This window comes from Choloepus didactylus, chromosome 12, assembly GCF_015220235.1.
Source record: "Choloepus didactylus isolate mChoDid1 chromosome 12, mChoDid1.pri, whole genome shotgun sequence".
Classification (NCBI taxonomy): domain Eukaryota; kingdom Metazoa; phylum Chordata; class Mammalia; order Pilosa; family Megalonychidae; genus Choloepus; species Choloepus didactylus.
The window spans coordinates 48,377,142-48,449,230 of NC_051318.1; the positions used below are offsets into that span (position 1 = coordinate 48,377,142).

Consider the following 72,089-nt stretch of genomic DNA (forward strand, 5'->3'; position numbering starts at 1 on the left):
AGATTACAAGGGGTGACAGTGTGATTGTGAAGACCTTGTGGATCACACCCCCTTTATCTAGTGTATGGATGAGTGAAGGAATGGGGATAAAAACTAAAGGACAAAGGGGGTGGGATGGGGGGATGATTTGGGTGTTCTTTTTTCACTTTTATTTTTTATTCTTGTTCTGGTTCTTTCTGTTGTAAGGAAAATGTTCAGAGATAGATTGTGGTGATGAACGCATAACTATGTTATCATACTGTGGACAGTGGATTGTATATCATGGATGATTGTATTGTGTGTGAATGTATTTCAATAAAACTGAATTAAAAAAAAAACAAAAAAACAATAACAAAGACAAAAAATCCATACTATGTACTCCACTGTGGCCTCTATATGTTCCATCCTTTCTTTAATCTTATCATAAAGACTGGCTCACAATGGCTGACAAAAGTTCACAAGTGACATTTTGCAAAGAATCAAAGAAAGAGTATCCTGAGTGGCTAAATAAATAAATAAATAGGTAAAGATGAGCAAAAATGCAGGGACTGGTAGAAACTTGCGACAATGTGAAACACATTATAAACTCACAAGTCCAGTTTATTGATAAAACATTCTATGAATAATACATAATAAAAACAATGACCCAATTTATGTCAAGACTTCAATGGATTTATGGAAAATAAAGAGTGATTGCCAAGTTCCCATTCCAGGAATGCATTATCATAAACTCTGCTACAAGGTTTTATTCCCATTTTTCCTGACCCACCCCAGAACTAGTATTTGTTGCATCTCAGTCTATTACTAGTCAAGGCATTAGAAAGTATTATTGCCCAATTGTTTTGTTATTTTCAAGTCAAAGCTTATTCTACCTTGATTCTTTTTTTCTTAGATATGCCTAATTCTTCTCCTTGGAATGAAGGCCTTTCCTCTACCCCAGTCCCTGAAATTTTATCTAAATTTAATATCATTTTATTTTATTATAGTATTTTAGTAATTATGTTTATTTATTGGTGTATCACAGGTACTGCTTTATATATCTCATGGGGTGAGACTTGAACAAGTATCACCAATGAAACTGATTTACTCTAAGGTGAATTTTCTTGGTTTATCACCCTTTTTTTCCACATATGAATCTATCTTGCTAACATTTTTGTGTAACTTTTGCCTTCTCTAAGACCCCATGTTAGAATATATTTCTGAAATTATAATAAGGAAAATTGTGCCTATCACACATGCCAGGGATCTTTTATCTAGCTCTTTGTCACTCTAAAAAAAAAGAAGCAATAGCTTGGAAGCTCCACCCTTATTCCTTTTGTGAAAATAACAAGTCGAGTGGAGACAATGGGATTCAGATTTATTTTAGCCATGTATGATAATTCTATGCAACTTAATTAAGAATCTTATCAGACAATAAGATTACCAGTATTTGGTTTTGGAACTAATTTGATTGTTTATTTTCAATCTCAGTTTTATTTTTTCATATATTTAAGTAATAATTTTTAAAATTTTAATTTAGTAATTCATGTTATCTATAGCAACTAGACTTTAAATGTTATTAATATGTTAAAATCAATTAAAATGCAAGAATGATTTTATATTCAGGTACTCTCCTATAAATATAAAGATGGTTGGGAAGAAATGCTTAACTTTATCTTCAAGCCCAGCTTTTTCACCTGTACGAAGCTATAAAAATAAATACAAAATATAAGCACAGTTTTATAAAGCAAAGATTTAACATGTAAGGAATGGTTAATAAGAGTAAAGTGTCAATGAGTCTTCACAAAGAGCAACTGGGTAGATTTCATGTAGCAGATACCGTAATTCTTCTATGTAAGAGGAAAAAAAAGTTCCCAATTTCTTTTGAGAATCTCATCTCAGAAGCAATGCATATAGAGAGTTAAGCTGGAAAGTTATTAGTTTCAAATCAAATACAATGTTATACTTATTGGCAAATGAGCCATGAGGATTGTCCTGCCATGAATATATGCATAAGTCTACTAGAGATATTTTCTGAAGTGCTTACCAAGTGAAAGCTTTGACTGTGGTGAACAAATCATCCTGTACTTTGAATACCGAAGCTATTTAATTAAAGTGTTAAGCACTTTAAATGAATATTATTCATTTAAAGATAGATACAGATAGATACATATATATAAATGGACTTGAGTGAGTATTATATTTTATTATAATTTACATCTTCACTGGTCATGAAAAAGTTAAAAAAGAACTTTACTTTTGCTACCTCTTGAATTATAAATAAGAAATCTGATACATCTGCATTTTTATACTGTACTTATTCATAATTTATTGGATTTACAATATTTTAGTTGAAACTCCTCCAGTGCTATACTTTATAATGTGTAGGCAAGTGAACATTAATCATTCTTTAAAGAGAACATAAGGAAAATGGAAAAAAGTAAAATATATCCATAAAATATATGACTAAGCTCCAAATTAATCCTTAAAAATATAAGTGGAATAGGAATATAAGTGTGTGTTTCAGTGAAGAATTTCTCAGAAAAGGCTTTGAAAAAACTATCTAGTTCAAACAAACTCATATTCAACATATTCATGATTTATTTTCAGAAGGAAATTTATTATTTAATAAAATAGTTTTTCTTTTTTAAATAAATGTGAAGCTTATTTAACGTCTACACTTAATCTGTTCTGATTCCACTTTAGTATTTATTTACAAGTATAATTGTTTTTAAATGTTTTTCCCCTAAGGGTGAATAAAAAAAATACTAATGTAATTCCAAAGAGAGGAAATTTGTCCTCCAAGCAAATTAATCTGCTGCTTTAATAAAATTAATAATATATTTTACTTTCAAATATATAACTGGCCTTATTTCCCAGTCTCCTTTTCTTAAATAATAAATGCTGCCTTCTACAAATATGAATAGCTAAGTAGGAAATTTTACCCAAACTCTATGGAGCTTTTGTGATTTGTCATTCTCCGTTTGTATCTAGATGCAAGTTGACGAATGTAAGTTTATTTGTCTGAAGTACTTATCAGTGAATTCACGGAACTACCATGTACAAATTTCCATTATTTGAATTCTGGATAAGACATGTAAAGATTAGAAGGTAGACTACAAGTTGTTGCATTATTTTAATCTTTAAAAATTGTAATTTATTCAAATAGCAAGTAGGTGCCAAATATACAAGCACTAGATACTCTTCATCTTAAGCATAATATTACTGACCAACATTGACAAATAATTGATCATAGACTGATAGGATTACAACATTATGCTATTCCTGTTAGGTAGTTTGCCTTCTACAGTATGCAGAATTCTAAAGTGGCCTCCATGATCTTTGTCACTATTGTTATTCCCACTGTTAAGTAACCTTATATGGCAAAAAGAATTTTGCAGATTTAATTAAGATTACTAATCAGTTGAATTTAATGTACACAGATTATCTGGGTTGGTTTAACTTAATCATATCAGCCCTCTCAAAGCAGAGAGTTTTCTGCAGCTAGTTGCAGAATAATGTCTGATAGATTCAAAAGATGAGAGAGATTTGAAGCAAGGTACATTCTCTGTTGCTGAAATGGAGGAAGCCATAACATTTGGACCTGAGTGCAGGCTGTATTAGCTGGGTGCAGTACACAGTCAATAGCCAGCAAGAATACAGTGGTTTGAGCCTTGCAAATATAAGGCATTGCATTCTGCTAATGACAGGAATGAGCTTGAAAGAGGACTCAAGCTGCAGATGAACCTATATCTTGATTTCAGAATGAGCAGAGAACCTAATCATGCTGTTCCTGATTTCCAGTTGTTTGTGGTAATTTTTAATGCATCCATAGAAAATCAATATACCGTCAATATGACCACTTGATTTTATCAAACTGATTCTACCACATTATGTTTCAAATGCATTCTGTATATATTGTTTATGACTTAATTGTTTAAACTTTTTTCCCAATAATCAAATAAATAATATCCTGCCATCATCAGTGGAAAGTGAAGTATTCTTTCCTGATACCTCCTGTTTTAGTTTCTTGGCTGCTGAAGAAAATACCACACAACAGGGAGGATTAAATAGGAATTTGTTGGCTTACAGTTTCAGAGGCTGGAAGGAGAGCTTCCTTCCAGGTTCTGTATTTCCTGGCTGGCCAGCAGCGTTGGGGTTCCATGGCTTTTGAGTCACATGGCAATGCGCATAGTGGTGTCTTTCTCTTTCTCTTCTGGGATCCATTGACTTCCAGCATCTGCTTGCTCTTTATGGCTACTCTTTCCATCTGATTTTCACTCTGCTTATAAAGATTTCCAATAATCCAGATTAAAGCCCTACCTGATTCAGTTGGGCCACATCTTAATTAAAATAACATCTTGAAGAGATCTTATCTACAGTGGGTCCACACACATAGGACCAGGGGTTGAAAACTGAACATGCCTTTTGGGGGAACATAAATCAATCCCTAACACTGCAAAATTTGTAAAAAAACAAAAATCTTGAAGTGACTTGGAGCTATTTTTTTTTCTGCACAATATACATAACAATCTAGAAATTCAGATCAATCTCTTAATACTATAGATAATCTGCTGTCATTTGGAGTCATAGTTTAATACAGCATTGGTCTTTTGCTGTGCTATGGCCACCACCACAGTAGTTCCTTAGGCTGATATCCAAGATTATGTTTTGCTTTGTTTTGAAATTTATATTAATTTATATTTGTATTATATTTATATTTATATTAATTTGCTTAGTCATTATTGCACACACACAAACACACAACATGGAAGGCCAGTTTTCTAAGTCCACATGGGCTAACCAACTTCAGCCATGCATTTCATAGGAATTAGGTATTTCCTGTAACACAATGGCCATTTTTATTAAACACACATCAAAAGTCCAGATATCCTTGATGTTCAGATCCCATTTGGAGCATTGACATCATTCCTTGCCATTAGACCATGATCAGAGCCTTCTGGACCAGATTTCCTTAATTTCAAATAATGTTATGAATAATGGATAGGAATGTCAGTTCATTTTGTCCATTCCCTGCCACATACTTTGAGCATATTGCTACCACAACCCATAATTAGAAATATTCCGCTTTTCCTAAGCTAATACACACATGCACACACATACACACAAACACACACGCACATACATATGTGCATACGTACAGAAGGCACTTAGATTGTGTGGAACATTGGGTAATGGATTACAAATGCAACCATGAATGAAGAAGAAAAAATGCCTTTCTTTAAGGAGCTTGCATTCAAGTAATCAAAGATGGATTTGAAATAAAATTTATAAACCCATCAAATATTATGAAAGAAAAGTGTGTGACATCACCGTATTTTATGATAGAGGGAAGGAGGTGGTTAAATAAATCAAGGGCTGTGGCAAATGAAACCTACAATGAAGAAATGGCTTTATGCCAAGTTCCAAAAGTTGAATGGAAGTTACCTAGATAAAGCTGTGTTGGAATGGAAAAGTAGCACCTATAAAGGCCACAGGAAAGAAGAACACATGAAAACTCAAGAGAAGTCCACAATTACTAAAGCAATCATGTCAAGTGGCAGTTAGTAAAGATAAGATTTAAGAAGTAGGTGTGATAAAAAATGTGTGAGGCTTTGAAGGCCTTGTTTGGTATTTTGATATTTCCCTAAAGGAGCAACTTTCTTTAATAGCCAGAGTTGTGATGCTATTTGTTATTTAGGGTTTTTATCTGGCTGTAGTGTGTGAATACACTAAAGAGAATGAAGAAGAGTGAATGCTTGGAGATCCCCTAAAAATCTGTTGCTAAAACCTAGTCAAGACATAACAATTGAGTTGAAGAGAAACTTATGTATATGAAGGATTTATAGGCTTATGTAGCCTTAAGATTTGATAATTGACTTTGCCTGGAAGTTATTGTTAGAAAGTGTGGTGGTTTGATGCTGTATGTACCCCAGGAAAACATGTCCTTAAATGTAATCCTTTCCTGTGGATGTGATGCCATTATAAATAGGATTTTTTTGATGAGGCTACTTTAGTTAGGGTGTGATCCACCTCATTCAGGATAGGTATTACTGGAGTCCTTTATAAGAGAAGGAAACTCAGACAAAGAGAAAGCCACAAGAAAAAAGAGGCTGGGCATTGGCGGAACCTGAAAGAGAAGGGAGAGACCAGAAGACACTACCATGTGCCTTGCCATGTGACAGAGGCACCAAGGATCACCAGCAGCCAGCTCCAGAATGCTAGTCTTCAGGAAATAAGCATCATCTTGATGAAGCCTTGATTTGGACTTCTTTGCAGACTCAAACCATGAGTGAATGAATTCTCATTTTTTATCCAAAACCATTTTATGATATTTGTTTTAGCGGCATAGAAAACTAAAACAGTAATTAAGAGGGAGTTGTCAGAAATAAATCCTATCCACTGTCTTAACTTACTGAGCTGTTCACATATAAGAATGACATCCAGCCTGCTAACTGCATCATATCAAGGGACACGTTATAGACTTGTTTCATTATTGGTGAGGTTAATTTGAGTTCTTTTAAAGTATTTCTCCCAGGTTTTTCCAGTTTAAATTTAATACTTATTTAAAAAAACAATTTTGTTATGATATATTCACATACCATACAATCCATCCAACACTACTTTTTATTTTATAATTAATATTTACTTTGTTGAAAGATAACTTTGAGACTATGAAAAGGTGCTGTATTTCATCAGATTTCAATCTCTATTTGTATTCATTAATGACATTTTAAACTCTATCTTCTTTATTAGGTGGCAATTTTCTGGTGGGAAAAGAAGACCTTTCCTTCACATTTATTTATTTACCTGTTTAGACTTTTGTTTAAATCAATATAAAGCAAAAAAAGACCTTTTCTTCTCATTTATTTTTTTATTTTTATCTGTGTAGACTTCTGTATTTTTGTTTAAATCAATATGTATAAACCAGTAGTATCATAATTTATTCCCATGTTTAAACTGTCCTTGGTTAGGCAAGTGATGTGCTTCTTTCCCTGGCTTCCTTTTATATATTACAATCGTTCTTTGTTCATAATTTTATTTTATGTTGTAATAAGATGGTCCAGGTTCATCTTATCTTTTCCCTGACTTAGCTTTAGATTGAGCAGTTCTTCCAAAGAGCCCTACTTACTTTTAATGGAGATCAACAAATAGAAACCAAGATCTGGGTGTAAGTTCTCATGTAATTGCTTATATGGTCACAGAGTGGAGAAAGAATAGAAATATATAAAGTAAAAGATATGGACACATATCCATATATAATTTAAAGAGCATTATTTTACAATGATACTTCCAATTAAAATCCCACATTCAAGGATTTAGTATAGTCTTTCCCCTTTCAATATTTGTAAATACTCTTTTCATATGTGAAACTCTGTTCTCCAACAGTTCCAAAAAATGACTCTGAATATAATTTGCTCAAGACAAGATATTCAGGAAAAAAATAAAATTTCAGATATCCCCTAAGACTTGATAACTGATACAACTGTGGAAAACAAACTTACTACATTTCAATATTTGTTTTACACTTTATTTTAAGGATAAATTTTACAGAGAATGAAATGCATAAATCTTGTGTGTAGAGTTTGATGGGCCTTAATCACATAAATTCTATTCCATATGCAATGGATATTGAATGATTTTGCATGTGTGTGTGTGTGTGTGTGTGTGTGTGTGTGTGTGTGTATGTTATCAGTTAATTTATTGGTTTGGTCTCAAATTTCCTCTTTCAAATTATATTAGTTTTGTTCAGATATGTAGTTAAAGTACTTCTGATTTCCTTCCTAATTTTTATGAACTGATTTTCAATTGACTTGTAATTTTACATTTCTTGGCTTTATTTCTGGTTATTAATGAATTTGTTTTAAATTTAATTGTCTTTTTTTTCTTCCTTATACTCATTCAGTTCTAGTATGAACCACTGTCTGCTGCATAGATTTCATATTCTGGCTACTGCTCAATGAATAACAAATAAATTATTATTTCCTGGTATCCTGGTATTTGAATCTTTTTTTTTTCCTTATGCTAGATCTGATGTAATCTTGGTAACACCATTATTTCCTTTTCCCCTCATTTTTCCTATAAGTGAATAAAGTGATTTTCTACTTCCTCCTTTTTCTTCAGATTATATATTAATATACATATCATCTGAAGAACGTCCAGCATTGTGATTGACAAGTTTCCATTTTTGTTTATCCTGCCTGGTTTTATCCAATGTATTCTGGCATTATGGGTGATAAATACACTCAGGCTAATACACGGAAAATACTAAGCATCTCACACTTCATCTGCATTTTCATCAAAGTTGGAGGATAGAATTACTTTGGCAGACTTTAAAGGCAAACATCCCTGTCATCTTTCAATGTACTTTACTGCATTTTGTCTTCTATATATAATAGCTAGGTAATAAAAATACATGCTCTGAGGCAATTAATAATCTTTCTTATAAAAATGGCTTATTTATCATCCATAACTCTAAATGACTGTATGAATATTGATTTATTAAGCATTTAATTACTAAAATATGTGTTTCAATATGTAAAAATATAATAACTGAGCAGGATTTCCCTTTTATAACTATTAACAAATATATTGTTATTTTTCTCCCTAAAAATATCTGTAGGGAAAATAAATTCAGGAAAAAAAAATTATGCAAACTAGTTGTCATTATGGTCACACATCTCAAACTTTGTACCAGGCAATGGAAGAGGAGTATGAACAGCCTTTAAAAAAAAAAAAACAAAACTTTATTTATATTTTTTGTGAGGTTTTTTTTTTGTTTGTTTTTTTGTTTTTGGTGTGGGGCAGAGGTTGCATTAGTTAAGGTGTAAATGCCATAGTAAATCTTTTCATTTAATCTAGATATCAGTGATTGTGTTAGCTTTCTATTATCATGTAACAAATCACCACAAATTTAGCTTAAAACAAAGCACATTTACTGTATCACATTTTGTGTGTCTAGGCACAGATTGAGTCCTCTGCTCAGGGTCACAATGTGGCAATCAGTGTGTTGGTCCATTTGCAAGCTCATGTGTTTGTTGGTAGAATTTATTTTCTTGCATCTGTACAACTCATAGCAGCTCCCTTTCTCAAGACTAGTAGGAGAGAGAATCTCTAATCTCTGACCCTTTTTCAAAGAAATCACGTGGTTAAGTAAGGTCCACTCATAATAATCTCCCTAAACATAATCTCAAAGTAGACTGATCATGAGCTTTCATTATGTCTGCAAAATCCCTTCAAATTTGTCATATAATGTAGCATAATATCTGAATGGATATTCCATTCCTTTAACCATATTCTATTGCCATATTTTATCTAGAAAACAGTTATGGGTCCCACCCAGACTCAAGGGGAAGAGATTATACAAGGCATGGGTCAGTGAGTGTTATCTTTGCCTATGACCATGATGTAAAAGGCAATGAAACTGACTTATGGTGCCTTCATATTCTATGTATGTAATTCATTCTTTCAACAAAATTATAAAGAGCACTTAATAGTCATGATTTTATTTGCAAGGGATACCTCAGTGAACAAACTGGGTAAATAATATGCTCTCATAGAACTTACATTCTATTTGATGAGGTATAAGATGAACACATAAATGCTTGACATGAAGTCAGATAGTAATAAAACTGAGAGGATAAACATGTGTGAGCAGTTAGAGTTACAGGAAGGATAGGAAATGTCTCTTTGGAGAAAGATATTTCAGAACTGACTTGATAGAAGTGTGAATACACAGGCATATGGCCAGGAACATTTTTGATAGAGGAAAGAGTAATGCCAAAGGCTGTGGGGCGTAAGTGTGGATAAGAACAGTATGGAGGCTATGCAGATGGGCCAAAATGAGCAAAGAGAAGAATTTGGGAGATGAGGTTGGAGAACCATTCAGGGATATAATAATGCAGTCTCACAGGGGTCCTTGTATTATTTGTGTGTGATGCAAATGTCCTGGAGGTTTTGAACAGGATGTTACATGATGTTTCGTGTCTTTTAAATGGCTTTGGCTGCCAAGTCTGATATAAAGTTTAAGGGGAAAAAAAGCATAACTCAAGAAAGCCGTGATAGTTATGTGTTAAATAAAATGAATAAGGCAAATATATAGCATAATTTTGAAAATCATTCACAAATTAATGCCCTGTTCTATTCTGGAATTTCTAAAACTTGTAAACGTTTCTTCTGGACCTCCTATGTTCTCTTGCATTTCTCCTTCTCTATTTGCATTCTGCAGTGCCACTGATTTTATGTTATGGTTGTTATCCCTATAGACACAGTTTCTTTTCCTTCTTTTCTTCTGGGTCAGTCTATAATCCTTTCATGGATGACAGATTGAGGATGATATATTTTTTAGGAATCAAGGAAAGACATTTCAACATTTTATCACTTATGACTGAAGATAGGGATATGAAGGAAATTTTTTACATTTATAAAACAATAATGTATAACATTCAGTAATAGAAAGTGTCCTTTATATTTTTCCTTTTTTTTCAGTGATCTGTCTTGTTAGATAAAATTGTAAGGTCTCTTCTTCTTTAGAGAATTTGTAAATATTTGATGAGGTTTTTCAGCAGAGGAGTATTTTTAGTTTTAATATTGTTTTTACTTGATGGCTAGCAGTAAATCCTGCCTTTCTCCTGCAGTGAAACAATATAAATGACATGAACCAAACAGTGTGATTTTGGCACATAGGTAGTTTATCAAGTTTTTGATAGACTTTCCAGTAAACTTTATTAAAACACCAACTTTAGAAAATGATCCTCATTTGCATGAAAAAGTTCTCATATAACGTTAGATTTCATTGGAACACAAAATAATATGGGCTTAGTTCTATGGAAGCTCCTACACATTGCTCTGTCAATGTCTCAGCAAAACCCATTCATTTGAGAAAGTATTCCTGAGTAGGATATTCCTGAGAGAATTCTAGTTAAGCAATTTAGTGATTATCATATAATAAATAATTTGAACTCACAATGCATAAGACATCAAATGTGATAGTCTGTATAGGCACACTTATGCCAATTGCTCAAATTGAATCTTAGGCATTTTGAGGAAGTGCTGTAGGATATTTCATGAGGGTATCTAAAAACAAAAAACCTACAAGTGCTCCAGGTAATTTAATAGAGAAGTTCATTTATTATTTTTACTGCTTTTTTATTGTGAACTTTAACATATATACAAAACAGTGATAACTTTCAAAGTATAATTTAACAAGAAGTTAGAGAGCAAATTTTGAAGAATGTTATGGGTTACAGTTCTGTAATTTCAGTTATTTCCATTATTGTAAACTACAACATATATACAGAAAGATGTTAACTTTCAAAATACAGCTCAACAAGCAGTTATATAGGTAATTTCAAAAAATGTTACGGGTTACATTTCCACAGTTTCAGTTCTTTTCTTACTGTGAAATATAGGATATATACAAAAAGGTGCTCATTTTGAAAGCACAATTCAGTGAATAGCTATAGAGAAAATTTCAAAGAATGTTATAGGTTACTGTTCCACCATTTCAGTTATTTCCTTCTAGCTATTCCAATACTCAAGCATTTTATATATATGTAGGATCGGTATTCTTAATCCTTTCTTAAATTCTATCTCGTCTGTTGCTACACTTTCCTCTCATTTAATCACTTTCTTGATATTTAGGGGTGTCTAGGCAGTGACCACCCTAACTTGGCCGTATTGAAAGGGGTGTCAACACTATGGGGAAGGGGGCTGCATCTGATTGTTGTTTTTAAAGAGGTTATTGCCTCTGGGTTTTAGGACCCATCTGACATCGGAATGTGCTGGTTTCTGAGAAAAAAACTTAGCGAAAGAATCCTTTATAGAATCTCAAATAGGGACCTAGGTATTTTGGAACTATTATTGATAAGGGCATGGCATACTGTGGCCATTTGGGATATCTAGATGAAGGTTGCTTAAGAGAAACCTCCAGGATTGCCTCTCGACTCTATTTGAGAATTCTTAGCCACTGTAACCCTATTTTGATACCTTTCTTTTTCCTCTTTAGTCAAGTAGGCATATTCAATCCCTTGATACCAGAGCCAGGCTCATTCCTGGAAGTCATGTCCCACATCACCAGGGATATTCATTCCACTGGGAGTCATGTCCCTTATGTTGAGGGGGAGGTTATTGAATTTATTTGCCAAGTTGGGTTTAGAAAGAGAAAGGTCACATCTGAGCAACAAAAGAGGTTCTCTGGAGGTGACTCTTAGGCATAATTATAGGAAGGCTTAGCCTCCCATTTACAGCCCTAAGTTTCAGAAGAGCAAGCCTCAAGTTCAGGGCCTGATTTATTAAGTAGTTCCTAATTTCACATAAAATATATTCTGTCCCAAGATAAACAGTATCAGGGTTTCATCCTAACCTGTACAAGCCATCCAGATCTCACCCCATATTCAAGGTTCAATGTAATTATGGTGTTTGAATAAACTGACCATACAAGTTAAATTGTACAGCGTGCTACAGAAAGTATAGATTTTCCACCAAGTAAACATCTCCTTCTTTGTACTCACACAGAAGTTGATGTTTTAAAACAGTCAATATCATCCTTTTCCCTTTAGTCTGGTTTACATTAGACCTACCCTAGTTCATTTCATTCATATCTCTAATTAAAGTCTGATCTATTTTTCAGCCTCTTAAACATTAGCTGTATAGGGTAATGATAACATTCATAAGGTGCCAAATGCTGGCTCTGAGTCTCAGGTGTTCTGAGACTCTGGGAACTGACCAGATTATACAAAAAGAGCTCAGCATCTCAGAATTTAGAAATAACCATAACAACTAATGAATAAATGTGACTGATGTAAGAGCTACAATCTAGGAACCTTAACCATAAGCCTTTTCCTGATAACCTGTGCTCTCAGATTCAATTCTCAAGAGTTTGAACATTATAATTAGTCCATTTTCATGAGGTGTTATAATGTTTGTCTTTCGATTCTGGCTTATTTCATGCAACATACTGTCCTCAAGCTCCATTCAGCTAGTTATGTAACTCACAACTTCATTCCTTTTTGCCAACCCTCAGTTTTCCATCATATGTATACACCACAGTTCACCTTTCCCTTCACACATCAATGTACCCTTAGGCCACCTCTATCCATTGTGAATAGTGAATACTGCTGCCATAAACACTAGTGTGCATATGTCCTTTCAAGTCCCTGTTCTGAGTTCTTCCAAGTATATACCCAACAATGGGGTTGCAGGACCATATGGCAACCCCATACTTAGGTTCCTGTGGAATCACCACACTGCCTTCCAGATGGGTTGCTGCATTCTACTTCCTTGCCAGTAGTGAATAGGTACATCACTCTCTACATTTTCTTCAGCATTTGTATCCCTCTGTTTATTTTTTAAACAGTTTTATTCACATATCATACAATCCATCCTAAGCAAACAATCAGTGATTCCTAGTATAATCACATAATTATGCATTCACCACCATAATCTATATGAGGACATTTCCATTTCTTCTGCAAAGAAAGAGGAAGTGGAGAAAAAAATGTAGAATAAGATATAAAAGAGAGAAGAAAAATAAAAATAAAATACAATGAAAAGATCAGACAACACCACCATCACCAAGAATTCCATATCACTCCCTTATATCCCCCTCTTATAGATAGATATTTAGCTTTGGTATATTGCCTTTGTTACAATTAATGGAAGCGTCTTTCAATGTTACTGTTAACTATAGACTCTAGTTTGCACTGATTATGTTTTTCCCCTATATCATCCAATTTTCAACACCTTGCAATGTTGACATTAATTTGTTCTACCTCATGTAAAAACATTCTTATATTTGTACACTTAATCACCATCATTGACCACTCTAGCTTTTGCTAAGCTATACAATCCTAGTCTTTTTTTTCTATCCTTCCTTGTGGTGTCATACATGCCCCTAGCCTTCCTCTTTCAACCAAATTCACATTTATCTTTGTTGAAAGTACTTACAATATTGTGCTACCATCATACAGTATCCATTTCTGGTTCTATACAATCAATCATTTTGAACCTTCTGTACTCCTTCAGCATCAAATGCCTGATCTCTAACCTCTTTCTATCTCCCAATAACCTGGGTTCTCAAGTGTAACTCTCAAATTTCACTCATCAGTGTTAGTTCATAATAATGAGTCCATACAGTATCTGTCTTTTTGTTTTGTCTAATTTCACTCAATGTAATGTCTATTGTTTACCATTTTGTCTTTTGATTTTATGTCATATTTTATTTTATTTTTTTGTTTTCTTCTTTGTCTCTTTTACACTTACTGATGTACTCTTCATTTCTCTACTTGTCTCCAAACCTCTCTCTCCTGTCTTTTCCTATCTGCCTATAGTCTTCCCTTTAGTATTTGTTGTAGAACAGGTATCTTGTTCACAAACTCTCTCAGTTTCTGCGTTTCGTTTTTCATCTCTTCTGTTGCATCTTTCATTCCTGTAAGTTCTACCAATTGTTTTTTCAAACTTTGAGTTCTTCCTTGTTTGCCCAATGTCTTCTTTATATCCTTCATCTCTTTTGCCATATCGTCCTTCAACTTGTTCATTTGAGTTTGAATTGATTTAACATATTGGTTTGCAGATCTCTAATTAGTTGTTTCAACTCCTCTATCTCATTTGAAGTGTAAGATTGTTCCTTTGGGCCATATCTTCATTTTTTCCTAGTGTGAGCCATATTTTTTGTTGTCTAGGCATCTGATTTCCTTTGTTACCCTAATCAGCTTTTCCAAGACCAGATGGACCCATGTCTCAGGAGAAGAGTGTAGTCAGTATCAGATTTCCCTGATGGTGAGACCCAGTAGATTGTCAGACTTTCATGTGAGACCTCTAGGTGCTGTGCTTTTCCTATCATGCCCAGAAGGTGGTACTTGTCAGTTTGCAGCTCCCCACTTGTTTAAAGAGGTGCTTAATTCTCAGCAGACCCTGTCCCTGCCAGGAGCTGAGAGTGTTAGAAGCCAAGCTTAAGATATTTCTGTTTATTTTTTCCCCAGGCCCTTGGGGTCTGAGTTCTCTGAGGGAAGGCAGCCACTTGAGCTGGGCCCTGACCCCTTTTCTTAGGAAGATAAGCTCTTTAGAGAACATTCTCCTACTTTTTATTTCTTCCTTTGATTCTCTATCTTTATTCCACCCATGCCTGGGTCAGTGCTGACAACTGAAAATGTCCAAGACTTTCTCTAATGATCTACTTATAATGAGAGATATAAAATGGGAAAAAGAAATAAATCCTCTTTTCAGAGCCAGTTCCTAGCCCCCTGCCCCCCAATTTACCAGTCAAGAACCAGAGTTGGAACCTGGTTCTATGTGCCCCTTTCCTTGGGCTACAGCCCTTTTCCAGTATTCAGAGCTCAGCAGACTCCAAAAGTCTCTGTTTTTATTTATTTAAGTACTTTTTTTTTCATTAGTCCCACCTCTTCTCTGCCAGGAGAAACCCCTGGGTTTCTTTCCTGCTTGCTCCAGGTTTATCTATGCTCATAGCTTGTATTAACTAGTCCAAATTTGTTAATTAAAACTGCTATTGGAGCTTGGTTGAACTACCTTTCCTTGTTTCTAGTAGACTGCTTCTTTTTTCCCACAAGGAAGTGTCCAACTCAGCTTGCTGTGCCAGTGAGGTAAAGATGCTAGCTCTTCAGTTTGGGGAGTTTTACTTAAAATTCTATGCTGTGATCTCAGCCATTCCACCCATTCCAGACTGGTGTACAATTTGTGTCTGGTCACAGAATTTCCTCAAACAGTTGTTTCTGATTATTTACTAGTTTTCCCTGACTATTTGCTAGTTGATACAGGGAAGTAACTAAATTCCACACTTTCCTATGCTGCCACCTTGCCCTACCTTCCTATAATAAGCTTTAAAGTAAGGAAGTGTGAAGAATTCTCACTTCATTCTTCTTTTCAAGATATTTTTGGCTATTCAAGACCCCTTTCCCTTCCAAGTAAATTTGATAACTAACATTTCCAAGTCTGTAAAATATTTCATTCCAAGGATATACTATATTTTATTCTTTCTTATAAATGCCTCTATTTTGGGGTCTTTATTTTATATTCATATTTGTTTATATTTAAATTATTCCTATCATGCATAAACAGTATTGAGAATGATTAATTAATACAAAAATTTCTGCTGGATAACAGAAGCTGAGGAACAAAAAATTGTGGATACTTTAGATAGCAGGAGAGCAGATCCCTGAGTCACCACTTGAGGGTCAGCACACAAAGTTGGGGCCAAATCAAAATCATCTGTAAGAATTTAAGTGTTAAAATGTTCCACTGAGTCCACTGATTTTGAGGCTTAACTTTTTATGGCAGCAGTTACCACACAGACTAACCTCTCCCACTAGACCATAATCTTCTTGGAGACCACACCATATTTTCCTCTTATTGTATTGTCAACAGCAGCTAGCACACTCTATAGAACAGATTATTTGCCCAACAAATATTTGACTGAAAAAAAAATGACATGGGCAAAAAAAGAAAGATAAATCAATTATATATCAAACCAAATTCTTTATGGACTGCTTAAATTAAGAATGATGACTTTTTTAATTTTTAGGCACCAGCAAATGTTACTGCATGAATGACTACCAAAATTGCACCCTTCTATTTTGAGAGATAATTCCACTCCCCCAATAGAACAGTATGTTTCTGGCTTGTAGGTTTATCAATTGAAGGAAAAATGTAAAATATAATTAGCCTAAATTAATGGATATACATTCAAAGACTGATCAATTACCTATTACTAATGGCTAGTTGAAAATAATCCCTAAAGAGGCTAAAAATAATGGAAAAAACTGGTGGTCACTAAAGCTGAGTGGTCCTTTATAGCATGCCTTTTATCCAGTTTGCTTAATGTTCTATTAAAAATCTTAGAAGAAAAGGTCATATGTCAAAGCATATTACCTTTTTTAATACCTAGAAAGTAAATGATGTTCTATGAACTAGATTTGCTCTGTTTGGTAGGGTAAATATTTAGGAAAAGTTAATTATGGTTTAATCCTTCAGTATATTAATGTGCCTGTAAAGTAACTGAGTTTTCAAAATACATAACCAAAGGGAAATTTTTTTTGTATTCAATTACATTGGTTTACTATACTAAGTATGATATAGAAAATAATCAACAGATTTGTTCATAATGATATATCATATAATGGTACAAATATAAAACCTATTTAGCCAAATACAGCTAAGTAAAAGATAGGCAACTTCATTATACATATTGTAAAACCTTTACATTTTCTGTGAAAAAAATAAGAGAATAAAAATTTCATATCTTAAGTTTAGATGGTAGGATCTAATATAAAATCAAAAGTAAATTTATTTTAAAATTATTTTTTAAATGTCCTTGATAAAATATTGAGTACTTATTTTATCCTGTCTTATGTCTATCAATTAAGAATTCTATTGTAGGGTTTAAATTTGATTCAAGAATAATGTAAGTATTACAACAAGGTGTGAGGTTTTATTTTTTTTCTATCTTATCCAAAATCTTATGAACAAACAGAACAGTTAGGATAACAGAAGAAACACAACTCTCAGATGGCATCATCAGCAAAAAAAAGTGACAAATAATCCCCATGAAACCCAGGGCTACCTGAAAGGAAAAGAAAGGGTTAGCAGAAAGACAGGAATAACAGGAAGTAAATTGAAACCAGATGAGTAGTATATTCCCCCAAAGCTAAAAATATTGCTAAGAAATCATAGTTTCTCCCAAAACAGAGAAATTCATTTGGTGGAAAATACAGATGGAATAATTTGAATTAAATAAATAAATAACCTTGAGAAACTTGGAAAAATTTTCATTGGTCCCTTAAAAATTGTACATGGGGATAAAAAAAAATGAAACTTGGAAAAGTAACAATATGAAATGGTGTTTAGCCCCCAAGAAACTCAGAAATATATGGAAAAATAGTCTCTGAGAGAAAGTCACAACCTCAACCTGAGGTATAATTGAAAAAATGGAAAAATCTAACAGGCTGAGAAACTAGTTCAAAAAATAAAGATTATACTACTTCATGGCAAAAAAAGGAATAAGATTTATCAGAAAAAAATCTTAAGAATATACATATAGTAGATACATATATAGTTTATATATATAATACATGAAGAACAAAACTCAAGAATATATATTGTATATACATACATATATACACTTACAAACATGCATACATGCATGCATAAAAAATATCAAAAAACAAATAAGGTAAAATTCACATCTGGCATCAATTTTAAAAGATCATCCTCACAAAGCATCTGGAAAAATGGGATTCATATTAAAGAAAATCATTCAATGAATAAAAATTAACCCAGAATGATGTGGAAAAAGATGATGTAATTATAGTCAAGGACAATAAAGAAACTACTGCTACTGCATTTTTTATGTTCAAGTACCTAGAGGAAAGATTGAGTTTGTTTTGTAGTGATATGGTGATATATATACACACACATACACATACACACACACACACACCAATTGATTGGAGATAAAAATTATGTCTAAGATATAAAATTCATAGAAAGATGTTAATGGCATATTATACATTGTAGATGAAAATACTACTGAACTTGAAGACATAGCAATTAAAACTCTACAAAAAGAAACACAAAAAGAAAATAACACATGGCATCAATGAAGCTCAAAAAATTCCTAGCACAAGAAACACAAGAAAATAACTTTAAGGAACAGCCTAATCAAATACATTAGTATCAGTAATAAAAGGAATTTTAAAATGAAGCCAGAGTAAAAAAAAAGATAGCATACATAAGACAAAGGATAAATATGACATCAGAATTCAAATAATGAGACAATGGAGCAACATCACAAAGTACTGAAAGAAAAAAAAAGTCAACCCAGAATTCTATACCCAAGGAACATATCTTTCAAAAACTAAGTGTGTGTATGTATATATATATATATGAGAAAATGGAAGTGGAAAATACCATCACAAGCAGAGCTAGATTAAAACAAATGTTAAAGATACTCTTTCAAATAGAAGGAAAATGGCAACCTATAGGAATATGGACTTATACAATGAATGAAGACTACACAAATTGATAACTGTGTGGGTAAAATAAAGACATACTTGCTTTTTATTTAAATCTCTTTTAAGGACAATTGATTGGTTAGGGCCTAATTAATAACCATCTATTGTGAGTTTTATAACATACTTAGAAGTAAAATATGTGACAACAGTAGCACAAAGACTAAGATGAAAGAAATTAAAGAATGATATTGTAAGATTTTAACACTATATGCAAATTGGTACAGTATAACTAGAAAGCAGATTCTGATGTTAAATTTGTACATTAGAAAAATGCAAAACAACTACTAATAAAACTTAATGAACATTTTTTGCTGATAAGACAATTAAGTAAGTAGAATGGTACTGTATAAAATATCCTATTAATAAAAAGAAGACATATAAAAGGTAGGAAAGTAATGATAGGACAAATGTAAAACAAGTGAAAGATGGTAGATTCAAATCAAGCCATATAAATAATCACATTAATTTTAAATTATCTGAACACCCCATTTAAAAAGCAGAGATTGTCTGATATGTTTTTAATATATAAAAACTTAACTATACCATCAATAATAAACCCATTTTAAATTTAAAGACATAAATTGGTTAAAATAACCAAATGGAATAAGATATACTATGTTAACAGTAATCAAAAGAAAAAAATGAAGTGGCTATATTAATATTTAATAGAGTGGATTTCAGATAAAAGAATATTTGCAATGATAAAGATCAGAATTTCATAATAGATTAGAGGACATTTTACCCAGATTACAAATCAATTCTAAATATTAATTCCTCTAAAATCAGTTTCAAAATGCATGCTATCATAAAATTAATAGGAAAGAAGAAATATAGAAATCCATATTTATAGTTAGAAATTTCACAAAATTTTCTCAATAATTTATAGAACAAGTAGACAGAAAATCAGGACACTATAGAAGACCTGAAAAATAATATCAATGATCTTGACTTATTGAAATATAGAGAATATTACATATAAGAGCAGCAAACACACAGAGGAATTTTTTTCAGGTGCACATACAATCTACTTGGTACCTTAAAATAAGTCTCAACATATTTAAAGATTTCAAGTCACATGAAGTACAATCTTTGACCAGAACAGCATTAAACTAGAAATCAATAACCAAAAGATAAATGGAAAATCCCCAAACAACTGGAAACTAGCTCACTTGTAAATACCTCATTAATGAAAAAAATAACAACTGAAAACAGCATTTTGAACTTAATGAAAATGAAAACATAACATTAAAATTGAAGGATGCAGGTTAATCTTAGAACAAAATCTCTAGCACTAAATGCCTATAATAGGAAAGAAGAAAATTCTCAGATAAATTACATCACTTCCTTCTAAAGAGCACTAAAGAGAAAATAAAACCTGATGTAACAAGAATAAAGGAAAAATAAAAATCAGAGTCAAAACCATGAAATAGAAGGCAGAAAAACTATAGAAAAAATTACTAACAGCAAAAGTTGGTGTTTTCTTTCCTAAATGTATAAATACAGAAGGTACCAAGTATAAATATCAGGAATGAGAGAGACAATATTTAAGATACTGCAGATATTAAAAAATGAAAAGTGATTACCATGACCAACTTTATGCCCAAAATTTGACCAGTTCGATGAAAGGGACACATTCCTTGAAAGCTAATTCAAGAAGAAATAGATAGCCTGGATATTCCTATAGGAATTAAATAAATTGAGTATGTCATTAAAAGTCATCCTTCAAAGAAACCACTAGGCACAGGTAGCATCACTAGAGAACTCTAATAAACATTTAAGGAAAAATATAACACCAATTCTATACAAACTCTTCCAGAAAATTGAAGAGGAAGAAATACTTCCTGACACATTCTATCGTGGTGATATGAGCCTTATACAAAATGAGACAAAGACATTAAGCAAAGAAACCTAAACACCAATGTACCTCACAGTAAAAATTGTTAACACATTTTTAGCAAATCACATTGAATGATATATAAAAAATGTAAAATATCAAGACCAAGTGAGATTTATCTGGGTAATGCAAGTTCTTGTAACTATTGACAATCAACCATTGCAAGTCACTAAAAAGGAAACACTATATGAATATCTCAATTAATGTAGAAAGTAAACTTTTGATAAAATCCCTCAGTGAACTATGAATAGAAAGGAATTTCCTAACCTGAGAAAGTGCATCAACAAGAAGCCTGCATCTAACAGCATATTTAATGTTGAAAAAGCAATATTTTCCCCACGCAATCAGGAACAAGACCAATATATGTTACTCAATGCTATTTTGTAGGTTTAGTCAGTGTAATACAGCAAGAAATATGAAATGAAAGCATCACGGTGGAAAAAATATTAAATATCTCTAGCTCCATACAATAAACTAACACAACTAATTAACGAGTTTAGCTTGGTTGTAAGATAGAAAAGTGATATACAAATATCAATTATATTTATATATGCTAGTAAAGAACTATTGGAAATTTAAAAAATTAAAATATCATTAACCATAAAATGAAAGTATAACAAAATTGGGGAAAACTATGATATAAATAATGAAAGTCCAGTCCACTAAAAAATTACAATATACTTCTGGAAGAAATTAAAGGAAAACAGAACAAATTGCAAGTTGTAATATATTCACTGATCAGAAGTCCAAAGAGTGTGAAAATGTCAATTCTCCCCAAATTGATCCATAGATTAATTCAATTTGGATCAAAATTATTCTCAGCATAGTTTTTTAATTGATAAACTGATGTTAAAATTCATAAAAAATGGAAAGTACCTAGAAGAACCAAAGCTACTTTAAAAAAAATTGGAGAACCTATACTACCTGCATAAAAAATATTAAAAAAGTAGATTAATAAAAAAACTATTTGTGTCAAGATATATAATAGATAAATGGAACAGAAGAGAGAGTCTCAAAATTGATTTGTCAATTGATATCTGACAAAAGTATAAAGGCAATTCAATTGATTAAAAATTGTCTTGTCGGTAAAAGGTGCTGGAACAATTCTCTCCTGGTGTTTATTGCTTTCATCTCCTGGCTTCAGTGGCTCCTTCTCTGTTTTCTGTGGGTCCTCTCTTATCTAGGACTTTTCTCTTTTATCCTCTTTTAAAGTACTCCAGTAAGGGAATTAACACCCACCTTGTATAAAGTGGGTCACATCTCAATTGAAATAACCTAATCAAAAGGGTCCCATCTGCAATAAGTTTGCACCCACACTAATGGATTAAAAGAACATGATCTTTTCTGAGGTGCATATAACTTCAAATCATCACAGTAACCTTTTCATGAAATTCAAAGATATTTTTATTTTCTGAAGGATTATACTGTTCACTTGGGAAATTAATTTACAATACTCAACACTGAGACATAGCCAATAAAATTAAAAACTTTCCATTTCATACAAGGGTACTATTTTTTGGATGTCTTGGTAAAATGCCAAATTATACGTAAAGGAATGAAAAAATCAGATTTGTACTGGACTATTAAATTTAACATGTTAAGCAAGAAAAAAGCAGTTAAATTGTAAGATATACAAAGAAAGAAAATATGAGGTAAGTTTTAGATAGCTATATTTCAAATACAAAAGTCGTTGCAAGAACTCATGTAATATTTTTTGCATGAACTCTTCCTAAGAATTATACTGGAGAATGAGGTTCAGATAAGTACCAAATAATAGGCGATGCTTTAACATAAGGCCAAATTCTGTTCATTGTATGTATCAATTATCAGTCTAAGACAAAAATATAGGGATACATGTGACAAAATACTATGCAAATATATTTTATATGAACTCCCAAAGGGAGAGCATGTTTAGTTTACCTATTACTGTGTGTGTGTGTATGGCGGGGGAGGGAGGAGCATGAGATACAATCTATATGCTCAAAATCTTATACGTGAGCAATTAGGCATCTCACCTGCCTTGTTTTTTTCTGCTGGTCGCGTCAGGCATCTGCCATGTGGCTGTAGTTTCTGGAAGTTTGACTAGAGATGAATGATCTGAGATGCCCACATCCAAAAGCCTGCTTGGTGTTTGGGGCTGGCTACCATTAGGCTCCTCAATATTCTCCAGAGTCTTCTCCATCAGGCTAGCTGATACTTCACATGGTGATCTCTGGGTAGCAAATAATGAGAGTGAGAGCTGCAGGATTCCTTGAAGCCCACTCTCGGAACTCCCACAATGTTATTTCCACAATTTTCTATTTGCTGCAATAAATCAGAAGCCCAGTCAAGATTCAAGGGGGAAAAGAAATAAATTCTGCATCTTGATAGAGGAGCATCAAATGCACATTGGAAAGCCTCATACGTACAAGAGTAGGAAGAATGTGTAGCTATTTTTGTAATCTAATCCAATGGAGAAGCCTAAGGGACGAGGAGCTAGGAAAAGGCTTATAATTTTAAGATGGATTGCTTTAAATTGGCATGGCATGTCATAGAACCTCAAGAATATTTAATAAGAGTATAAAGAATAACATAAAAATAATATATTGAATAAAATAGAAGGGATAAATTGGGGGAGGAAGAAGAGGTTATAAGCTACCTTACAGCATACTGTTTGTAGGAAACCAACACTCTATAAGGAGAAGTGTGCTAGGATGGGATTCTTATCAAATCAATATAGTAAAGGTAACCAATATAACAGTAATTTAAACTTTCCTAAATACAGAAAAATGTCAAATAAAGCAATGAAACACTTTCTTATATTTAATCTATGTAGACATATCTAGCTATATAGTAGTTAGTACTTGCATGTATATGAGTGTGCATTTATATAAAAATATAAGAGTATGACAGGTTTGAGATGAAATGTCATAAAATAAATGCAAATTAGTTTAATTTAGGTATTAAAAGTTAAAAAAATTATAAGAAGTGGATCAAAGCAAAATCCAACCCCATGCTGCATGCACCAACACGCCTAAAACAATATGATTCAAAAGTTTCAAAATGAAAGAATACTGCACTACACAAACAGTAAACCCTAAGCTAAATCATGGACTATAATTAATAGTACAATTATAAAAATGTGCTTTTATCAATTGTAACAAATATACCACATCAATGCAAGATGTTAATACTAGGGTGGTATATAAGAATCCTGTATTTTATGCATCAGTGTTCTGTAAATGAATAACTTCTCTAAGAATAAATAAATAAATAAACAAACATAAACAAAAGTAAAAACAGTATAGTGGGCAAATGCAAATGAAAAGAAAGAAAGCATATCTTGACATTAGACAGAATAGAATTCATGTGAGCAAACATTAAATTGGACAAACTAGAACATATGATACTGAAGTAAATACACATTATGATATAAATAAATATCATTAAATTAAAAAATTTGCAGTTATTTTCATAAAGCATAAACTTAAGCAGATGAAAGGAAAAGTGAAAACACAAGTAACAGGTGATTTGAGTGAACCTCTCAACAGATAAAAAGGACAATAATTTAGTAAAAATATACAAAAATGTACAAGATCTCAAAAACATAATCATTAATTTTGGTCTTTAAGTATATCTCAAATCTTACATACTTGTCATTGACAATTTCTATTTGTTTCAATTGCACAGAAACTTTTATAAAAACTGATCAGGTATTAATTAGTACCCAAAGAAAAGATCAATGAATTCTATGAAAAAATAATAAATAAAAACAGCATCTCAGCAAAAAAAAGTATAAATTAATAACAAAAGATAAAAAGTGTATGTAATGACAGAATGTCCTTCATTTGTGTGGTTGTATGCACACAAATACACACGTGGAGAGAGACTGAGTGAAAGAGAGAATGCTTGTATACACAAAAATACTGTGTTATGCAATATAATGGAAAAAAAGATCCCATTTACAGTAGCAACAAAAATGATAAAAGACCTAAGCATAAAATTAACAAGAAAGTTGCAAAACCTATATTTTAAAACTACTTTAAATATCAAATGTAATACAGGACAAATATGGACTTGAAGAAATGGAAAAAATACTTGTATTAGTTTCCTGGGCTACACACGGCACCACAAACTTGATGGTTTAACAACAGGAATTTTTTCTCACACAGTACTGGAGGCTGGAAGTCCTGAATCAGGTGTCAGCAGGGCCATGCTCCCTCTGGAGTCTCTAGGAGAGGATTCTCCCTTGTCTCTTCCTGACTCCTGGTGGATACCCAAAATCCTTGGTGTTCCTTGGCTTGTGGGAGCTTAACTTAAATCTCTGCCTCTGTCTTCACATGACCATCTTTTCTCTGTGCCTATGTCTCTTCTCTTCTTCTAAGGACAACAGCCATATTGTTTTATGGCCCACCTTACTGTCACATAAACTCACTTAAATAGATTACACATGTAAAGACCCTTTTTCCAAATAAGGTCACATTTACAGGCACCAGCATTTACAATTTCAATATGTTTTGGGGGGGACACATAATTCAACCCCAAACAATACAACATTCTGGAATAAGATGACAAAAAGTCATAGAGTTGCCAATTCTCTTTAAATAATGTATAAATCTCTAGTCATCTCCATGAAATGGACAGTAGTAATAAGAATAATCCCACCTTCTATTAGGAATTGAGTCTCTAGACACTATTCTTCATTAAAACAAAATAGAATTTCTTGGAGAAGATGCTGATTCCAGGTGTGAGGAGGAAATACAAGTGTGAGATTGGCACATTTTGAAGAATCACAGCACAAGGAGTGTAAAATGATTCAGTTATATCAAAGGTATCCAAAAGCTGAAAAAAGAAAAAGAAAAAGAAAAACCCACAGGGTCTCACAAACTGATGACATGACAAGTTTAGCATCAAAAATCACAGTGAAGTCAACTCATTGAAACACATTACCTGCCTAAAAAGCTATTGGTTCATAGTGAAACTCCTTATGGCCAATAAAAATAGCTAGCAAAAAAATCAAAATTCAAAGAAAACAATAACTCAATGTAAACCACTGGAAAATAATGATGTCAACTTCTTAGTCTAAAAACTAGCAATTGAAGAGACAGAATTCATCTTCTCTTTCCAGTAAAGGATGAATTTCAGGGAAAGCAAAAAGTTTTATTGGATAAAAATATATGTTTAATGAGAAATTTCTTATAGTAATTGTGGAAAGTGATAAAATCAGAAAAATCAATTCTGCAACTCCCATTGAAATCAAAGTCTCATGAATAATTAAGTGGAAGGTTGATGGGAAATTTACAGTGAAGAAATCAGTATCTTAGCATCTGAATCTGACATGCAATTTTAAGATCACTGAAAGTGGAACAGGCAGGTGTCACATTCTTCTTAGATTATGCAGTGTGAAGTAAACAGCACCCCTATAAAATTATCTTGCTAAAAGATAAACCTGATCAATTCTTTAAGGCAAGTATTAATTTATAGGAAATGTTGGAGATTAAGGAAAAAATCAAAAGATATCGTAAGAAATGTAATAAAAAAATCCACAAAATGAGGCATTTAATAGTATTACATCTGTTTTATTTTTCTCTACTAGTTAATGGCATGAAGAAGAATAATACTAGGGTAGAGAAAGGAGACTTTTCTAGACTGAAAGAGAAGTAGTAAACAAAATTTATTATTGCTATATATTGTGACTAGAGGATTAGTGAAAAACTTGACCCTGTTTAATTAGAATTATAACTAATAAAGCCAGAACAAGAAGACAAAACTTTCTGATTTTATAACAAAAGACAATAAAGTGTTTTCTGGTGTTTTGGATGGTTAAACAATCCATTTAAACTCATACCAGTCCCTCAACTGTTATTACAAATGTCTCGAATCTGTATCTGCATTCTGGCTCCCTTTCTGGTTACAAAATGTTGAAAGGATAGTAGTGACTATCACACTAAGAATGACCATTTTGTCATAAATTATATACCTTGACCATGGGAGAAAGGGGTGGACTGAGAGTTGAAGGGCTTAAATTTAGCAGACAGAATTATACTGAGAAGTCCTATAAAATAAGAAATCTTCCTGCACAGCCATGTTTATTGTAAGAGTGAGAACAATGATTTGCACATGGTCTCAGTGAGGCCCTCAGGAGGTTCAGCTATTGATTCCTCCTCATAGGAATCATAGGAGGAATATGCCTATGCAATCAGCAAAGTATTTAAAGCAAACAAACAACAGAGACTCATTTTGGGGTCCCTGATACTACACTGTTTCCTGCAAATATAAGTGGTGCCTGAACAAAGACCAAGTGTGCCCTGCCACCTCCCTTACTGAGATAAAAAAATTGAAGCTTACCTCTAGCTTCTCCAGACTTGATGTGAGTCAGCCTTTGGCTAGGTGGTGAGTATTCTTATTTTAATACGTTTTGCTATATTGTATCCTTTTCCAGTAATCAACTGTAGATAAAGAAGCATTGTCATTTAGGGTCCTGTTATTGTTATTTAGCACACAAACCTGACTGAACTCTGAATATGTTCTTAATTAAATCCACAATAAATAAAAAATGAAAATAGAATAACTGGTAATGAAATTAGAACACCTCCCTCTCTCCACCCTGTCTCAACCAACACCACTTCGGTGTATCTCTACAGAATCCTACGGTCTGAAAGGGCCTAAGTTTGCACACCAGTTCAATAGAAAGTTGAAGATGAAAGAATATTCAGTCCTGTCAAAGGCAGGATGGATCAAAAAATCAAATTTAATTTTTATCTTACTTTCAGCAAACAGTTTCTTTGAGACTGACCTTTAAATTATTAGTTCACTATACAGAAAATAGTTTCTTTATTTCATGTTGTTTTAGTTGGAATGAAAGAATCACATTACCACGAACACTTTTCTCATATTCTGCTTATATGCCCATAATTCACACCATTAGAAATACTTTCATGTAAGGTAGTGCATTCAGGATCTACCTTTCATTCATACTCAAACATTTATTAATTGCCATAACACTAACTGGAGGACTGGAAAAAATACTGTCCCTGTCATATTAGTATTATAAATTTTAAAGAAAAAGAAGCATATAAAAAAGCATAATATGCTTAGTTGTTTTGATGTAACAGAATGAAAATCCAAAGGAAGAATGACCAAGAAATTAGTTAAAAACTAGAAATTGTTGCATTGCTGCAAATTAAAAAGTGTCTTGTGATGCAGCTACAGTGAGGTAGGTACAATTGTGCAGGAATAAAATGGTCACAATTGATCAATTAACAGAGTTTTTAAATACATTGGATGAGATATAATGGGGCAAAGAATGAGATCTGAAGCAGCTCAAGTGGAAGATTTAAATTTGAAAATCATGGAAGTTACACCTAGCCATTTAGTAACATTGGAAGAGGGAATGCAACCAGAAGAAGGAAAAACAAAAAAAAAGAATATTTAATTTACTTTTTTAGAAAACTGGTCCAATAATGAGTAAATAACCATGATTGGAATGCCTAATCACATGTTTCCTGTATAGCAAGAGGACAAGCAAAAAATCTTAATTAAGTTACAGTGAAACAATCACTGGGAAGTGAATGATTTGCTACATTTTGCAAATCAAAAATTACTATCTTAAAACAATAATTTAATCAGAAATGCAATAAAGTCATCTACTTTTTCTTGCTTTAAGAATGAATCACAAGGGAAATGCAATTTTATGCATTCAGTTTTTGGAAAACTACATTTTTTGTAATTTTTCAAAAGAAATTAATCTCAACAGATACAATTAAAATCCTTTCCCATGACCATCTTCCTTAGTCAAAAAAGGCAGCTTTATTCTAAGTTTGGTGGATATTCTTCCTAACTATGTTTTATTAATTTTATTCTGGACATGTATATGCATTCATAAATATTACAGCTTTTTTTCTGCATGTTTTCTCAATATATGCACAAATACTATTCACTTATTTTGTATCTGCCATTATATTGCTGCAATTTTTATAAAAATAATATCTGCAGAACATTAATGTTAATTGGTGTATAGTATCTGTTCTGGTTTGCTAATGCTATCATTATGCAAAATACCAGAAATGGATTGGCTTTTATAAAGGGGATTTATTAACTTACAAATAATCCAAGTTCTAAGACCATGAAAGTGTCCAAACTAAGGCATCAATTAGAGGATACTTCACTGAAAGAAGGCCAATGGTACCCGGAACACCTCTGTCAGCTGGGAAGGCACGTGGCTGGTGTCTGCTCGCCCTGTGCTCCCAGGTTGCATTTCAAAATGACTTTCTCCAAAATGTCTCTGGCCTTCTGTCTCTCTTAGCTTTCCTCAGCTCTCTGCTTGGTTCTTCTGGGGCATTTCTCTCTAAGCATCTGGGAATTGTCTCTTAGCTTCTCCAGGGCAAACTGGTCTTCATCTCTTAGCTTAGCATCTCCAAACACCCTTCTGTCTGCATCTCCAAGAGTCTCCGAGCATCAGCTTATGTGTTGGCTCTCAGTTTCTCTTAAGTACTCCAATGAACTAATCAAGACCCACCTTGAATGGGCAGGGTCACATCTCCATGGAAATAACTTAGTCAAAGTTCTCACCCACAGTTGAGTGATTCACATCTCCATAGAAACAATCAAAAGCTTCCACCCCAAAAGATTGGATTAAAAGATCATGGCTCTTCTGGGGTTCATAACAGTCTCAAATGGGCAGAGTAACTATTGATCTATATGTATCTGTATTTATATGCATATCTATACCTGTATTTGTGTCTGTGTATCTACCTGTGTGTCTATCTCTTGATCATCTATCTGTATGTCTATCTCTTGATCATCTACCATCTACCAAAATTTATGCATTTCTCTACTGATGGATGTTAGAGAGGATTTCTTTTCACACTTCTGATTTTCATGAAGAGGTTTTACCCCCCCCCCACCCCACCTCCCTGCAAAGAGCATCTCTCACTTCCTGTATTTATTCAGCCCTTGCAATGTTCAGGTATTTAATTGGTAAATGAGGAAATAGTAACAAACATTCTTGGCTCAGTTCTGCCCATATTCATTTTGGGAATAAGCCTGTGTTCAGATTGCACAAGTCATCCTTGTTTCATTCATGCTGTCAAATCTTATCTGGCAGGTCTTCATGCAGGGTGGTTGATAGAATCCAGCATTACCTGGCACTGGATGAGTAAGCCAACCTTTCCTGTGGATGAGTGATCAGATCCACTTAGCACTCACACTAAACTCAATCCTCCATCCAGATCTCAAAGAAATAAGCTTATATTTTGTCCCCTAGCTCCCCAATTATTCATTTCAAAATATTTCACAATCCGGAATGAGTTTTATGCTATGTATAGGGTATCTCCAGATTGATTGCTGAGAAATGTTACTAATACAAATAATGCTACGGTGCACACCCTCGAACCTGTCTCAACTGCGTAATTGAGATAATATCTCTAGGATATGTCCCAAATGGAATTTCTGGGCCAGGAGGCATATGCAACTTCAATTTGACTGATTATTGCTGAATTGCTCTTAAAGGGGGTTATATTTACAAATCTGCTAATTCTATTTCATAGCTACTGTTTTTTATATTCTTCAACACTTGGAATTATCAAAATTTTATTTGTATATGGTATTTCTAACTTTGACACATAATTTAAATTCATTGTATCTTTTTGTGATATCTGTATTTATTCTCTCACATATGTCTTTTGGATTTATTATATAAAATAATTTGAGTAATATTTTGACATTTTTTAATCATCTTAAGACCATTATTGAAAGAGAAATAAGCTAGGTTTCAGAAAATGTGAAAAAGTGTGATATTTAGGTGTGCATTCTATTAATCTGCATGCTATTATACTACAATTACTTTCTAAATTTCCAAAACATAAATCCAAGTACTTTAATAAAATTATGTAGTTTCCAAAAAAAGCATTTAAAATTTTGTGCTTTGTCAATAACACAATTTTGGGGGATCTTTATAATTTTTATTCCGAAGTTTCCAAAGGTAAAAAAAGCTGTTAGACTCATAATATATATTAGTGACTTACAGCTGCAATAATGGTACTCTTAATTGTAATATCAGAAAATACCAGAAGATAATTGATGTTCCTAATCAGTGATGAAAGACTTACTTTTGCTGGATATATTATCATAGGGTAAAGAAGGTCAAAGAAGTAACTTATTCTTTATGATCATTTGCCTTTCTCATTTTCTGCACTTTTCAAATAGAGTCTAATATAACAATTTATCACTTATCTGGAGGTTATGACCCTGATGATTTCAGCTCTTTGGAACCAAATTGAAAAGCCAACAGAGAAACATATTCTCTATTTAGCAGAGCAAATTCCATTGCTAAAAATTTTTGTTTTCTTTTTTCCTGTTTAATCTGACTCCATGCCTCCTAATTTGAACATAATTTTAAGGATCTCAGCTACTCATACTCTCATAGATCAGATTTAAAGAGGCAGAAGGAGGTACATTCAACTCACCAAAAACTGACTGTTAGACTCTAATACAGTGTGAGAAGGATACAAAAATAAAAAAAATAGAAGGTAGAAATCAACATTTGTAGGAATAGAGGATATTACAGAGTCAGGATTAATAAGCTTTATGCATTATATTAGCTCATCAGAACTTTATTTTTTGTTTATCTGTACTACATTACTACTGTAAATCTCCTAATGGTTTTCAAAGCTGTAGTTCTAAGCACATAGTGATAGCATTTTTCTTCCTACAATTGATTCTCTACCTATTTGAGGGAGAAGATCAAAAAACATACTTACCTGCATTCTAGCTATTAAAATCCTGAGGGAATTCTGAAAATGATATATGGAGTTTGGCAATATTTGTGTAGTGCATCAGAACATGCAACATTGGAGTAGATCAAGGACTCACCACAAATTAATTTATTAAGATCTTGAAATAATGAAAACAGCATTTAAGCTTGCTCACACATAAAGATGAGGAGCAATTAATCTTTCTCATTATATATCACAAGTGGCAAGTAAGATTTACAAGTAGTTCTAATCAATAATGTAAACTAAAGCTTGACATTCATTTCAACATGTACCTTTTCCCCCAAATATCACAAGTAATGGTTGCTAAACTTAAAGAAATCTTGCAGTAACCTGTTTTTCAGAAAACAGAAATATACCAGAAAAACTTCTAATATATCAGTATTTTATATTTTGATGACAGATGAGATTAAAAATTAGTTGCCAATGAAATGAATTTTAATTATGTTATTATAGTTACTACATAGCATGTAAATACATATTTATTGCATCTACTAATTTTACATGGTTGGGATGGGATGGACATGTATATCGTTTATTATAAATATGAAACAAAATGACTAAGACTATTAGTAATCACACTTAGGACTGTGTTCCTCTCAGTTTACTCTCTCTGCATTCATAACTTCATTTTACTCCTCTTAATGCAACTGCTATAATATCCCCCAAATTATTCTATAATGCAAAAAAGAATTACTGGATTGAAAAATCTGTTTAATAACTCTTGATATACATTGGCATATTTGTTCAGAATTGATTCCACAGTTAGCTATTGGAGATAAGCTCTGTACACTATCAGTTAGCCTAAATGGATAAAGAATATTTTATATTAGTGGAAGTACTAATTTTAAATTGAGATTCTGCAGGTGCTGTTGAGACGATGTCTCTACTGTCAGATAGGTTTTAAAAATTTAATGTTTATGTGTGTGTGTGTGTGTGTGTGTGTCTAGTTATAGTTTAACTATGAGAAACAGATTTCTGTAAAAATATTGGTCAGTGTTAGATAAATGCGTTGTAAGTTATACTTAAGAGTTTCTAAGGAGGTAAATTAAATTGAAAACTTGAGGCAATTAGACAAATTCAACAGAAAAGGAGATAAGTCCATCATTGTGAGATGCTGTGCTAAAGTTATATAAATTTATTATGTGTCTTGATCACATTTGGCATATGATTCTTCTGTTTTCCACTTCAATTTGCCTGTGCAAAATTCTTTACTTAAGGGAGAGTATTCATATCATTCCCCTTCATTTACAAAATCTATGATCTCTCATTTCTTAATTAATGTTCAGAAAATTGTCTAAAGCATGCAAAGTTCAAGTAAGTTTTAACTCTACCATGATTCCACAAAAAAGGGATAGAAAACCTTAGAATGCACTTATCCTGTGCCTGTTATTACCCTTCCTCATAGTATTTAACTAACTCTCTTGACTAGAGACACAAATTATATATTTATTTATCATTGGCAAATTACAACTTATCAGAACAGATTCATATGTAATAGGCAAAATAAGCAAAATGATGTGTACCACTTTCATTTTGATAGAATAGATTTAGTAATCATCAGTTGATTATAGAAATAAAAATCCTATTTATTCAATAATAATCTATGCCTTCATTCAAAACCTTAATTCAATTTTAGAAGGAAAATATGAATCCAGACCAAGTATGTGTTTGTTTGCATAAACTCATGAGAAGAATTTATGGCCATAGAAGCTTTATTTTCACTACTCTTTAATATTTTTTAAAGCTGGTTTTCTGGCTGCAGGGCAACAAATAAAGGAAGTTTCTTCAAAGGATAGAAAAACATAAAGGTCTTTATTCTCACAAAACTGTTGCTTCTGTAAACAAGGCACAGCAGTCTATCCCTTAGAGCAAGTGAGAATCAGCTGGATCCAGTTCACAGTCAGAACATATTTATCATATGCGATTGTAAATTGCAACAGAGGAGATTCCCAAAATTTATGGCATAACAAAATAATAAATTATTTAAATTTTCTTATTATTCTCAATATTCACTATCTTGAATTAAACGACAGTTTTAGTTTCCTGGGCTGCTCAAGCAGACACCGTGACATGGGTTGGGTTAAACAATGGGAATTTATTTGCTCACTGTTTTGAGGCTAAGAGAATATCCAGGTCAAGGTGTCATCAAGGTGATACTTTCTTCCCAAAGACTGTAGTATTCTGGGGCTGGCTGCTGGTGATCCTTGGTCCTTACCCTCTCAGGTGACAAGACATATGATGGCATCTCCTGGTTTCATCCTTCTTTTCTGGGTTCTGTTGCTAGTTAGCTTCTTGCTTCCTGTGGCTTTCATCTGCCTGAATTTCATTCTGCTTATAAAGGATTCCAGTAAAAGTATTAAGACACATCTTGATTGAGGTGGGAACACCTTAATTGAAGTAATCTCATCAAAAGGTCCTACTTACACTGGGTTCACACCCACAGGAATGGATTAAATTTAAAAATATGTTCTGGGACACATGCATCTCCAAACCAACAATGACTATATTCAGTTTTCACTTTCTTATTAACAACACAATGTTTACATTTTTTTTAATGGAGACTGTGTTAAGATGATTACAAAATATCTGACCCTGAGTTATGGTTGCATATAATGTTTCTCAAAAATTTGCATATTTGAATTTTAAAATATCAGATTAAATGATTTATCTTTTATTCATAAATATAATGTCAAACAATAATGGAAAATTCTTCTCTAATTTATTCATTTTCATTATTTTTACATTGGTTGCTGTGGGCTTAAGCATTTTTAATGTTTTGTCCTTTTTAATAATTTTTTTCTCTGAACCATTTGCTTTTTATCAACCAGTTTATTTTAATTTTGTTTTTAATGTGTCTATAATTTTTAAAATACTTTATTAACCATGGCAAGCATAATAATTTTGGTTTGTTGTTTTGCTCTTATTTATGATCTTTTTATTACTATTTTCTAAAAAAAAATTCTTAAAATCTGTATTTTCAGTATTTTCCTTAAGAGCTTTGGAGATTGTCTCTTAATTACAATCCAAAATCAAGAGAAACATTGCATTTTATTTTATCATTCAAATTTCAAATGCAATTTTTGAGCTTTAACCATGATTTAGTATATTTTTAATAGATGACTGCCCCATTAAAAATTGAGATTTATGTATCCAAGAAAGTGCAGTGATTGTATTAGCTTGTAAACATCTGCTAAACAAGTTTATTTTATGTCTATTGAAAACCTTTGCACATTTTTAATTGGATTGTTTGTCTTTTATTGGGGAGTTGTGTGCTGGCTTGTATATATTATGCCCCCTAGAAAAAGCCATATTCTTTAATGCATTCTTGTGGGGGCAGATGTATTAGTGTTGATTAGGTTGGAATCTTTGGATTAGGCTGTTTCCATGGAGATGTGACCCACCCAACTGTGAGTGACACCTTTGTTTGGGGTGTGACCCCTTGATTGAATGTTTCCATGGAAATGTGACTGGGCCCATTCAGGGTGGGTCTTGATTAGTTCACTGGAGTCCAAGAAAAAGAGTTCAAAAACAGAGGGACCTCAGAGCAACTGAGAGTGACATTTTGAAGAGGAGCTGCAGCCTAGAGAGGAATGTCCTGGGAGAAAGCCATTTTGAAACCAGAACTCCAGAGCAGAAGCCAGCCATGTGCCTTCCCAGCTAACAGAGGTTTTCCAGATGGCATTGGCCATCCTCCAGTGAAGGTACTCCATTGCTGATGCCTTACTTTCAATACTTTATGGCCTAAAGACTGTAACTGTGTAACAAAATAAACCCCCTTTTATAAAAGCCAATCCATTTCTGGTGTTTTGCATCCCAGCAGCATTAGCAAACCAGAACAAGTCGTAAGAGTTACTTATATTATTCTGGATGAATTCACTTAGATCAATTATTTTACAAATGTATTTGCCTATTGTGTGGGTTGTCATTTCACTTTTTTGATTTTGCCTGTTCCAGTTTGCTAATGCTGCCATTATGAAAATACCAGTAATGGATTGGCTTTTATAAAGGGGGTTCATTTGGTTACAGAGTTATAGTCTTAAAGCCATAAAAGTGTCCAAAGAAGGCATCAAGAGCCTTCACTGAAGAATACTGATGGGGTCTGGAATATCTGTCATCTGGGAAGGCATAAGCATGTGGCTGGCATCTGCTCCTGGGTTGTTTCAAACTGGCATTTTCCAAAATGTCTAAGCATCTGCGTCAGCAAAAGTCTGCTTTCAATCGCTATCTCCAAAATGTCTCTCTAAGCTTCAGCACTGAGCTCCTTCTGTCTGAGCTGTTATAGGACTCTAATAAACTAATCAAGACCCACCCTGAATGGGCAGGGTCACACCTCCATGGAAACAATCTAATCAAAGGTATTGCCCACAGTTGGGTGGGTCACATCTCCATGGAAACAACCTAATCTAAAGATGCCAACCCTAATCAACACTAATATGTCTGCCCCCACAAGACTGCATTAAACAGCATGGCATTTTGGGGGCAATAATACATCCAAACCAACACATTGCCGTTTGAAGCACAAAATCTTTTAATTTTGATCAAATCCCAAATTATCTATTTTTTTCTTTTGCTCCTTATGTTTTTTTGCAACATCTCAAAGAAAACATTGTCTATTCCAAGATCACTAAAATTTACTCCTATATAATTTTTTCTTCTAGAAATTGTATTACATTAGCTCTTACACTTAGGCCTATAAAACATTTTGAAGTAACATTTGTTTATAGTGTGATATAGCAATATTATGAGTATCTGCTTTTTTTGCAGAACAATTTCTTGAAAAACTATTATTTCTCCATTGTCTTGGTACCCCTGTCAAAAATCAATTGGCCATAAAAGTTGATTTGTGGACTCTTAATTCTGTTCAATTGATCTATATGTCTATCCTTTATTCCAGTAACAAACTGTCTTCATTAAAGTATCTTTGTAGTAAATTTTGAAAGCAGGAAATGTGATTCATGTAATGATTTACTTCATGAAGGCTGTTTTGGTTATCCTGGGTCCTTTCCTTTCCCATATAAATTTTAGGATAATTTTTTTTTTCCAATTTCTGCAAAACATTGCCACCTAGGGTTTTGTTGAGGTGAATATTGTCACCTTAAAAATATTTTCTTCTGATCTGTCTTCTTGCTTTAATTTCTTTGGACAATAGTTTTCAATGTATTCATCTTGAGATTCATTAATTAAATTTATTCTTAAATAAGAGGGTGTTATATTTTGTCAAATGCTGTTATTGCATGTAGTGAAATGGCCACGTGGCTTTTGTAAATTCCCTTACTGTGGTATTTTATATTGACCGGTTTAAATATATTAAATCAACTTTTCATCCATTATACATTCCACTTGGTTATAATGTAGTATGCACTTTACACATGGCTGGATTCAGTACATAAGCAATTTGTTGCAGATTTTGTATCTATACAAATAAAAACCACTGATTTGTAGTTTTCTTTTCTTATTTTGTGCCAGAGGGATACTGGTCTCAGAAATAATTGAGAAACATGCCCTGCTATTCTATTTCAGAGTGATTTTGTGAAGAATTGTTGTTAGCTATTCTTTAAACATCTTGTAGAACTCACAGTGAAGTCACCTGGCCTGGTCTTTTTAAAAGACTTTTTTCTTTACTAAGTCAATATTTTTGTTATAGGTTCGTTCTGATTTTCTATTCTTTCCTGTGTCAGTTTTGATAGTTTATTTATTTCTATGAGATTATCTGTTTTATTTAGGTATTCTAATTTGTAGGGATGCAACTGTTCATCATATTCCCCTATAATCAATTTTATTTATCTAAGGTTGTTAGTGATGCATTTCTTCATTCCTGATTTTAGTGATTTGAGGTTGTTTTTTTCTCCTTTTTTTTCTTTGTGGATCTAGCTATGGGTTCATCAGTTTTGTTAAACATTTCAGACAACCAACTTTTGGATTCATTGATTTTCTTTTCTTCTATAATTTATCAATTTTCTGATTTGTATTTATTTCCTTCCTTCTTGTCTTTTAGTTTTAATCTGTTCTTCTTTTTCCAGAGACTTAAGGTGCAAGGTAGATTATTATTTTGAGATCCTTCTTATTTTTAATATAGGCATTTAGAGCTGTAAGTTTCCCACTAAGCACTGATTTAGCTGCATGCCAAAGTTTTAGATGCATGCCCAAAGTTTTGGTATGCTGTGTTTTTAGTTTCATAAATGTAGATGTTTTTTCTAATTTCACTTTTGATTTCTTTACAAATTGGTTAGTTAAGACTCTGATTTTTAATTTCCCCATATTTGAAAATTTTCAGAATGTCCTTCTATTATTGAGTTCCAGTTTTATTTCATTATTGTCAGAGAACATACAAAGCATGATTTCAATCCTTTTAAATTAACTGAGGTTTGTTTTGTGGTCTAACATATGGGCTATCCTGTAGAGTGTTCCATGTGCACTTGTGAAGAATATGTATTTCTGCTCTTGCTGGGTGGAGTGTTAAATAGAAGTCTGTTTGGCTTAGTTGGTTTATAGTATTGTATAAGTGTTCTATTTCCTTGTTGATCTTCTAACCGTTCTATCCATTTTTGAAAGTGGTGTACTGAGATTTTCAAACATTATCATTTAATTGTCTATTTCTCCATTCAATTCTGTAAGTTTTTTGCAACATAAATTTTTGGGATATGTTTTTAGGTAAATATATTCATAATTGTTATATCTTCTTATTGGATTGATACTTTTATAATTATAAAATGCCCTCTTTATCTCTAATGACATGTTTTAAAAATGATTTTGTCTGATATTAGTATGGATATCCAACTTTCTTATGGTTGCTATTTATATGATATATCTTTTTCAGTCTTTTTACTTCCAAACAATATGTTTCTTTGAATCTAACAGGTATGCAACGTATAGTTGAATCATGTGTTTATTTTTCATATTCTATCAATCTCTGCCTTTTGATAGAAGTTTTAAATCAATTTACATTTTATGTAATTATCATTAAGGTAGGATTTAGATCTACCATTTCACTATTTGCTTTCTGTATACTTTATTCTTTTTTGTTCTATTCCAACATTACTTTGTTTTTTGCATGTTAAGTAGATATTTTCTAGTAAATTTTATCATTGTTTCTTTTATTATATTTGTTTTGAGTTATTCTCTTAGTTTTTGGCCTAGGGATTACAATCAACATCTCAATTAGTTTCTTATTGCTGCTGCAACAAATTACCACAGATTTAGTGACTTAGAACAATACGGTTTTATTTTGATGGATTTCTGGAGGTTCTAAGTCTGAAATCAGCTTCAGCGGGCTAGCATCAAGGTGTTTGTAGGGCTGCATTTCTTCTGGCATTACTGGAATGTAGATGTTTGTTGTGGGGCATTATTGTTTCATCCACAAAATCTTAATTTAAAGCAATGATATTTGTATTAATCCCATCCTAATTTCAAGAGTAAACAAAAGCTTAGTTCCAATATTGTTTCGTCCCTCCCTTCATTTTATCATTGTCACACAAATTACATCTTTACACAGTGAAAGCCCATCAGCAGTTTTATTGCTTCATGCAACAGAATTTTAAATCAGAGTGGAAAAATAAAGAGCTACAAAAAATGATATATTTATATTGTCTTTTATATTTACCTGTGTAATTATTTACCTTTACTGGTGCTTGTTTTTTCTTCATTTGTTATTAAGATACTCTCTTGGGTCCTTTCATTGCAAAGTGAAGGACAACATTTAGTATTTCTTATAGAATGGTTCTCCTCATGATGGATTCTCTCAGTTTTTTTGTTGGTTGGTTTGTTTTTATTTATGGGTGGTGTCTTAATTTCTTCTTTTTTGAAGGATAGTTTTTCTGAATATAGAATACTTCTTTGACAGTCTTTTTTCTTTTGTACTTTGAATGTCTCATCCAACGGTCTTCAAGGCCCCATGTTTTTTATTAGAATTCAGCCATTAATCTAATGAGGACTCCTTGAACATGAGGGGATGCTTTTCTCTTGTTGCTTTCTAGATCCCCTTTGTCTTTGGCTTATGACAATTTGCCCTTGATATATCTAGCTGTCTGTTTCTTTGAGGTTATTCTACTTGGAATTCATTGAGCTTCTTGGATGTGCAGATTCACTTTTTTTCATCAGATTTAGGAGTTATCAGCCATTATATTTTCAAATATTTTTCCTACAACTTTCTCCTCTCCTCCTAGCACTACAATTATATACATGTTGGTATACTTGATGGTGTTCAACAGAACTCAATAACTCTGTTCAATTATCTTTATACTTTTTTTCTTTCAGGTTCCTCAGACTTTTAAATTCCAATTGAAATGTCTTCATATTCACTGATTCTTTCTTTTGTCAGTTCAAATCTGTTGTTGAGACATTTCAGTTACTGTATTTTTCAATTCCAGTATTCTATTTAGTTCTTCTTCATAACCTCTATCTCTTTATTAAAATTTGCTGCTTAGTGAGACAGTGTTCTCATATTTTCTTTTAATTATTTAGATCTGATTTCTTTTAGCTCTTCGAATGCATTTAAAATAGATGATTTAAATTCATTCCAATGTAAAGAAAACATCTGGGCTTTCTCAAGGACAGTTTATGTTGATTGCCTTTTTTTTTTTATTACTGTTGGGACCATATTTCTCTGTTTCTTTGTAGGTCTCATTATTTTTGTAGGAAACTGGGCATTTTAAATAACATGTTGTGGCAACTCCTGTTATCAGATCCTCTCCCTATCCAGGGTTTATAATTGTTGTCATTGTTGTTGCTTTTTTTTGTTGTTGTTTAGTGGCTTTCCTGGAAAAATTGTGTAAAGCCCAAATTCTTTGTTGTGTGTGGCTTTGTCTTTGTTTGATTCATTTAGTGGTCACCAAAAGATTAGACAGGGCTTTCCTTACATGCCTTGAACCAATAAGTTTTCCAATATTTGCTGAGGGACCAAACCTGTAGGGTGTGGGGGTGGGGTATGATTTATAAACTGTAACTGGCAGTTTACAACTTTACCTTGGCCTCTACTTCTTGTGGAGGTGAGCCAGAAGGGAGACATCAGGGCATTTTCATTTCTACAACTTTCTAACTACAAATATCAACATATCAAACTAAATTAAACAACTGTTCTACCACATAGTCCATCCTAATCATTGTTTGATTCTCAAACATAGATGTAATATGAATAGGTTTGAAATCTTATATGTAAAACCAAGGTCTATATATTAAGTAGAATCAAATGTAAATCAAAAAAATTTTCCCATATATGGCCATAGTATCGCTGACTTCCAGGAAAAATAAGAGCAAATTATATGCACTAGAATGTGATTTTACAAGTAAATTCTGTTTTTAAAAAGATAAAAATATATTACTGCATTGAAAATATAACTTGAAACTAAAATTCTACTTCTCCTTACTGAAGAAGAAAAAGAACAAGAACAAGAAGGAACAGTTGTCTTCATATTTGTTTCTAACAAAAGCAGAACACCACACAGAAAATTTCTTACATTGTTCAAAAAAACCCAAGTTAAGAAAATAGCTTCTGGCAGTGCTGTGAGGAGTATTTCACAGTTTGGGCAGCTAGACCAGTTCTTCCAGGTCATTAAAGTGCTATTTGGCAGATTATTGCATTAGTGTGGGACCCATATATCCTAAAACTCAATGCAGCTTTCCAAATTGCCTAACTTGCATCCAAGGCAAGCGCTGGATTAAAAAGGTTGGCTGCATTTCCGTATGCAATTTTCTTCCAAAAAATATTTTGGGGTAATTTTGCAATGCATATTTTCAGCTTATACCAACATTTTCATAAAGAGAAGAGTGTATATAGGTCATAAGAAGAACTGAGATTATTTTTCACATTTAATCTCCAATCCAGTATCATGGCAATTGCTACCTGCCCTATCAAGTACTGCTCATTCAGTCGTCTGCCCCAATCAATCAATCAATCAATCAATCAATAAATAAATAAATACTAAACAACATTAGAAGACATTTACAGTTAAAAATGATGTAATTGAGATGACCACTATTTATACTAGTAATATACCAAAGCAACATATTCTTTATCCAAATTATTATGTTTGGTAAATAATCAAACATCTAATTTCTTTGGTGAGATACTTTTTGTCTCTATTTTAAATCCACTTGTATTTGGATTGTATAGTGGAATGCTGCACATCTTAAGCACCATGCATATTTTATAAAAAGATTAACATTTGTAAATTTTTTTTTATCTTTTATGATATATTTATTCTCCCATACTAATAGTGTTTTAAAATATCAGTTTATGGCTTAAACAATTCACTCATGTGTTGGAACTGCTCCGTACATAGTAATAACGTAATAATCATTTCAGAAGGATCTTTGCTCTGCCTTCCCATTTCACATCCTCAAAAAAAAATCAATACCAGAATTTTCATATGAACTTCTTTATCTGATCACTAGTTTTTCTAGCATTTTCAGAATAGAACTGTGAGGTCAATGTATTTTTGTACTTTTGTATATATTTGATAAATATATACTATTGCCCTTACAAAGGTGTTATGTTCACAAATCTGTGACTTTTGTCCAAAATCAAGCTACTTAATTACTTAATATTGAAGTTTTATAATGCCAAGACAAGCCCAACCCTGTTGTGCATTACACTTCTAAAAATCATCCTGAATATTTTCCATATTTCCTTTTACAAGGGAAGTTTAGTATAATTTCAACAGGATATTTGATAGTTTTCCTTGGATTTTGTGAATCATTTGTGGAAAATTTGAAAGTTCAAGATGTGTATTCTCTCTGTCTCTTTCTTTCTCCACTCACTCTCTCCCTTAACCCCTTCTCTCCCCCTCACTTTTGTCAAATAGATTTTTCTGATTCTCTGGCTTCTCTTAGGCATACAGCCATATTATCTGCAAACAATAGTATTTTTCTCTTTTTCAAATGTTATATCCGTTTTTCATTTCTTGACTAATTAAATTGACAAGAACATTCAGAATACTATTAAGTAGCAGGGAAAATATAATCCTCTGTTTGACTTCAATTGATTGCTATAATTTGCCATTAAACATAATGCTCTTTCACTTTGATGTTTAAACTTTACATGAAGTGAAAAAACTGACAATTTTCCCACTTAACTATAACTGTTTTATTTTTTTCAGTATTTATTAAGGTGTTTGTGATTTTTTGTTGGAAATTTTAATCCAGTGATTTGCATAGTTTCTAATATTTAACCATCCAATATTGAGATGCAATTTACTGGTGACTTATTTTAAATAAACTTTACAATATACATAAATGACATTTATCATTAATTCTTCTTTTTTGCTGATTTTATGTCTTAATTGCAGTTCTGTACATCTCTGGCATGTATATATGCATGTGTGCATAAGTATATATATATACACATGCACACACATACACGAAAATATACATATATGTAAACATCTTTATATTTGTTTTCAATTTTCCTTAATAGTTTTAGAATATTGAATTCCTTGATATTTTGGAAAAATTTAATGAGTACCATGTTTATGAGCAACACTTGAGATCAAATGTTTCAATTTTTTCACCATTTACTTCTAAAATGTGCCTTTCAGAAATTTACTTACATTTTGGTGTAAAAAAGTATTTTGGATTTAATTAAAAATTCTATATTTCATTTATTCTAAAGTCATTATATGTACTTTTAGTTTTTTATTTATTCTTTATTATTTCACTTTATATTATATATTTTATTTTTTAACAATTTGATTGAAGGCTTTTTAATCTATCTCCATCTTGTTCTTATTTGATAAGGCAAAGGTTTAAAGATGATTTTTTTCTTTAGTATGCATTCAACCATTCCCCATAGGTACAGTATCTTCTTTATAAGAGATGTACTTGTAACCTCAGTCATGTTCATGCTTTGGAGACCTTTAATCAGGAAAATGACATAATTTCGTATGAATTTAAAAAAAAAATACTATTTTAGTTGGGGAATAGTTTAAAGAAATATTAGAATTGGGTTTGGAAAGCCATTGATACAATCACCCATCTCGGAACCCTGAGGTTTCAGGAATTCTGTGCCTTAAGAAACTTGTCCTTCAAAGGACTACAAGAGAAAGGCTAGCTTCTTAAGAGAGACTGAAAGACAGTTATTCTAATGAGTGTTCATGAATCTCTTGAAAACATAATAGAGTATGTATAGTATAGGGTTGTCTGCTACCTGTACTGGCACATCCATGTGCTTATTTCTAGGAACAGATAGAAGTCTGCTACTGACCCTTTGCCAAGATAAGAACAAGATGGACTAAGTATTGGTGCAAAAGCTGGGTACACCTCATCTAACTTTTTTAGGGTTGTGTAGATTGATGGCTTACTCCTGGTTTAGCCAGTTACACAACTTCCTTTGATTATGTAACCAGTGGGGCATAAAAATGTCTTACTGGGAAACTTTTAGTGTAATTAATCTTAAGTCATATTATATACAACTGTAAAGGGGCTTTAGGATATCTCTTGGGCCTTTCTTGCTTGCTATCACTTTCTTGCTGCTGTTCCATATCCTTTAACTTTATTAAAGTCTCATGTGAGTAGATCATGAGGAATATTTTGAGTCCTTTCCATTAACTGACTCTGTAGTTGATTAAGTTTATTCTAGAAGAGCTAAAAGAAGATTTGGTCATGAAATTTGGAATCCAGAGAATGGCAGGTAGAAGTGGGCATATACAAAAGCAAAGATAATTCAAGAGACATATTCAAGTGTGTACCTTAGATCTGGTATAATCCATACAAATATGAGAACAACAGGCCTCAGTAAATCCAACAACCCAGTGGATGTGGGAGAAGGTGGAGGTTCTTCCTCACATAGTTGGCTGGTGGCAATCTTGTATACTGTTGACTATATGTTAATTTTACCTTTTTTCCTACATTGTCTCAGCTCTTCCAGCTATCTTTTATATAGATACATGGCAAAACGGACCTTACATATGGCTATTTTCAAGGATTTTTGTTTTTACTGATGTTGTTGTTGCCTGGATCTCCTGTTCAAAATGGAAAACATGGCAGTCTTACAACCTGCATTTAATGTCAGGAGATTTTTTTTTGTGATATAATATCACAGTTTATGACTGCCCCATGACATGAATACATTTTTTCAATCCTTTAATACCATGCCCTTCTTTAATAAGTGTGATGAATGTTCATACTCATAGGAATTGCTGATAGCTGCAACTTTTACTAGAATCCAAATATGCTCCATGCTGATTTCCAAATAAGAAGTACACCACAATTATAACCCCTATATCTCTGAGAATCTCCACTGACCAAGATAATTTATCGAGTTTTATTTTCTGTATCTTTCATATTTTATTACAAAATATTAAGAGATCTATGTTTTGTATATAAAATGCAAAATTAGAACATGATATTAAGTATGTATTTTTTAATCATGAACATAAAACCACCCATGCTTATATGCTTTATTTTAGTTCCTTTGGCTGCTCAAATACCATGTGATAGTTTGGTTAAACAATGGGAATTTTAAAATCTCACAGTTTTGAGGCTAAGAGAAAGTCCAAATCAAGGCCTCATCAGGCAGTGCCTTTTTTCTGATGACTGACATTCTGAGGCTGGCTGCTGGTTATCGTTGTCCTGGACACTATCACATGGGAATGCATATGATGCCCTTTCTTAGCCTTTAAGTTCTCTTCCAGGTTCCATTGAATTTCAGCTTCTTGCTTCCCATGGCCTTCTCTCTTAGTCTGAATTTCATTCTGCTTACAAAGGAACCTACTAATAGGATTAAGACACATCCTGATTGGGTTGGGCCACACCTTAAATTAACTAAGTCCATCAAAATGTCCTTCTTACAATGGGTTCACACTCACAGGATTGGATTAAGTTTTAGAATATGTTTTTCTAGGGTACATACAAACCTCACATGCATCTTTAAGGAAACTTGCCCATTCTCCCTCTTTACAATCACAATGAATTAAGGAAAACCTATAGAGTCTAGGATGAACTAAACCTTGGTTTATCAAGGATGAGCACCTTATGATTCTGGCTTCAAATTCCTGCATGTGACAGCTAAAACATAAATATATTTTTCTTCTAGGTATAACCTAAAGTTGCAATAGCAATCCAGGAGTCATATTAACACCAGAGGATTGAATAAATTGAATAATTTCAGCTACTTATGGTCAACAAATATTCTTATGTAACTTCAAATTCTCTTCTTTACCTATCTCTCCTTCTTAAGGAAATCAAAATTTATCAACATTAGGCATCAAATTCTAGGTTCTCTCATAAAGAGAAATAAGCTCACCTGTGATTTGAACCAGAACTGTCTGACCTTCCCCCACCTGTAATCCTAAACCTAATGTTAACACTTGGTATAAATACCATGTTACATGATTTTGCCTGGATTGTAAGATGAGACCTTTAAATATACCGTCATCCCAAATTAAATTTTATCTTTATTACAATTTCAATGAAAATTCAATAAAGATGTTTAGACAAAAAGTGGTTAGTAATAGCCTCCACCAAAAAGCCAGATAATTTGCAAAAGGACTTTTTTGAAAAGCTGTTAGAGAGCTGAAGAAACAAAGAAATCTAAATTAACCAAATTCCTGAAAACAATAAATGCTTCAAAGGAAAATATTAGTTCATATTGGTTTTTACCCTGGCAAAGTGTAAATGAAAGAATGAACCCTTTATAGAGTACAGAAAGAAGAAACTAGCCATACTTTTAGAGAATTATCCATGGCTGTGCATTGACCAGAGCACAAGTTAGAATTCTAAAGAGCCTAAGCAACACAGCAGTCTTCACAAGTCTTTCCACAAATCTTTCTTGAGTTTCCTGTGTGAGTATCACCAAGGCTTTTATCAGAGAAGGAGCATGGTTTCAAACCCTTCCTTGGGTGGACTTCCCTTCCCTTAAGTGCAAGGCAGCAATTCTCCAAAAAAAAAGAAGTAAAGTAATAGAGAAGGAGAAAACCATCAAAAGTACTCTTGGCTAACAGATACCAAAGACTGAGTGCAGGATGGCAAAGAAAGAAAAATCTGTCCAAATTACTAGGTTTTAAATTTCCAAAAACTGGGGGCAGGACAGGAAATATGTGAAGTAGGCCAAGGTAATAGAGCAATTAGATGTCAGAACACAAGTCCTGCTTGGACTCTGTCATTAAAACATTTGAATACAATAGTGGACTAAATCAAGAAAGTGAAATAAAAAAGATAACAGAGTAAGATGCCTGTGATGAACAGCAACCCCCCCCTCCCCACTTAGAAAAGTGAAAAATGGGCAGAATATGTCAGAATAAACTTTCCTAAAATTCTGGAAGATGATAGAGGCTAGAGAATGACTCAATGAAAAAAAAAAAAAAAAGACAGAAAACATTAGGAGAGCTATGGGGCAAGTTTACTTGCTGTGGCCTCCCCCATCTTTTGGTTCTGCATGCAAGTTTGAACAATCAACAGAAGTGACTTGGAGGCCCATGTGCATTCAAGTGGGTGTCCTTAGGGCCTGATTGTTGATTCACCTAAATGAAAAAAATGGATGTTTTTTTACATTGCTCTAAACTGGCTCCATGGAAGTCTGACTCAGTGTGTGTGTCTGGATCACCTAACCTGGAAGTTACCCAGGGCTGTGAAGAATTCAGAAAGGAGGGGGAGCTATGAAGAGCAGAGTCAGTGCAGAAAGGTGGAGCACAGCATTGGATTACACCTGGTTCTGCAAGCTGGAACAAAAAGGTGGACCAGAGAACTGATGTACAGAAGATAGCTACAGCTTCATGGACTGAAAATCTATGATTGAGACAAAGAGCACAACTTAGGATCCTGGGAAGAGAAGCTGAAGAGTAAAATCCTTTATTGTGTAGAAAAAACAGCCCCATATATTGGGAAATTCTTGAAAGCTGCTTCACATGCCCAGAGAAAAACACAAGCTTAGAGAGACCTGAGAAGAACCAAACTGTTCACCACATGTTGTTCTATAGGTTCAGTATAAGCCAGCCTAAGCATTGAAGAAGAGCCTCAGCATATAGCTAATCTATGCTGAAAGTATGAGTAAGAGGGGGAATCAGACTGCCAGAGTTATAACATGAAAATTTCAAATACCCAGACTTCAGCAAAAGATTACAATGCCTGCAAAGAAAAAGGAAGAGATGACCCATTCAAAGAAACAAAATAAAACAAAAGAGGAACCACAGACATTAGAATACTAGTCAAAGAATTTTAAGTTAACTATCCTAAATAATTTCAATAGCTAAAGGAAAACATGTACCTAGAACTAAAGGAAATCAAGAAGACAATGCTTGAACAAAAGAAGATTTAGAAATTTTTAAAAAGCAACAAACGAAAGCACTGAAGATAATAAACACTAACAGAAATTTAAAAAAAATGCACTAGAGGGGTTTGACAGCAGATTTGGAAAGAAAGAAGAAAGAAACAGTTATCTAGAAGACAGTATAAGTGAAATTATTCAGTCTGAAGAGCAGAAAGTAGAAAGAATGAATAACTGTGACCAGGGCCTAAGGGACCTGTGAGACAGCTCACAGCTTACCAACGTACTCATTATGAGAGTGTCAGAAGGAGAAGAGAAAGAGAAAGGGGCAGAAAGAATATTTGAAGAAATAATGGCCAAAACTTTCCTAAATTGATGAAAGACAAGAATATACACCATCCAGGAAATCCAATGAATTCAAAATAGATAAACTCAAAGACACTCACACCAAGATACATTTAATTAAACTGTCAAAGACCAAAGATGAGGAGAATATCCTAAAAGCAGCAAGAGAGAAGCAACACATCTTGTACAAGGGATCCCAAGCAATATTAAGTGCTGTTTTCTCATGAGAAGTGTGAAGACAAGAAGGACGTTTGATGACCTATTTAAAGTACTGAAAGAGAAAAATTACCAGCCAAGAATTCTACATCCAGCAAACTGTCCCTCAAAAATGAGGGAGAATTAAGGACATCCCCAGATTTACAAAAGCTGAGGAAGTTTGTTACCTCTAGATCTGCCCTACAAGAAATGTCAATGGAAGTTCTTCAGGTTGAAAGGAAATGACGCTATAAACAGTAGCTTGGAGCCATATGAAGAAATAAAGACCTCTAGTTAAGGTGTTTACATGTGTAAATACTTAAATACCAGTATTGTTTTATTCTCAGAATGTAGCTCTACTTTTTATTTCTTACAAGATCTAAAACATAAGTGCATAAGAAATAATCATAATTCTATGTCTTTGCCATGAAAAATATAAAGAGGTAATGTGTAGCAAGAACAAGATAAAGAGGGGAAACTGGGAAGCATAGGAACAGAGAATGTGCATGATGCTGAAGTTACGTTGGTATCATCACAAACTGGTTTGTTATAGGTATGGAGCATTAAATATAAATCCCATGTTAACCACAAAGAAAATATCTGAAAAATACACATGAAGAGACATGAGAAGAGGATCAATCTGTTTCAGTACAAATGTCAACTACCCACAAAAGAAGGCAATAATGGAGGAAATGAGGATCAAAAAATTATAAGGTGTATAAGAAACAAATGATAAAATGGTTGAAGTAAGTTTTGTTTTATCCATAATTAGTTTAATGTCAATACATTAAGCTTTTCAATCAAAAGACCTGAATTGACAGACTGGACACAAAAGCATGATTCAACTGTATAGTTTTATTTATAAGAGTCTCATCTTCGACACAAAGATACAAATAGGTTGAAAGGGAAAGGATGAAATGGATATACTAACATCGGACAAAATAGACTTTAAGTCAAAGTATGTTACAAGAAAAAATAAAGACTCTATATATTACTAAAAGGGTTAAAGATATAACAATTCTAAAAGAAGATATAACAATTATAAACATGTCTGCACCTAGACACAGAGCCCAAAAACAAATGACAAAAACTTTGACAAAACTAAAGGGAAAAATAGACACTTCTACAACAATATTTGTTCAACAAGCCACTTACAGTAATAGATAATCTAAACAGAAGATCAATAAGTAAACCGAGTACTTGTGTAAGGCATGTACAGAACACTCCACCTAACATCAGCAGTATATACAATTTTTTCAAGTGCACATGGATTATTTTCCAGGATAGAACACATTAGGCAACATAAAAAGCTCAATAAATTTACAATGCTTGGGATCATACAAAGCATCTTCTCAGAACACAATGGAATGAGGCTAAAAATCAATAGCAGAAGGAAAACAGGAAAATGCATATATATCTGGGAATTAAATAACACAATCTTAAATAACCAATGAGTCAAAGAGAAATAGGAAGGAATATTAGAGAATATCTTGAGGTGAATGAAAATGAACACACATAACAAAACTTATGGGATGCAGCACAGGCAGCACTAAGGGATAAATTTATACCTATAAATGCCCATAATAAAAAATAAGAACAGAACACAAGTTAATAACCTAACCACATCTTAAGGAAGAGCAAACTAAACTTAAAATTAGTCAAGGAAATAAAGATTGTGGTAAAGATAAATTAAATAGGGAATGAAAAATTTTGAGAGAATGAATGCAAACAATAGTTAGTTCCTTGAGAAAATCAAGAAAACTGACAAACTTTTAGCTAGACTGACAAACAAAAAATGAGAATATCCAAATAACTAAAATCCATACTGATCTCACATATATTAAAATGATTACAAGATAATAATGAATAATTTTATACCGATACATTAGATAATCAAAAGGAAAGGATAAAAATCCCTAGAGATACACAACTTACCTGACAGACTCAAGAAGAAATAGAAGATCTCACCAGACCTATAACAAGTAAAAAGCCTATTAACAATGAAAAGTCTAGGACCTGAGAATTTCACTGATGAGTTCTACCAAACATTCAAAGAAATATTGACATGATTCCTTCTCTAACTCTCCCAATAATTGAAGAAGAAGGACCTTTTTCTATCTCATTCTATATGCTCGGTATTACACTGATACCAAAGCCAGATAAAGGCATCACAAAAAAGAAAACTACAGTCCAATTGCCCTTTTGATTTTTGTTACAGTTTGCTAAAGCTGCCAGAGTTTTCAATTTGCTAAAGCTGCTGGAATGTAATATACAAGAAATGGGCTGGTTTTGCATTGGGAATTTATTAGCTTACAAATTTACAGTTCTAAGGCTGTGAAATGTCCAAATTAAGGCACCAACAGGACTCTCTGAAGACCAGTTACCCCAAGCCTGTGTTCCTATGTCAGATAACAGAGCACATGGTGATGTTTGCTGGTCCTTCTCTCCTGGGTTTTTTTTGCTTCAGCTTTGGCTTCTTTGTCTGTGGCCTTTTCTCTAAACTTCTCTTGGTATTTCTATGAATTTCATCTCTTAGCTTCTGTATGTGTATTATCCTCTTATAAAGGATTCCAGTAAGAAGATTGAGACCCACCTTAAGTGAGGTTGGTCACATCTCAATTGGAATAACCGAATCACAAGACCCCACCTACCATAGGTATGCACCTGCAGAAGTGAAGTAAAGTTTCAGGCTACAAGCTAACAAAAAAAATCTGGTTGGTGGAAATTTTTAAAAACTCATGCAAAATAGCATTTAAAAGTATAAAATACCTAGGAATAAATTTACCAAGGAGTAAAAGGACTTGTACCTTGAAAACAACAAAACATTGCTGAAAGACATAAAAGAAGATCTAAATAAATATGAAGGCCTCCCATTTTCATGATAAGAAAACTTAATATTATTAAGATGTTAATACTTCTCAAAGTACAGGTTCAACACTATTGCTATCAAAATTCCAGCAGCAGATATGGAAACACCAATCCTAAAATTCATATGGGATACCAAAGGGCCCTGATTAGCCAAATCAGTATTTAAAATGAAGAGCAAATTTGTATGTCTCACATTACCTGATTTCAAAACTTACTGCAAATCTGCAGTAATCAAAACAGTATGGTACTGGTAAAAAAAACAAAAAACAAAACAAAAAAAAAATCAACATATATACCAAAGAAATAGAATTAAGGGTTCAGAAATAAACCCAGTATGGCTGATTTTTGACAAGGTTGCCAAGTGCATTGTGTGAGGAACAGTCTCTCCAAAACATCATGCTGGGGAAACTAAATATCAACATGCAAAATAATGAAATTGAATCCCTGACTCACTCTATATACAAAAATTCACTGTAAATGAATCAAAAATAAAAATATAAAAGCTAAAACCATAAACTCTTAGAAGAAAACATAGAGGGAATGTTCATAAGCTTGGATGTGGCACTAATTTCTTAGATATGACATCAATAGCACAAACAAAAATTAATACTTTATCTGAATTAAAAACTTTTGTATGTCCAAGGACATTATCAAGGAAATAAAAAGACAAACTACAGAATGGGAGAAAATAATTGCTAACCTTATATCGGATAAGGGTTTCCTATTGAGAATATATTTTTAAAAAAACTGCTACAACTCAACAACAAAAGTCTAATAATCCAATAAAAACGGGCAAAGGATTTGAATAGACATTTCTTCAAAGAGTATAGACAAATGCCCAAAAAGCACATGGAAAGATCCTCAACATCATTGACCATCAGGGAAATGCAAATCCAAACCAAAATGAGATACCACTTCACACCCACCAGGATGACTATTATTTTAAAAATGATAAATAACAACTGTTGGTGAGGATGCAGAGAAATTGAAACCTTTATACCTTATTGGTGGAATTGTAAAATGGTGCAGTCACTGTGGAAATCACTTTGTCAATTCCTCAGCAAGTTGAATATTGAAGTACCATATGACCTGGCAGTCACTCTTCTTAATATATACCCAAAGAATTGAAAACAGGGACTCAAATATCTGTACACAAAAGCTCATAGCAGCAGTATTCATAATAAACAAAAGGTGGAAACATCCTAAGTATCCATCAATAGATGAATGGATAAATAAATATGGTACATACACACAATAGAATATTATTATTTAGTCATAATAGGGACTAAAGTTCATATACATACTACATCATGGATGAACCTTGAAGACACCATGTTGAGCGAAATAAGCCAGACACAAAATTACAAATACTGTATGATACCATTTATATGAAATACACAGTAAAGCAAATTCATAGACACAGATGGTAGATTACAAGTTACCAGAGGCTGGAGGGTGGGAAAATGGTGAGTTATGTCTTAAAGGGTGTTGAGATTCTGTTTAAGGAGATGAAAATATTTAGGTGAAGTTTGGTGTTGATGATAGCATAATACTGTGAATGTAATTAATACTACTGAATCATACACTTGAAAGTTATTAAAATGGGAAATTTTGAGTTGTATATATGCTACTGCAATGAAAAATTATAAAAAACTGTGAACAACATCAAATTTGTATAAGTATCAAGAAGTGACACCAATCAAAATGAATTCTCACTAGAAACAATGGAGGGAGGAAGACAGTGGAATGACATTTTTAAAGTGCTGAAGATAAACACAAACTGCCAACCTTGACTTATACATGCAGTTGAATAATCCTAAAAAGTGAAGTGTGATATAAATCATTTTCAGATAGAAACAAGCTTAGGTAAATCAACTCCAGAAGGTCTGAAATAGAAGATATGTTTAAAGTTTTCCTGGAAAAGTATTAACATTTTAAAATTTTAGTATTATTTAAACAGACACATACATAGAGGTATTGAGTGTTTACCATGTTGAATAGCTCAGCTTTAGAGAAATAAAATAACTCAAAAATTTCAGATTAAAACTCATTAGAGGAGATAAAGTAAAATTCCAAGTAACATATACCTTATCAGCTGTACAATGAAAATAATAATCACAACTTACATCAAAGTACTTTTATGAGTATAATATGATTTAATTATATGCAACACACTTAGAACACTGCCTGACACTTGGTAAGCTTCTTAATATTAACATCAGTCAATAAATATTTCAGATATTGATATATGTTTTGAGCACAGTAATGAAAAGAAGGCTCTTTTTGTGGGATACGGGTAAGTTGATGAGCAAAATTCCCTGAAACCTTGAAAGTAGAAAAATAAAATCAATACCTGAGAGTAAACTAAAGCAAAATATAATTCATTAAAGAGACATTCTGTTAAATTATAATAAAAGATATGACCCTGGGCTTAGTTCTTATATGACTGACTATGGAAATTAAAAAGAACTCAAACCAGAATATGAGTCCTGAGCAAAGGAAGCATAAAATAGGAGGATCAGAGAAGAAAATACTTTCATAAAGTCTTTAAAATTGTCAACAGAAAACTGCTCCTGCTATGAAAACCAGTGTTCTATATATTCAAGGTATATCAGTGTGGTAGACTGAATCATGTATCCCAATAAAAGATGTATTAATCTTAATATGTTTTCCTGCAGTTGTGAACCCATTTATAAATAATATCTTTGAATATGTTATAGTGAGAAAGGGTATGGAACTTCCAAGATCTTATTTAGGTGTGGCCAACTGAATTAGAATGGGTGTCTTCTGTATTACTGGAAGCCATTTAAAGAGAGTAAGTTCAAACACAGAAATCAGAGGAAGCCATAGGAGGAAAGAGAACATCACCATATGATGGACATCTGCCATCACCAGAATGCCACTGATCCAAGGAGGAGGAGTCATGGCCTTGCCGACATTCTTGGATTTGGACTTTTAGCCTTCAAAACTGTGAGACAATAAAAAGATGCTCTGGCTTTTAATATCCTTTTTGGTGCTGGTGTGAGAACAGAAACTGCTGCTGCTGAGAGGGCAGAAACCACAGCTAGTGTCCATGCTGGGCCTTCAGGGATACACAAGACCAAGAAATACCCACCACCACCACCACCACCACCACCCCCCACACGCAAACCAGCAAGGATGCATTATTAATTATTTACTTACAAGTGGATGCTGTGGGAAGACCAGAAGCCTCTGAAGTCAAGAGGGCCAAAGCTTAGACTAGCACCCATGCTGGTCCCTCAGGAATCCCCCAGACCAACCTTGGCCTTCAACATCAACTTTCTGTTGACTAGGTTTCCCCTGCCCACACTGTCTCCAGCCCACTGCTCCTGGAATCTGGGCCATGTTTCTGCAGCTATCACCACTTCCACAACTACGACTACTGTGGGGCCAGGAACAGGGCTGGTCACTGGTCATGCTCACCTTCACTTACCAAAAGATGGACTCTGGATAGCCTCACCCTTCATCCAGCACTCTGTTGTTCTAAATGTCCAGTCTTTTCCAGTGTTCCCTCCAATTAATTCTAGGCTTCTTTCAGCTCATTCGTTTTTCTAGTGGAGGGAACAATCTGTTAAACTTCCTACAGTATTGTTTTGTACAAATAATATTTTTAACTCTAAGTGACACAGTTCTTACATATGATTAGGTATAAATACATCAGGAATATTAGGTACATAGTGAAGTATTCTTCCTAGGACAAAAAATATATATCTCAATAATAGCCTAACAAATGCAGAGTACTGTTACAAAAAGGCAAACATATATACTTTTAAGGATATAAAAGAAAAAATTAAATTTTAAATTGCATTCCCTTAAAAACTAAGTGATTATTGAAGTAACACATACATACAAAAAGTGCAAAATCATGTGCATACAGATTGATAAATATTCAGAGTAAGAAGAAAATCACTGCATTATCTAAAGTTCAGGATCCCAAGAAACCCCTTGGTGTGCCATCCCACTCACTACCCATACCTTATCCCCAATAGCAACCAATTATTTTTACTCAGTTCACACGATTAGTTTTATATTATGTTGCTTTCCTCAAAGGAAGATGTACTTCACTCTGGTAGGCAGTTTAGCTGAGCTAAAATCACTAATATATAGTAAGGCATTGAGCTGATTTTATTCCAGTTTTCAGGCTGTGTGTGTGCTCTTATATGTGTAATTTGACATTGCTGAATAGTGTAGACCTTCCTGGGTCACACTGATATTCAGAAGTGTCAACTTGTCCGTGATTATTGAACCAGAAATACTACTTTTATTACCTTGGAGTGTTGAGCCTGCCCAATCTTTGTTCAGCTCCTGGGGCTTCTGGATGACTTCTTGCAAATCATCGAATGTCTGGAAAGGTGGTGAGGGTCAGGCAGCATGCTGCTTCTGTCTTAGATTTGGGCCCCTTTGTCTTGCCTGCATTGGTAGCTCTCTGATAGTTCTCTGATATATATTTTTTGCTTCTCTATTTTTCCTCAGCAGGGGGATTGATCTTATAACAACCATAAATGGTAAAAGAAGAAAAAAAAAACATACTTCCAAAGATTGCAGGATAATTTTCAGCTTCAAAACAATAAAACAGAATTAGTTTATAGGAAATAAAACTTGCAATATAGATTTTTTATAAATATTATTTATCATAACAGATAAGCAATATTCCTTAATGTTTCTTTTCTTTTAAAAGACACAGTTATTATTTACCTAGAGTTTTTAATGCAGTTTTATTGAGATATATTCACATACCAGATAATCATCCACAGTGTGCAATCAATGGCTCACAGTATCATCATATTCTTGTGCATTCATCACCACAATCAATCTTTGAACATTTTCATTATTCCCAAAAAAAAAGAATAAAAATTAGAAAAGAGCATGCAAAACATCCCCTACCTCTTATCCCCCCAATTATTTATTCATTTTTTGTCATCTTTATTTTCTTACTTATCTGGCCATACACTGGATAAAGGGAGTGTCAGTCACAAGGTTTTCACAATTACACAGTCACACCATAAAAGTTATATAGTAATACAACAATCTTCAAGAATCAAAGCTATAGGATTATAATTCAACAGTTTCAGGTATTTCCTTCCAGCTATTCTAATACACTAAAAACTAAAAAGGGGTATCTATATAATGTGTAAGAATAACCTCCAGAATAACCTCTTGACTTTATTTGAAATCTCTCAGCCACTGAAACTTTATTTTATTTCATTTCTCTTTCCCCTTTTGGGCCAAGAACTCATTCTCAATCTCATGGTGCCAGGTCCAGGCTCATCCCTAGGTGTCAAATCCCACATAGGAAAGAGGGCAATGAGTTTACCTACAGTGTTGGCTTAGAGAGAGAAGTCACATCTGAGCAACAAAAGAAGTTCTCTGGGGGTAACTCATAGAAATAATTATAAGCAGGTTTAGCTTCTCTTTTGCAGGAATAGATTTCATAAAAGCAAGCCTAATTTACTTAGATTTTTAATTCTCAAAATTTCTTCTGTAAATCATCTATTTTTCCATATATTTCTTAAGTATAGTTGGTAAGTGTCCCATAAAAACATAACCATAATTTTAACCAAGTATGAATCAAAGTGTTATAAAGTGTAAGAACCATATGCAAACATCTATTTATATATTCAGTATTTATGTCCCCCCAAAATATGAATATTTAAAAATATTTTCAATGAATACATTTCCATTTCCAAATACTATTAAATGTTCTTTAATTTATTTTTAAATAAAATAAAGCAATATAAAATAAAAGTTATTTTGTTAAACATACATTCAGGTTAAATTTTAAATATTTCTAAAAATAATTTATGCAAAGAAATACTCTACTTTTGCCCTCACTCTGCCATCACCATTTCTCAGCCCCAGAAGGATCTCCTTTCAAATGTTTTAACTGTAACTTTTAGTATTTGCTACCATTTTTGAGTAGCAATTTTATATAGCTACTTCTTGTTTTTACACTTTTACAAATTACCTTTTGTTTTATCACTGTTAAAAATAAGGAGTTTGCGAAGTTTTCGTCATCTTATCTTCCCAATATGTTTATGACATAAGTTTTGCTTGGGTCAGAATTCCAAGTTTGTATTTATACAACAATGTAAATGTTACTGTTAGCTGAGACATGACATATACTATTCTAATATTTTATTTCTTATACTTAATTTAATTTTCTCTGGAGTTAATAATTGTCTTTTTTGCTTTATTAGTTTATTGTATTCATCCATTATTTATCTTTTCTGATTTTTTAAAAATAATGAAATCTTTCCTCAGCTCTACATTCCAAATTTTCTCCTAATTTTCTGTTGTTGTTTTGTTTTAGGTGTTCTTCTTTTATTTTTCTCAACACATTTAAATTTTCTGGGACTCATTTTTGTTCCATTAAAGTTTATTAGTTACGTTTTCCTGTTTTTGTACCACGAATGCAATTTTTTTTCTATCAGGAACATTAATTATAAATTAAAAAAAAAATTGTACTTCCACTGTTGTCTCTGTCTTTTCCAAATTCCTTTGCTCTGTTAGTTTGGTTTTTCTTTGTCTTGCCTTTTATATTAAAGGCTTTCCTAAAAAGTCTTCTGATATTTGCCTCTTCTTATATTTAAAACTTGGATTAAATGTTCTGATTGAATTTTCCTTATGTAAGAGTATAGGAAGTAAGCAAATAGGTTAAGAGCATCAGTCTGACTCCAAGCCCCCACTGCTTTACCTCCAAGGCATGTTGCTTGATGATATTTTACAATATTTCAGTTATATTCTACCTAAAGGCAAATAGGTTAATTTTAGCAAGGCAAAGCATGCTTATAGGGTTCTAAAAATGTGGTAATGGCATTGATTATTAAAAATTCAAAATTGCATTTTAAATTCTCTCAGCATTTCTATTCAGTAAAACTAATTACAATAAGTGCAGCAAAAAATTACTTAGTACATTTTTACAGATGTGGCTTTTTACTGCATTGAGAATATAATAAAATGCATTTATATTATGAGGTAAAAGTAAACTCTCAATTTACATAGCAGTTATACTTCTAGAAATTTGGAGGATTTTAAAACTCTGCAAAACATAATTCATTTAAGTATAAAATGGAATTGGCTTCTAAGCTTAGGTAATTCTTAACGTAGTTTTTGTATAAATATCCTGTCATATCTGTTTCTCTGGAGAACCCTGTCTAATACAGATTTCAGTACCAACAGTGGGGTGATGCCATGACAAATACCCAAAATGTAGACATGGCTTTGGAATTCAGTAAGGGGTAGAGGCTGGAAAAATTATTAGATGCTTAATAGAAAAACGCTAGGTTGCTTTGAAGAGAGTGTCAGTAGAAATATGGAGTTTAAAGGTACCTCTTATGAGGGCTTTGAAGGAAATAGTGAATGTGCTATTGGAAATTAGAAGAAAGGCAATCCTTGTTATAAAGTGGCAGAGAACTTGGCAAAATTGTGTTCTGATGTTGAAAGGAAGACAGAAGTCCAAGTTTGAGCTAAGAAGATGTCCAAGCTAAGTTTAGAAGATGTGACTTGTGTTCTCCTTGAAGCGTATAGTAAAATGAGAAAGGAAAGAAGCCTTGGAGAGCACCCAGATGCTTGAAGTTATCAGAATCCAGAAGAGAAGGTAGAAGATGCCCTCATGTGCATTGCCATGTAACTGAAACATCAAGAACCAAGGATCACAGACAGCCAGAACCAGAGCATCAGTCTTCCTGGAGAAGGCATCAATTTTGGCTTCTCCTAGTCTCAAAACCATGAGGCAATAAATTCCCAATTGTTTAGGCCAAAGCATTGTATGATATTTGTTTTAGCAGCAAGGAAACTAAAACAGAAAGAAACATGTTACATGAGTTTCTATGGTGCAGGAGAGTTGAAGTTAATCTCAGGGATGCTGGAGAAAAAGAAACAAATAAGAAGGGATCCTTGTAAAGAAAGTGTGCATTATGATTAACACAAGTTTTAATACATACCCATATACATTCACACACACATTTCCAGTTTACTGACTTCAGTCACAATCATTGGCAAAGCAAACAGAAATGGTTAAACATGAACATGCTCAAGAATTGCTGCCACCCAATAGCCTCTTTCAAGGCAGAATATGAACTTCTTATCCATTTACTTATTCCAACTCTCCCCTCCTGCCAACCTCCAACTCCCTCCCCCAAAGACATTCAGGAAACTGAGCTGATTGCTGCACAAAATAGCTGCTAGATGTAGTAAGCAAGTCTGCTTTTATTTTTTCAGCATACATAGCGTCTCTGATTTTTAGTTCAAAATGCCAAGGGAATCTACATCCAGACTGTTTGAATATCAAAAGGTAGGAAATAATCTCTAATCAAGTATGTCTCAGGGGAGCAGATAGCCAGATTTGGGAGGTGGAACATATTTCCTTTATTCTCCCAGAGCTGGCACTACAGTAAACCTTGTAGGTCTTACACCATGAAGTGGGGTTGCTATACACCACTAGGGTGTCTGCCCCCTGCTGCTCTAGGTCTGTCTTCTCAGAGAGGTACAGCCAGGCAGGCTTCTTACATCATGTCTGAAGGGGAACATCAAGAGGAAGAAGCATGGGGTAGGTGGGGAAGGATTGGATACTGAAGAAAGAAAATTCTTCCAAGGGCAGTACAAATACCCCTTGGAATCATAGGAGACTCATGGTCTTCCACACACCAGAACATTCAAAAATACTTTATAGTTCTGATGTGACAGGATGGTAGACTTGGCCTCATACTCTGATATTGTTGAGGGAAACACAAATAAATACAAGCTATAGGATTGTAACACTGAAGGAATCTGAGCAGAGTGAAATTACACTGCATAAGAAAGTGAGCTTATCAAGAAATTCTCTGTAGATGGCAGGCAGAAAAACATATTTTGAATTTGCAATCTAGTAGGATATGTTGTGAAGGAGGTTTCAGTGTTGACTTCATGTAGCCCTTGACCTTGTTCCTAGATAACAAAGGTCCTTAGAATAATTGAAGCCTGTGTTTCTCCCTCCTGATTAATACATTATTGTCATATTTAGACACTTAAAATATATATTTCTAGGTATTATTTATAGGCATTATTATTATGATTTTAAACTTTTCATTTAAATATTTTAAAAACCACTATCTCCTTTTTAGCTTTCAATCAAGTAGTTTAAATATTACCTAAAGCACAATGTTTCTTAGAGTATATCAAGGACAACAGAATTTACTTCAAAACAGAAACCATGTTAAACTGAATGATTGCTTTGGTTGGGATTGTAATATTTTTTAAACTTCATTTTTTTTTAATATAATTTAAGACACAAAAGTTATAATAATAGTTTAAGAAACCCTCATATACATGTTTTATACATTATTTTTGCAGAGGTTTTAGGTTTACATAAAATTGAGCAAATAATACAGAGTTCCCATGTACCCTCTTTCTCCCCAGCTCACAGTTTCCCTATAATTAATAATCTTGCATTAGTCTAGTGGATATGTTAAGACTGATGAGCCAATTATCAACACATTATTATTAACTGAAGTTTTGAGTTTGCATTAGACATCACACTTTTTGTTGTACAGTTGTACTGGTTTGGATCTGTTATGTGCCTCAGAAAAGACCATGTTCTTGTAATCCAATCTTGTTGGGGCAGACCTACTGTGGGTAAGACCCATTGATTAGATTGTTTCCATGGAGATGTGACATCACCCATTCAAAGTGGGTCTTAATTCCCTTGCTGAAGTCCTCTATGAGATGATGAAAGGCAGAGACACTTTGCAGAGAGCATGGAGAAGCTCAGATATGTAACCCAGAGTTTGCCCCCAAGAGAAGCATGGATGACCCACAGAAACAGAGAAACTAAGACATAATCCCAGAGACTTTTTGGAGAAAGCCACAGAAACCAGAACTAAGCCTAGGAAAGGACAAGCAGACTTGGGCCATGTGCCTCCTCATGTGACAGAGGAACCTCAGAGGCCATTGGCCTTTTTTCAGGGAAGGTTTCATCCTGTTGATTCCTTAATTGGGGCATTTTCATGGCCTTAGAACTGTAAATTTGTGAACTAATAAACCTCCATTGTAAAAGTCAATCCATTTCTGGTATACTTCATTCCAGCAGCTCTAGCAGACTGAAACAACAGTTCTATGGGTTTTGTCAAATGCATAATGTCATGTATCCACCATTACAGTATCATGCAGAATAATTTCACAGTCCTAAAAATGCCTTGTGCATTCTTCCTTCAATCTTTTCCTCCCTCCAACCCTCTGGCAAACACTGATCATTTTACAGTCTCTATAGTTTTGCCTTTCCCAGAATGTCATAATGTTGGAATAATACAGGATTTCTTCTTTGTCTAAGAAATACAAATTTAAGGGTCATCCATGTTTTTTGTGTGTGTTTTTGAAACCTCTTTTCCTATTATTGCTGAAAATATTCTATTGTATGAATGCACCACAGTTTATCCAGTAATCTATTAAAGGATATCTTGGTTGCTTCTAATTTTGGCAATTATAAGTGAAGTTGCTATAAACATCTGAGTGCAGACTTTTGTGTGGGCTTAAGCTTTCCTCTTATCTGTATAAATACCAAATTGTTGTATCATGTGCTAAGAAGACTAGGTTTAACTTTGTAAGAGACTGCCACAGGGTCTTCCAAAGTGGTAGTAACATTTTGCACTCTCACCAGCAATGAATGAATTCCTGTTGCTTTACATCTTCACCAGCTTTTGTTGTTGCCCATGTTTTGGATTTGAGCTATTAAAATAGGTGTGTAGTGATATCTTGTCATTTTAATATGAAATTCTTTAATGACATTTGATATTGGGCATCATGTCATGTGCTTATTTGCTATCTGTGTACCTTCTTTGGTGAAATGTCTGTTCAAATACTTTGCCCATTTTATAATTGATTTATTTGTGTTTTTTTAATCATTGAGTTTTAAGAATTTTTTGTACTTTTGATATGTCTTTTGCTGGTTATATGTTTTAAAAATATTTCCCCCAAGTCTGTGGCTTAACTTTTCATTTCCTTAAAGTTTATTTCACAGTAAAGAAGTTTCTAATTTTAATATAGTCCAACTTATCAATTTTTATTTTTGTGCTTGGATTTTTTTGTGTTGTATCTAATAAAAGTCATCACCAAACACCAGCTCAGCTACATTTTTCTCCTGTTATGTTCTAAAAGTTGCAGTTTTGTATTTTACATTTAGGTCTTTGTGCTATTTTGAGTTAATGTTTGTCATCATATGCCATTTCCAGGACTAAGTAATTGTTTCTCTGTTCCCCAGTTTGCTTCATGAGTCTCTGTTTCTCCTGTGTGTGTGTGTGTGTGTGTGTGTGTGTGTGTGTGTGTGTGTGTGTGTGTATTGGAAGACTAGTCCAAATGACTTTGCTCACATGAGTAGAAAATAGTTTTATAAGAATATTCTCAAATTAGTAAACCCACTTACCAACATCTCTGAATTGAATTAACTAAATAGTTCTCTCCAAATGACACTCTAGAGGACAGAAGCGTTGTAATATTGGTTAATAAGATAAATTGTGTCATGGGCATAACAAGGGGAAAGATAGGAAATGTTAGTTTGGCCCTCTGTTCTTTGTCATTTAAAAATATTTTTTTAAATATCAAAGTGTATCTAAATAAATGTTACAAACAATTCCTTAAAAGTCTTTGATCTTAGTATGCATTATTATTCTATTCATAGGTAGAAACTAATAATAACAACTTAAAGTGACTGGATTTTGAAATCTAATAGCACCATCAGTTCCGTCTTACTGCTTTTCTTAGAATGTGACTCCTGGCTAAATCCTGAGGACCTCAATAAGTTAAATACTTTCTAGTGTGAATGGAGAGCTTAGTTACACCCAGTTCATTAATACCAGTAATGGGGTTACTTTTTCCACCAAATTTTACATTAATTTGGTATAGTCCAAATGCTCCCTATGAGAATTCGAACTGTTAACCTCACATTTAATTTTTCCTTAAGCAAGAGTTTCCATTTAACAGATTTGTGCATGGAGAAATACTGTGATATATTTTCTAAGTCATTTAAGAATATAATGGTATCATTTCTAGCATGTGTCAATTTATTCCATTTTGTGCTCACTTAGAATCTCATTTATTCTTAAATAGGAGAGATCAGTATATTAAACATATTAAAGTAATGGTTATTTGATCCACTCTGGCTTTGAAAATTTATCTATGGCAAATCTATTTCCATTCTTTTAATTTTTGAATGGGACATTTATTAACTTCTAGTAACTTTTCTTGTCATCACTCCTTCCCAGCAGTCCTATCAAGTCTATTCCAGAGTTATATGAAATCATTCATTTGATTTTGCCCTTTTGCCACATCTTTCAGTTCAGTGGAAGAAATATGACATCTGAATAATCTCAGGATTTGTTCTGTGTATGAAAAAAGAAAGATAGTGACTCATTCTGAGTCTCTTATCTGCTAAGTGTAAAGGAAGAAGTATGTACTCACTTTCTGTGAGCTGATAACAGCAAATTGGAACTATAAAGTTTTAGGATGCAACAGTAATTAAGATGTAATGACTTGAAAAGGAAATACATGTGTTCCCTCTGAACACTGCTGTTTTAATATGTGAAAGTGTTGTCTAATGTAGGACCTTGCCTCTCTAATTTTCAATCCCATACATCCTATTTTTTATTGATATAAGACCTACATATAGAAACATAGAAACCACACAAATGTTTTGTAAGATAAATTATCACAATATCAAGTTCAACAAATAAAATATTGCCAGCATCTTCAAAACTTCTTGATGCCCCTTGCCAATCACTGTCCTTTTCTTTCTATAAAAAAGCAATAAGATACTGGATTTTCGTGAGATGATTAGTTTTGACTGGTTTTGAACTATATGTACCTAAAATAATACAATCTGCATTCATATGTGTCCAGCTTCTTTTTCTTAAACTTGTTTATGAGATTCATCTATAAATAATGTTAGTTCTTCCATTTTCATTGTTGTAGTTTATTCCATTGATGACCATGGCAATTTTATTTATCCAGTCTACTCTTGATGAACCTTTATGGTTATGTGTGTCAAAAATATATTCTCCTCCCTTGTGACTTCATGCATTTGTTTTTCTATTGTCTTAAATTTTTCTCATGAAGAACAGAAATTCATAACCATAGCCCAATTTACCAATTTTTTAATGGCTAGACTTTTTGGGTCCTGCTTTAGATGAAAATGTTCAAAATTATCATCTAATATATGCCTTGTTCACTGCAGTGTTCATTTTTCATTATCATTTATCAAAAAGCTTTTCTTATTTAGTTCTCAGTATTGCTGTAATTAATCTTTGGTTATGGTATAGTGTGGGAACCAAGGTTTTTATTTCTTCCCTATGCCTATGCAAATGACCTAAAAACGTGCATTGAAAAAGTTATTCCTTCTTTTTCCTTGGTATTATACATTATTATAAATCCAATGTCATTACATTCATGGGTCCTATTATATTCAATCTCTATCTTTGTTTCTTTTTGAACAAATGCTATACCAGCCTTACTTTTAATCACGATCACTAGTAGTTTAAGCTTCCCAAATTTTCTTTTTAATAAACTTATGAATTCCAGAAAAGATTGTTGAGTATTTTTCCCCAATCAAGTACCATGTTCTCACAGCAGTTTTGCATCTAGGTTGAGTAGATTCCCCTGTTCAATCTCAGCAGAGTGGCATCTCAGGGTAAGTGGCAGTTGCCTATCATAAGCCTAGGTGAGCTTCCAGCTCACTTCTGTAATACCCCAGATTTAATGACAAAAAAGGTGAAATAAAATGTATCACTACACTAATATTTACAGTGCATTTTGACAGAGATTTCATCTGTTCTTCATAAAACCCTGTAGGTATGAGCATTTGTGATTTACATTAAATATGAATTTAAATAACACTATATTTAAAATAAACTTTATTCCAACTGTTTACTTTGCAGATCCCAGTTTCCATGCCTAGATTCATATCTTCACTTGTCCCGCTTGCTGGAATTTGATTCAGGAACATATTGAATATATAGAAAAATATTGCAGATAATTACTATTCTTAAATTCTTGAGACTTCCAGTTAATCAACATGGTATAGCCTTTCCTTTCTGTCAATATTAATGATAGTCAACATATTTGAAAATGTTTTACTGAAAGGTCTTGCATAATTTTCTTATATTTATTCCAAAATAACCATAGGTCTCAAAATATTTTATAAGGGATATATTTGTTTTTGTTTTTGCCTTTTAAAATGTATGATTATTGTGGCGTATTACATACTCATTTCTTCTGCAAATTATGAGAATTGTTCTTTTTTCACTCTCTTTGCCTTTTATTTTTCCTTCTTCATTTCCTAGGCTGGCTAGGACTTCCAACACAATATTTAAATAAAAGTGGTAATATTGTATGGTCATGTCTTGATTTTATCTCAAAGGGGATGAGTACATTTCATCATTAAAAATTATGTTCATGTTGTTTGTTTTGCAAAATAGCATCATGATAAAGGAGATACTTATAATCCTGCTTTGCCAAGCTTTTATTTTTCAAAATTATTCAAAATCAACATTGCATTCTTGGAATGTGACAGAGCCAGCAAACAGAGACCATGTACAGAGTTAATGCTTGTAAGCAGCTGTCCAGTCAGGGAAATCATCTAACTAGTTCTTACCAGTAAACATGAGCTAAGTAGTTATACTTTCCCTCTGCTTTCTTTCCCTTCCACTGGCTGGATGTGGGTGATGTAAAAGGGAATTTTGGAGCCATTCTCTGAGAAGATACTTGGTCCCTGAACCATAATTTTTAAGAAAACCTCCTGCCAACCAAGAACAGTTACTCAAAACTATATCCCAGTAAAATGAATTTTGTAATATGAAATTTATTTTTCTGTCCCTTTTCCTGACTTCTTAAGATGGTTGTTTAGCAAACTAATCTTCATCTTTTCTTCTTTTTTAGTGTAAGAATTTAAGACTACAAGTATCAGATGTTTTTGATGCTTTTTGGAAATTGCAATGTATAATATTTTCACGATTGTTCAGTTGTAAATAAATATTTTCTAATTTTCATTATGATTTTCTCTTTGACTCATGAGTTATTGAAAGGATAAAACTTGGTCACTTATATTTTTGGTTATCTTTTTTATTGACACTTAACATAATTGCATTGTGGTCAGGGACTGTTGTATATATTGAATCTTAAACATTGCTTAAATCATTCTCACAAATAGTACACATATTCTGCAATTGTTGAATTTAGGGCTTTACATGTACACAATAGATAATATATTTTAATTCTATTGTTCATATTTGTTGCCTAATGCTGATTTTTTTAATTAGGCTGATCTGATTACTGAGAGATTTAGCAAAATATCCCACTGTTCTACTGAATTTTTCTGTTTTCGTATATGAAACAAGGCTATGCTTTTAGATTCTTTATTTATTCCTTGTGAATTGTATTACTATTCATCTGGAAAATTAGGTAGGTTAGTTAATCTATATATCTATTACCTATCATTAATCTATCCATCTGAATTGTATTACTATTCATCTGGAAAATTAGGTAGGTTAGTTAATCTATATATCTATTATCTATCTATCTATCTATCTATCTATCTATCTATCTATCTATCTATCTAAGAAAATCTACCTGTTTTGAGGACTGGGTTGAGAATGCTTTCTTCCAGAACTGATTTTTATTTTCTTCTTTAAGTCAACCCATCTTGGATTACATCAAACAATACTGTCAGGCTGAGTTTTTTTTGAACCATGTAAATTGTATGAATTTAGTGTGTCAACACTTGTTATGTCTGGCTTCTGATTAAGATTTCTTTTGTGAGGTTTTTTTTCCCATTTTGTTTTTTGTGTTTGTATTTTTAAAATTTCACAGTCAGTATGAAAGATAGGAGAATTCTTTCATACTTTCAAACTCAGGGTCCCAGAGTTTTAAGGTCTTCTGTTAGTTTTCCCAATGTGCATAGGTCCTGGGTTTTGTTTGCTAGCCCCCAAGCCTGAGACAGAATGAAAAACTATCCATGAGTTCACTAAATTTGACAAATACCTTCAAAGTAACATAAACTCATGGCTTAATTTATGTCTCTAGGTTATATTTTAATTTAGATTTTGGCCTTGGTACTCCTTACTTTCTTATTGCCAGCTCATAGACACATTTAAAAGTGTTTCCTGTTTGTTTGTTTGTTTGTTTTACTATTTCATTTTGCATTTATATTTGTTTTCAACATGAAGCATGAAGTTAAACCATAGTGCTGGAAATAGGGATATTATTTCTAATACATTGACTGATTTTTGTGCAAATAAAATCATATATTTTATCTGCTACATCTACCACAACATCTGTCTCATTTTAAAACTTTAATTAATTTGTGGCTAATATTTTATTTATCTTTTGAACAGTTTAATTTTATGAAGCAAAGACTACATACAACAGGAGTGTAATAGGCTCTAGAATACTGTGTGATAACTGTCCTCACAGAAATGTCAGTCTATGAGAAAAAATCCACCTACACGCAGGTATACATAATAAGAGAAATACTGGTTCACTGGCTTACTCTCTGCTGATTCTCATCCTAACCCTGAAATAGCCCATGCTCTTTCTTAATATAGAGGATTTTCACATACTGTCATTACTTATTACCTGGGACCCTTCCTCCCAAGTCTTCACATGACTCATTTCCTAATATCTACTCAGATATCACCTCCCCTGTTAGATCTTCCCAAATGATTTTCATTAAAATAGATACCATTTTGCATTATGATTTATCTTCTTAATCTAAGTATTACTTAACACTACAGTAATTATTTTAGGTAGTTTAGTTTCTTAGTTATTGCAAGTCTCTCCAAAGGAATTGTTTTATTTTTTACCATTCAAATATCATAGATTAGTGCTGAGTACAGAGTGGATGCCCAAGAAATATTTGTTGCAAAATGAGCATAGAATGCAACATTATACTATTTACACAAGTTCAATTAAGGAACAGAAAAATATATGGACAAAGGAAAATGTGTAGCTACAGCAGAGGGAGTAGAGGTTGCTACTGCAAATAGGGAGGTGATACCTAGTGCAAACATTAACTCCTGGCCAAGCAACAGACTTTTATTTTCTTCCCCTATTTCTGACCCAATTTCCTAAATAGTAAAGATGAAATCTTGAGAAAGGCATCAATAGACTGAGAAGGGGAAGCTTGTGTAGAGAGAACAAAATATTTTAAACTATGAAATAGATTATATTGATCATCTGACTTACTTGTCTTATTACCAAAGTGTTAAAGTTAACTGATTATGAACCTTCATCATATAAACAGAATACATTCACAACTAAACCTAGATTAGTTTTGTTAGATAAAACTCCCACCTCCAACACATACACAACACACACTTAGAAGCTCTTCCACAACAGACATGACTCTTTACATAAAACCCACTCTTAGCTAACATAACAGTCTGAGCAAGGACAAAAACAAAAATTTCCCATAACGTAATATCCTCCCTGACATCAACTCCTCATCTTACCCTGAGAAAACCAATCCCTAACCTCAACCCCTTTCTTCTCTATCTTACCCACCAACAATTATTCCCTCAACCCTCCTCCCAAAAAGCTACGCAACTGTACTCCCATCTTTGTTCCGGGCTGTTGCCACTCTTAGGCTTCAGCCCACGTGCACATGGCTACAATAAAACTTTCTCCAATTGAGCTTTGATCTTTCTCTTCCCAGTCAAAAAATGTAACAAGTATTTGACTGAGTAATTGGAAACTATATCCTAGACAAATTGACACAAAAATTTGACTTTCACAGTCTATCTCGTTAGCTTTTCCTTAAAGCATATTTAATATCCAAATAAAGACAATAACCAAGCCATTCTTCCATCTATCCATGATACAACTATCCTCAATATAACTGAAAACACACTAACTGTTTCTGCATTTGAGGATGAAAAGCTCTTGGGTAAGTTCACTCTTCTCCTTTGATACTCTATAAACTAAAAACTGTGATATAAAGTTAACTATTATTAATACACTTTACATTAGATGAGAAGGGTTAAAAGATGGATGAACAAAAATGTTTATTTAATATGTACATAAACATTCAAAATAAAATAAGGAATAAATAAATAATTATTACAGTCTTCATTTTTGCAAATGGTCAAATGATCAGAGCTGGTATTTATAATTACCTATTTCTACTACCCATTATATATTTAATCAAGCCTCAACAATCTCAGCGAGCTGCCTGTTGCTTTTCACCCAAAGCTTCATTCCTGAAATTTCTGGCCTATTAGCAGTCCTGCCTGAATTTGATCACTGTAGTTTTCTATTGACATTAATCAGCAGGACATGATAGCACTAAGAGACGCCTAAGGAATCTCCTGTATTCCAGACATACTCTTCTTTATGGTAATCAGGATCAATCTCCCCAACCATTTCAACTCCCTTATTTTTTGTTGACTCGGAGATATGAGGAGCCGAGATTGGCCAGAAGCCCATCTTAACTTCTGGTTCAATGGAATCATTGTTGTGATGCCTGTTGGAAGCAGTCATACCTTTGGAACTAAGATCTTCAGACCAACAGAGACTAAAGTCCTGGGAATGGGAAGACTTTTTTTTTTCTAGTGGATTCCTAGAGGTGATAGAAAAAGGTATAAATCAAATATACCTGCTCTGATTTCTGGGACCATGAATCCTGGATATCAGCCATGTATTGGATGCTGACTTAAAGCATATACATCTGTTGGAGCATGTATCACCAGCCCCACAAGATATCAAAACCTCCTTGGTGCTGTCATTGATTCTTCTAAAGGTAATTCTACCATTATTTCAAGCAAGCTGCTTTGAGATGATGGAGAATAGTAAGACCAGAGAATTCCATGAGAAAATGTCATTTTCTGTGAAATGAGTTCCTTGAGCAGAATCAATGCTATGTGGAATATCATGATGGTGAATAAGGTATTATGTAAGTACATGGCTGATAGTTTTGGCAGAATCATTGTGAGTAGGGAAGACAAATCCACATCAAAAGTATGTGCCTATTATAGTAAGAACAAAAAACACTTCCCTTTCCATAAGGAATTAGTCCATTCCAGAGGAAGGCACAATATCAGAGATTCAGTGCTATTCTCTGCTTCTAGTAGACTGGGCACCCATTAGTGGCTGTAGCCAGGTCAGCCTTGGTGAATGGAAGTCCATATTGCTGAGCCCATACATAAACTCCTTCTTAGCCACCATGGCCACTTTTTTCATGAACCCATTGGACAGTGATGAGAATGACTGGGGAAGGAGGTTGCCTGGCATCCACAGAATGGATCACCTTAAGCACTTGATTTAAATCCTCTTCTGCTGACATCATCCATTGTTGAGGATTCACAGAGGACAAAAATATCTTCATATTTTGCCCAAAGTGATCTGCACATATACTGTTTCTACTTATCTTCTTATCAACAAATTTCCAGTCATGTTGCCTCCAAGTTCCTGACCATCTAATCAATCCATTGGTATACACTCATACTTTTGGCCAATTCTACTTCCAGGCAAAAATGTACAACTAATTGCACTGCTTGAACTATCCACTAGGAGGATTTCCCTTTAAAACTATCCTTCAAGAATGTCCCAGAAAGAGGTTGTTGTGCTGCAGCTTTCCACTTTCAGGTGCTGCCTGTGTATCATGCTGACCTGTCTGTAAACCAGGCCTGAGATTTCTCTTCCTCAGCCAACTGGCCATAGGGAACTGCCTATGAAGCCATAGGAATGGGCTGGAAGAGAGAATGTAATGTAGTAAGAGAAGGGGCCACAGGCATATCAGCCACTTTCTCATCCAATGTATGCTTTCATGGCCCATTTGAACCAATATTTTATATATCACCTCTGATTAATGGAGGAAGTCTGTGCACACTCACTTTATAGCTTTGTCAGACAAAACCCAGTTTATTATGGGAATCTCAGTTTGCATGGTAACTTATGGCTCATGGTTAAGTTTTTAATCTTGACTGTGGCCCAATAGCAAGCCAAAATGTGTTTCTCAAAAGGAGAGTAATTATATGCCAGAGGATGGTAGGACTTTGTTCCAAAATCCTAAGTTTCCACACTGATTTATCTAACAGGTCCTGCCAAAGACTCCAAGCGGCATAGCTATCTGCAACTGTCCCTCCTAGCATTGTTAAAATCTGCTGGATCATACTGTCCAAGCAGCAGAGCATCTTGCCTGGCAGCCTGGACCTATTGCAAAGCCTTGTCTTTTTGTGTGTCCCATTGAAAACAGTTTTCCAGATTGTTCAGTGAATGGACCAGAGTAGACCAGTCAAATGAGTAATATGTTGTGTCCAACAATCCAAAGAGATCCACTAGGCTTGAAGTCTATTTTTTATATGAAGCATGGATCACAGGCAACAACTTATCTTTACATGCCACCTAGCACTGGGCCCAAGAAATTTCACAGAGAGGAAGGCCCTGAATATTCCTCAGATTTATTTCCCATCCTCTGACATGCAAATGTCTTACCAATATGTCTAGATTAGTTGCTACTTCTGCTCACCATTTCAAATTATGATATCATAAATGGTATCATCAATGTCATTGACCAAGGAGGACAAAGGTTATCAAGGCATCTGAAGACTGAATTATGACATAGGTTTTGCAAGTTAATGTACCTCTGAAGTCGGAAAGTGAAAACATATTGCAACCTTGTCCATTGCAAGTAAACTGCTTCTGGTAGTCTTGACCAGAAAGCATAGAGAAAAAAAAAAAAAATGCCAGGTCTAGCTGCATACCAGATATACAGGAATATGTAAATTTTCTCAAGCTATACAACCACAACTGGAACAGATGCAATTGTACTAACCACCTAATTAAGTTTGCCATAATCTCCATGATCTTTCTGTTTT

General features: G+C 33.3%; 1 long non-coding RNA gene across 1 annotated transcript; it reads right to left on the reverse strand.

Moving 5' to 3' along the window:
* Positions 1 to 25,578: 25,578 nt before the first annotated feature.
* LOC119507184 lies at positions 25,579 to 44,368 on the reverse strand. The gene is made up of 3 exons (XR_005211159.1): positions 44,312 to 44,368; positions 27,205 to 27,305; positions 25,579 to 25,698 (listed from the first exon to the last, which is right to left on the reverse strand). It is a non-coding gene; the product is annotated as an uncharacterized LOC119507184 (long non-coding RNA).
* Positions 44,369 to 72,089: the final 27,721 nt, after the last annotated feature.